The sequence below is a fragment of the Diadema antillarum genome, unplaced genomic scaffold (genome assembly GCF_040938485.1).
Source record: "Diadema antillarum isolate AM-2024a unplaced genomic scaffold, OU_Dant_1.0 seq00002070_RagTag, whole genome shotgun sequence".
Taxonomy (NCBI): Eukaryota; Metazoa; Echinodermata; class Echinoidea; order Diadematoida; family Diadematidae; genus Diadema; species Diadema antillarum.
In genome coordinates, this window is record NW_027272717.1 from 117,213 (window position 1) to 189,301 (window position 72,089).

Consider the following 72,089-nt stretch of genomic DNA (forward strand, 5'->3'; position numbering starts at 1 on the left):
TCCAGTTATGTAACACCTTATGTTGATTAATGTGTTCAGTATGTAGCCAACTTTGTGCTTTCATGTTTTTTACTTGTATGTAGACCTACATTGTGATTTTTTTTTTCTGTGTATGTGTGTGTTGTGGCCTTCTACTTACATCGCACACATCTATGAGTCCCTAGAATTCACTTATTGATTATGCTGTGCAGAGAACTATACTAACATGAATGAATGGACCAGACCTCCAGAATGACAATACTCTGTGAGTTATAAAAAGTCTTGAAAATAATTTTCATTACAGTCTAGCTTGACAAATATGATATGGTTTTTAATGTGTTCAGGGGCTTTCAAAAGAACGGCAGTAAACATCATCCTTGTGCCGACTACTGAATGTGTCTATAATTAGAAGTGAGATTACGATCCTGCTTCAGATGAGAGAAAAAGAAAATGACCTAATTAACACATGGATCAGATTTGCTTACCTTGGAGTGTATTATAAGAGGCAGGATCAGAATGAGGTGTCGTTTGTCTCATCTTTTGTCACTGGTTGTCTACCAGTCTATGGCAATATTTGCTGCAGTTTGAAATCTCTTGTGTAAATGTGTGTTTTGTGTAACAAATAGTATTGAATAGACAGGAATTCTTAAGTCAAATGTAGGGTAGTTATGAACAAAAATTGTGCACTGCAGGAACATTAACATATGTTCATCCATCTTTAAGTGTGATGAAACCATCACATACTGTAACTGTAGATTCATTTTATTGTATTCACATACTTGGCAGTTGTATTTTTTGAACACAAATCTTTATGAATATAAATTCAAGTTTTTGTATAGTGAATGTAATTTATTGCAAGACAACAGAAGATTGTAGATACATGCATTTAACTAAATGTTGATACATTGTATTGTCAACAGTACTAAAATTTTATCAGGTTTTGAAACAAGTATAAGCTTTGTATTTTTTTTTAACAGCTGATTAAATTTCACCAAAGTAAGTTAAGTACCTTTCACTTTCATAAAGCCTGACGCTTTGGAAATCAACTTTTTTTTTCTCTCTAGAATGTAATACATTGTTCAAAATCTGATTAAGGGTGACATGATTAGTAAGAAACTATTAATATTTGTGGTTTCTACTAACAAGAATTTAATAAGTGTAATCTTCAGGTCGGCATTACTAGGATCACAAGTCACAACATCTCATCCCATGATTTTGATGAGACAAAAGCCAGTTTAATGGGAGTATCTTATACATGTCAATCTCTGCCTAGGTTAGTGATCCGCAATCATTGGCCCGAATTCACGAAGGTAGTACAAATGAAACCATGGTTTAAACCATGGACAAAAACCATGGAGCGCCAAGTGTCGCACGGAATATTTATTTACGGAATTGGTAATTTCGTCGACAAAATAACTGTTTCGATAGCGAAATTATCATTACGTGGATGAAATGTTCATTTAGTTACAAAATGTCGTCATTTTGTTACAAAATAATCATTTCATTGACGAAATGACAAAATATTCCATGCGACACTTGGCGCTCCATGATTTTTGTCCATGGTTTAAACCATGGTTTCATTTGTACCACCTTCGTGAATTTGGGCCATTGGGTTTGTCTTTTGTGTGTGTGAGATTATGCTGTTCTAGTAGAATTCAATGTCAACTAATAAAGAATCCAAATTTTGTGGGCAGCTTTTAAGTGTCTGTATATCTGATGCTTTTCCAATGTGACAATCTGTACAATGATCATGATGCATGTATTCTGTATGCATTCATGCAGTAAGTTTATGATTCTCGTATCATAAACGGTATGCTGTCAACATAATGTCTGTAAAGCTGTACATAAAGTCAGACATACAGACTTGTAACAAGTTACCCTCATTCTACAACATTCCTCATTCCTACATCCTCTACAAACTACCTGTTTCTTGAAGATCATTCAGGGCAGCTAGTGATAATGATCTGTGAACCAAATAAAAGTACATCAAAATATTGGAAGTACAATGTGAAATTGCCTCTTTCTGTGTTTCATAAACTTTGAAAATGCATCCATGATGCAATGTAAATCCATTGAGGAATAGTGTTTTCCTCCAAGCACACAGGTGCAAAGAATAACTAAGTGGAGTTAAATCTGGGGGGGGGGGGGGGGGGCATTTCATGAAGCGTTTTGTCAGATATTTCGTCTGTCAAACTGTTATAAGCTACAGAAATCCTTGCATCTGATTGGGTGACAGCAAACTTGTCCGACAACGTTGTCAGACAAAATGCTTCATGAAATGCCCCCTCCCCTGTACTGCTGTCTGCTGAGCTGCTTTATTACTGCCCCCCGTCTCTCTCTCTTTCTCTCTATCAATATTAGACTAATATGGGATTCTTTGGAATCTTGTCAAGCTCCCATGACGTTTGTTGAACCACTAATTCGTGGGACTTTGCTACAGAAATATGATAATTATGTAGAATCCAAACAACCACAAAGGCAAACACATGCACTAGGAGTCACTGGATGAAAGAAAGACGGAGAGATTGCTTGCACATAGCTCAAGAGATAAGAACATTCATGTAAACAATCACTGGTAAGGGCCAGAAAACTACACTGACTGGACAAAAAGACTAGATTGACATTTTAAAATGAGGGATGGAAGTAGAGAAACCAACATGTATGTTGTAGATGTGATTTTACAGCAATTTTGTGAGTGGTTGAATTGGCACCACGAGATCTTTAGTCCATTGTCATGCATTGTGACGACAAATTCTATCATGGGAACCAGAATGTTAAATGGTGCATACACTGAAGTGATCAAGATAATACCGAGCTTGGGATCTGCGACGCGAACGCTAAGACGACGCTAATTGGGGGGGGGGGGGGGGGGGGGGGGGGGGGGGAGTCACACAAATAGATAAAAATTAAATAAATGAATAAAGGGAAAAGGAAAAAAATGGTGTTTTGCACATGCGCGAGACAGTTATTTCCGTTGTTCAACCCGGGAGGAGGCGCCGCAGCGTCGTCTTAGCGTTCGCGACGTAGATCTAAGACTCGAACTCGACGCGCCGGTCGACACGTTTCTGTCACATCCATTCGGCTTACGGTCTTAAATTAGAGCACTGTATGGCTGCACTTCGGCTAAGTATGTATTTGTCGTGTTTGTTTCTGAGCATTTGAAAGCACGTACTGACATGATAAATCGTAATCATGATTCGTGAGACGAAAAATCGGCCAGCTCTTGTGGGCCAGATTTGTGGGCCAGATTTGTGTTGCATTAGAAGGCAAGAAAACGCCTGTGTAGTTATCAAAACTCCACTATACTCTTTAAACTTTGTCACAGAGGGCTACTGGTGTGAAACTGACTTTTAGAAGGGTTATCTCAGAGTAAGAGAGATAATCATATTGAGTGAAAATTTGATCACAATAAAAAGTTCCATATAGTCTTGTGAAAAAGGTCACATTCATCGAACTTGTTAGGACTAAAGAAATGAAACGTAGCCAACTAAACTTGTAAACCAACATGCTTTTATAGAGCTGTGGTGATATACAACACCCGGTTGTCTGTCCTTTAAAGACCTAGTAGCGTGGAGAAACATGAGTGGTCTCATTGAATGATCTTTATTCGCTGCTCATCAGGGTACATTCGAAAACCACTATAGCACCTGTCAGCCACGACCGTGTCAGCAAATTGTGTTCATTGAAGCGCATGCCCATCGGTAACGGTCGATTCTAGACGAGATTCTTCGGCTGTACTAACAGAAAAACCTGCACAATATCAGAGACTCCAACTCTCCCGCTTTCGACGGGAGATCTCCCGCCGAAACCCCATTTTTGCAAAATCTCCCGTTCTCCCGCTTGTGAGTTAATTTCTCCCGCCCTGGTTCTGTGTCTCCCGCTTGAAATTCTTTCTGACTTATTACCACCGTATGTTGAAAAAATAAGCCTTAGATAGCATGAGAGAGCATCTAGAACCTTAGAGCTTCCAGGGCCCTTAAGCGGACCCTGGACCCGGGCCGCAAGGAAATTCGCGCTCGTGATGTGCGCTTCGTGCACATCAAGTTGAAGTCTCCCGTTTGTTAGGGGTTTCAGGCGAGAGAATCTCCAGATCAGAAGGTGCTTGGGGTTGGAGTCTCTGCAATATATACGGGGAATCTCATATCAGAGTCGGGACTACCTTCCTACTCCATGGTCCTCAAGCTACAGGATCTATAAAGAGGAATCCACCCAAAAAATAGATAAACTCAAAAAGCAAGAGAGAAAATTCCCTACAGAACGATCCAAAAATGACAAAAATCGGATAAGAAATACAGAAGTTTTGACGTTTTGAAACTTCACTTCTTCTTTTTTTCGGGAAAACATTTCTTGACCAGTTCTTATGAATATTCAAATAAGCCAATTGATGTCATGCCCTCACAATTTTGTATGTCATGATATATGAAATTCGAAAAATTGTTATTTTTAGCAGATACAGGTAAAAGCATATTCCTATACCAAATTATATCAGAGGTGATATTTGTCCTGTTTTATTTTAGGTGGAATTTAGCCAAGTTTTACATTCGTACAGCTAAAATATGAAACCTTGTCATTTCGGTATAATCAATTATGTATAGTGAATACGAAATTGTGAGAGTATGACATCATCAACCTGCTGATTTGAATGATTATTCATAACGAGTGGTGAAGAAGTGTTTTCCGAAAAAAAAAAAGAAATTTCAGATTTATGTCGATAATCTCCTTATTTCGTATCCGATTTTGATCAGTTTTGCACTATTTTGCAGGGATATTTTTCTTTCTTATGAAATTGATGAATTATTTTGAGTGGGTTTGCTGTGGAATTGTCTTTTATAAAAGATTATGCGTTTCAGGAATTGCATAACAGACACTGTAAATGTACACATATATCACACCCTTTACAGGTGTATATCACACGACTGTGTTGTGAAATTTGCATTTATTGCATATCAACATTTCAAAGAAAAATTCAACTCCTTTGCTTGGCAGAAGCAAAACGTCATTATCCCGTACGTATTCTAAAGACTTAAACTTCACATCTGCTTGAGTCAGCATAGGAACCAATACTCCTCGTTATTTCGGAATAGCTAAACATCCAAAGTTACACTCTAAACTCTAAATTAACAAAATTAAATAACGGATGTCACACTGACGCTATAGCTTTAACAGAAAAGCAATCACTACCAGTATCGATTACAGCTTATTCAAAGTTACAATGTAAACTGGTATGAAAGCTGACTATCCCACTCGGCTAAAAGGAAAGTTACATTTTGGTTTTCACTTGAACCTAATGAGCCAGAGCGTCCTCGCCTTGTATTTCCAAACGAAAATAAGGTTATGCATTGAATAACATTGCATGGATAGACTAAGTGAATTCATACGTCATTCACTGTCATCTAATAACATGAGGTAGAAGGATCGTTACTATACTTGAAATCTTGTCATCTTGATATGTGCAACACGGCATATCTAAGACATTTTTCTGAGAATACAAGACTTTTTAGCTACAGAAAAATTCATAATACTAATAAAATTAGTCAATGTCGTGCAGACTGCCATTTTCTAGTCATTGTATTACTATATACAAAATTATTGCTCTGACATTTACATTGTTATAAATATTTAACGAATCTGTCAACTGCACATTTTTTCCACATGTTTTTGACATTAACCATGATACGATATTAGCCACGAGTTCAAGCACAGTGTCAAAAGAACACTTGCAAGGATAAAAGAAAAAAAAATCTCTTTTTGCTGAGAATAAAAGTTATCTCTATGTGAGACTTCCCATTATTGGGAAAAAACAAACAAACAAACAAACAAACAAACAAACAAACAAACAAATAAATAAATAAACAAACAAACAAACAAACAAACAATCCTATGAACAAAGGGATACAACCAGGAAGGTAGGCGGGAGACATACATCACTTGATTTTATTAATGTAACATGACAGATGAGAGACAAGCAGTGGCGATCTTCAAGTGACAGCTGTGTGAACATACCAGTTTCTACTTTCTTGGATTGCAGCTGTATTAAGATCAAAATTATGTCGTGTGAGCACTCGTATTCATTAGTTTGCTGTGTATAACTTCTTTTGTGCCCCTCTAAAAATACAGTGTAGAAAGCTGAACATTGTTTCAGTCGTCACTCGATGTCTGTCGCAAGTTTATTTAATTTTATTCTCGGCAAGACGAACTGACATCTTGAATAATGCCACAACACCATTTTTTGTCTGGGATGTTTCCTGTTTGCTGTGTATGATAATTAAACGGAGTGTCAGCTGATTTCATGGAGACGTTTAACTTTAGTCTAGTCTCGCCTTATACAATCTGGCATTTGGTACCCAAACATTGTGGCATCTGTTGCAAAACCACGGCTAACTGTCAAATGATCTAGATCTTGGTCGGTAAGCTGCGAGTAAAATTTCGCAAGAGTTTCTTCATCTGAACTGTAGGTCGGTTTCTTTTGTGGTGTGGGGAATCGGACATTTGCTGGCGCATTGGCGAGATCGAGAATGAAATCCGAATCCGGTTTCAGCGTTTCGTAGTGACCAATGAAATCATAATTGACGTGGCATGGAAAACACAACTTGTTCATGTCCTCCCAATGTTGGTTCTTTTCACCGGCTTTCATGTAATGAGTGACGAACTCTCGGTATGTAAACGGCTGGCTTTGGTTTTCATGCGTCTGACCAGGATGATGTTCCTTGAACCACTCAGTGAGCTCGTTCTGAATCTTCGATTCAGGATGATAGAGAACCTTTTCAAGATATGCCGACAGCACGCGGGAATACGGGTTTCGCACGAAAAAGAAGCTGGTGTAAGATGTGAAAATCTCCTGAGCAGCTGCCACCGTCATTCTCGACATCCGCACAAAACGTCTCCTCGCCAACATGTGAGCATCGGCACCACATGTGTCGTTAAGGAAACATGTGTAGCCATTGAGTGATAGAAGAAGACGTTTCCAGCTTGTACAGCTCACCTTTGGTACGTAGCAATAGATCAATTTCATGTCAGGAATGGCAAGTAGAAAGTCGAACTTTTTCAAAGTAGCTGAGTCCAGGTCAGTGGAAATGTTGTAGGTCATGTCGAAGCCCATTGCAGAGCAAGTCTGCCGAACTCGAGTGCGTCGTTCTCCCTGAATACGACGGTAGTCGTACGGCGTTTTCGTATCAACCTGCAAATGGTCAACGAATCACACAACGATGTCAATTCCCATGGCTTAGAATGCTGTCATAGGACGACGCTGTTTACTTCCATTTTATATTCATTTGTGTTCATTCCACTTGTATTATTTTTAATACTTTGTATTAGTAAAATTTTTGGTGCCACAACATGATGGCGACAAAGAGAGTGGATGGGTTTAGTAGAAATCATCTATGAATAACTTTCAATTACTCTTTACGACCAGGAGATTCGATGAGATAATGTCTCAGTGTGATTATTGTCCCTCAATATGTTGTTGTTTTGTTTGTGTCATTCATATTTGAGTGTTTGCGCCTTCATCTGCGTAATATCAATATATTCAGGGAGTGTAGAAATATAAACAGAACGCAATAGTGAAGAGGACAAATCGACTACTGTGTCCACTCAGAATCTTTGAATATTTAAAACGCAGATTAAGCCATACTTATGACGTCATTACTTATGCCGTCATTATTTGATAAACAGAAATAATGACGTCATAGCAAATTGATATCGGAAAGATATATAGGCCTATAACAAATTCCATATATTTTCATTTTATCTAGAACAATTATAGAGCTCATGCAGGAAAAGTACCTTCTTAAAAAGACCGGGGGATATTACTCTTAGCACAACAGTAAAATTTTAAGTCGAGATAGTGTTTGCTTTGCGAAAAAAAAAGAAATATCATGAATTTCTAGTTATATTTTCCCAAGCATTGAGAGTTGTAAATGATTTATTTTGTATTTACAGATTGTCTGATTATCTTCACTGATGTGTTCTTATAATTTCCCTGCGTTCACTGAATCCACTGAATTGAATTAAATCCCCTTTGATCGCCTGAGGGAGAAACATGCATGTGTTCTTGTTATTTTAGGAGCCCCGGGTTGCCACTCCAGAAATCCACTGCGTAAAATGCTGTCGACAAAAACTTGGCAATAACTGCTCATTGTCGGCTTCAATTCACATCTGCCTATACTCAACAGTAACTGTATTAATTTGCAAGCCCTTTCCGCGGTTATCATCGTTCCAGACTCATTAAATGGATGGTCAATATGGTAAAATGCTCATCGAGTAAAGGAATTAGGAGACTAGATGACGGAGATGGTTTTACCTTTGGTTTCTTGTTTGCCGTTGAGGGCCGCGCAGCTTCCTCCTGCTCGGCGGTGCGTCGTGATAGCTTCCTGTCGGTGAGTGCGCTGTCGCCCCGGTGCAAGGATGCGTCTGCATTTATAGGCATTGTTATTTTGAAAGAAGTAAACCCTATTCATCACGACATATATTCGCTGTATGATATCCATTTGCTTCTCAGCACATATAATGATGAATTGTTAAATGGCGTAATTTGATACGAATCATGCAACTCTTCTTCATTTAATTCTAATCTGTCGACTCGAAAAAGCGCTTATAATGTAGAAAATAGTATTGTATCTCTCTCCCTCTCTCTCTCTCTCTTCTTTCCTGCCGTTATTTTGTGAGCTTGCGTTGTCACTGCTTTCGTCACACTTTCTGTTTTGGTAAAGACGACAATGTTACTCTATTTCTATGATGCACAGGAAATTAACAGTCATGAGCAAGACTTCATAATCCACCCTAACTCATACCTCACCACTAGTCAAAATGTGCGTGAGTGCATCCGTGCGTAAGCAAACAACAAACCCTATAAAGCCCAAGCTGTTTTGACCCCTTCCAGGCTGGGGGTGGGGGCATTTTGTGCCCCTATAGAACGCCTTTATTATTTGATGTATATTAACGTTATACAAATTTGGCACATGAGTAGAAAAACTCAACATAGTCCACATGACCTACATTTAAACTTTCTCAAGGTCATTCATTGAGGGCACTATTCATTACAATATAAAGAAATATTTGAGACCTGTAATGTATTGTTTGGGAGAAGCACATAGGTATCGCGGCGGCACTGGAATATTGAGTTTGAAGACTGATATGATAAACAAAATGATACTACCAGCAAAACTTGTGTGAAAAATTCAAAACAGCACAAAATGAGATGTTAGTCTTTGGTATGGTAAATACTGTTTTTTCCCAATCATCTATATCATATCTACGGTTTGATGCCTACGTCAATGAAAAAAAAAAGGAATGGAGTTAAAATGGGCGTGAGCTTTCGATCCTAAATAGCAGAATCTTCGTCAAATCACATAGATACTACACACAACAAGAACATCAGTCCGGGGAGGTGGGACACAGAACAAAGAAAACAAAGGTGAGGTTTGGAAGTCATGGGCAAGGAGCTCAACTTTAAAGAGGGGGGTATTAGCAGGAGGGTGGACAGACAGAAGGCAGAGGAGGGTCAGTGATGATCCTGAGGACCATGGGGGGGGGGGAGCAACCTATGAAAGATGGGGAGGCAACATCAAACATAAAGGAACAACAGAGAGATAAAGAAAGAAAGGAATATAGTGAAATAGCAACAGCATAGTGTGTGTGTGTGGGGGGGGGGGGGGCTGAACATGCAGCGAGCCTTAAACCTGGTGAACCAAGAAGAGGCAACAAAATGAAAGTGAGTCAACTTTCCCAACTATGCCAACAGCCTAGTAACGAAGAGTTTCATTCACCTGCTCCCTCCCATTAGGCATACGTTCCAAAGACAGGAATTCACTTAGCTGTTGCTAGGTCGGGCAAGCCTCCGACAAGCTTTGTGGTTAGTTAACTTAAGGCTGCGTTCACATAGAAGTATTCGGTATTCGTATTCGCTATTCGCTATTCGGGCACCGAGTACACCATCCCATGCAGTGAGGATTTCTTCCTCCTACATCCCAGCAAATCTTATTAACAATTTCTAAACTGCATCAGACTGTCAGTCTACATGCTTATTTTTGCTAAAGGGCAAATCCAGACCAAAATTGTCATTATTTCATAAACGAGAGACGGTATACGCTGCAAGAAAATCGAACAAGCTCGATTCCCACTTTGCTATACTATTCGCAGCTATTCGGTACTTTCGAATAGTGCCCTCTTATGTGAACCGGTGTGAGGAAATCCTATCGTTCAATTCAAGCTATTCGCGTGCCCTCGAAAACGAGCCCCGAATACCCGAATAGTATACTTCTATGTGAACGCAGCCTTAGGGTAACTTTTGTGAACAAAACATGCATAAAATCCGAATAAATTACACCACAGAACCGGCCTAAAATTAATAGATTGGGAGAACACTTGCATTTCTCTCTGAACCAGTCTGAATGTTGAGCTGATGTTTTGTAATGCTTTCTACATTTATACACCAAAACATCAAATACCAACAGAGCACACGAGTAAACTACATTGTTGATTGTATGCGTTTTGATGGACTCACTTTTATCAAGGATGATGTGACATGTGATAGGCAATTCACATATATTGCATACTGCATGAACTCCATTGGATCATTCGAGTTTCGATGTAAAAATATCGAATTATACAAATTATAGCTTTAAGCTCTTGTTGACGGTTGAGGCATATATATATATATATATATATATATATATATATATATATATATATAAATTGTGTGAGAGATTCGTATTCTTATACATGTATGCCATATATGGATTCCAGAGTTATGTTACGAAACCTCTAAGAAACAAAGAACTTAAATGCGTAACCTCCTGCTTTAAAAAGGAATTCCACACCAGCTGAAAGTTTGTCAGAAAAGGAAGAATAAAATATAATATATGGTAAGCCCAGCAGTGAAAATTTGATCACAATCGAATCAAAGGTATAAGGCAATTACGAAACATTCCCTAATTTTCTTTTATAATAGTTCTTGAACAGTCGGTAAATGAGTGAGCTGATGAAGCCATCACCTCACAAATTTCCACTGATCGTGAAAAAAAAAAATGTTGAAAATTCAATTTTCCGCTTTAGAATTATGAAACGCCACGCTATTCCCGGTTGAATAACTTTAAAATGATAAGTCATGTAATTATGTATTTTGTTTTAAGCAGGATCGATTTGAGTCGGGTGCGTAATTACGTACGATTACAACAAAATGGAAATTTTATGATTGTACAATGTATGTACATATTCATTGGCGTCAGGCACACTGTGAGGGGCTGACATCAATTCACTATTCTTATGAATGTTCAAGAGCCTTTTCCTGAAAATTAGCGAAACATCACAATTTCATAACTTCCTTAGACTTCATGCCGCTTTGATCAAACTTTCACTGTTACACGAGTAAGATTTCATTGTTTCACTCTAGGCTCTATCTAATTATCATGGATTGGTCTTTAAAGGACAAGTCCACCTTCATATACATAAGGATTAAGAGAATGCAACAATATTAGTAGAACACATCAGTGAAAGTTTGAGGAAAATTGGACAATCCGTTCAAAAGTTACAAATATTTTAAGTATCTGCGCAGTCACTGCTGGAAGAGAAGACTACTACAGTGTATGATGTCAGATGCGTACAACTATATAAGGAAAATAAAAAGAGAATTTCACAAAACTTTACTTTTTGAATAAAGTGCAAATTTCTTCGACTTGCTACTGACGTATGTTAAGGGTAATATTATTTCCCCTGCCTTCTGAAAGAGAGAAGTCGAGCGTTCTTTTGTTATGCGAGAAAAATAGAAATATGTTGAATTTTCTTTATTCTTTCTTTGTATCGTTGTACGCATGTGACATCACAAGCTATTGTAGTCTTTTCATCCAGCCCTGACTGAGCAGAAACTTCAAAAATTCATAACTTTTTAACGGATTTTCCGATTTTGCTCAAACTCTCACTGATGTGTTCTACTAATATTGCTGCACTCACTCAACCCACATGTCTATGAAGGTGAACTTGTCCTTTAAGTGTCGTTGAGCAGTGCCCTTACTGCCGCTGCTGCCGAACCGAACTCAGGGCCTCCAGAGAGTTCGTGGTTCTTTTCGGTTAACCATATCCACTCCTCTGACCAAGAACATCCATGCTATGATTCAAGTAATGGTCACCTGGTCATCTAGAACGGATGGTCCAACAATTATTGGAATGAAATCTTGAATGTTGCCTACTTTATCAATAACGCACAAATCTAAATTTATACGCTAACAGAGAGCTGCGTCACTATTCAATGTCTAAATCTCAATAACTGTTAACTATTGAATCAAATCTTATTATTAGATAAACGTTGACAAACTGGGAACACCTTACCATAAGAATGAATAAAATGTGGAGAAAATCAAACTTTCAGTACGTGACATGTCGATAATAAGCTCACCTCTTTTCACCATATACACGATGACAACCAGAGCTAAAAGGAGCATTGAGTAGGTGACCACTCCACAGAAGGCATGGGAAAGCTTTCGCGCCATTACGCTCACTGCCGCTAAAATTTGGCCCAATCAAGTCTGGCCCACAACTCGTGGAGTTGCTGTAATGACTACTGTCTCAGCCTTACTGACGCGAATATTACCAGTTACAGGTTAGACACCCGAGCTCCGGTCTCTCGCTGCCAGGTAGACGCTTCGATTTGACTGGGTGTGGACTCCCAACTTCTCCTCGATTGAGGCAACTTGCATACTTCCTGTCAGCTACAGTGCACGAAGGTCGTTCAAAGAAAGCACATAGCTCACTTGCGAAATTTGTAGCGCTAGTTCGAAAGTGCGAAACATTGTCTTGTGCGACGAGGTCCTGGAAGGATGAATAGTTCCTGTCCCCCGTTCCAAGGGATATTCACTCGTATCGTAACAGATGCCCCTTTATGGCAAGACAAAGAAGCTAATGAAAGCTTCAAGCTTCAAGTATGTAAACCAGGGAGGGGCAGGTGGCATCTCCCTGGTGCACAAGGTGCATGACTTACCATTGTTAAAGGCCGTGTCACACCATAACGCGGGCTTGTGGCGAGGAGGTAGTTTCCAGCACGTAGAAGATTTTCAGCGGGTGAACAAGAATGTTTGCAATTTTCATTCATGCCTTGTCATACCGTACGGGGGAACTTCTGCGGCTTGACATGCGGGGAAACAAATTTACTCCAAAGGGCTTTTTACACTTGTGTTTCTTAACCCCGGACTTTCTCTGACCCAGGACTATCGTTAGTCCCGTACCAATTTTTTCAGCTTTTTACACTCGCCAATTAGTCCCGTACTATCTCTTGTCCGGGGCTAAGGAGAAAACTGACCTTTTAACACTCGTATTTCTTAGCCCCGGACTTTCCAAACTACATGAATATTCATAATTACGCTGTGTACTATACACGTACACGCACGCACCGGCAGCACTTGATTACCTCGTTTCTGATTGGTCAGTGAGGGTCGGACTTCGTCTCCGTCGCTTAGCCCAGGATTATTTTTTCGTTCTGTTTACACTCACTTGCTTGGCACCAGATAGTACCGTACTATCGGTGGGGCTAGCCCACTTTGGCAAAAACGAGTGTAAACAGAAAGTGGGCTAAGGATAGTCCCGTACCAACGGTGGGGCTAAGGCCCCCCCCCCCTCCCCCCCCCCCCCCCCCACCGTTGGTCCGGGGCTAAGCAAAAATTTACAAGTGTAAAAAGCCCTTAAAAAGCCCTCAAGTAGCTCTCCGCAGTTGGTCCGCACCTGACAGTATCTAGCGCGTAGTTGCCCGGAGGTGCTCACGCAAGTCCGATTTAACCGCAGCCAAGTTTTGAGCATGACCAAAACTTTTTCCGGGTGAGTCACGGGAATGCCCGTAGAGGTCCAAGCAGAACGCCAGTAGGAGACCCTTAGCGGCAGTACTTCCCAGGCAATTCCCACGCAGGTACTTCGCAGTCCCGTATGCAGCCAAGATAATGAAATTCTGTGAGATTTCAGCCATTCCATTAGAGGAATTCCTTCACTATATATATATATATATATATATATATATATATATATATATATACATATATATACACTCAGCAAAAAAAGTAAGTTCCCCCCTAACATTTTTGGATATATCTCAAAAAGTATTTTACGGATGTTCATAATTCGAACTGGAATGGATAGGGAATTTCATTACTCATAATATGAATGGCATATCATTGTCACCAGATATCATTATTGGTGTAAAAAAATCGCATTTTATGTCAAAATGCATGGGAAACAAGTTGCACTTTAGGCCATAGGAAGCATATTGTATACATTTCCTATGTAAGTTATCAAATGATCTTTTTAAATTGTGTAATACTTAGGAATTTCTTCAGGTACAATGTGCTTCCCTATTAAACAGATCTTATGTGTACTTTTTGAACAATAGGCCTTCTCAATATGAAAATATTGGTAGAAGCCATGTGATTTGCAATTCCAATTTAGGTTGATCACATTAATGTGCCTGTGGGCATTTTGCATCATGCCCTCAAGTTGTAGATCAGTTTGCTGAGGGAAATGGCATCGAACGTATGGAGTGGCCTGCAAGATCCCCTGACTGTAATCCAGTAGAGAATCTTTGGGATATCATTAAGGGGAAAGCGAGCAAGAAGTTGAAAGATGACACTTCACTGCAAGAATTTCAGCGCATCTTGAAGAGAGCATGGGCCAACATTGAGCAGCGCCAAGTACAAACTTTAGTTAACAGTATGAGGAGGAGATGGCGGCTGGTCATTGCGGGTGGTGGACATATCAATTATCAAATACTTCACTATATGCTCATGAAAAGAAAGAGATAGAGAAATATGCAATAACCCATGCTTAAATGTTCAGAATCATGAGTGATTGTTTGATTATTTGTGTAAAAGTCATTGCAAGTCACTAAAGTGCAACTTTTGTTTCCATGCATTTTGACATAAAATGCATTTTTTCACAGCAATAATGATATCTGGTGGCCATGATTTGCCACTCATGTTATGAGTAATAAAATTCCTTATCCATTTCCGTTTGAATTATGAAAATCGGTTGAATACTTTTTGAGATTATGTCCACAAATGCTAGGGGGAACTTACTTTTTTCGCTGAGTGTATAAGTTGTCAGCCCCCACGCGACTGGTACAAAGGTCACACAGTATACTCGCAAGTATATAACGCGTCCAGCAAGTAAGACACATGCGCTGACTCGCACAAATCCTTTTCCGCCCTCAGGAATGTCCGGTATGCTAGAAAATCCCTACACGTAACAAGCCGAGTAGCTTGCCCGGAAAGGTGTGACAGGGCCTAAACACGGTTGCGGGTAAAAAAAATATGCGTGCGCACCTCCGGGCGTCTACTTTCGAGATACATGCTAGGTACTGTCATGTGCGGATATCTACGGGGACCTCCGGGTAGTCAAAATTGTTCTTTGCAAGTCGCACGCAAGGCTGGTGTGACACGGCCTTAACTGATAGCTGACATGAATTGGTGTCTACGGCATGGAATTACTGGGTTTGTTTCAAACTGTCCAATCACGACCAATTCACTATTTGCCGCCATAGAGGAGCATTCGCTCTGTACAATTCACAATGTTAAATAGCAAGAAGACAGCTATTCTATACACATTATTCAGTTTCGCGAAACTCGGTATAGACCGATTCAATTTCGATGACCTATTCACCTACCGTCGCTAGCGGCGCTATAACGGTCGCCATAACTGGGGGCCAACAGGGGCTTCCAGCGAGCTAGCTACCCAGCGAGTTGCACTTGCAGCTCAGCAGCCTAGCGTACCCATCGCGCATAGTTACCCGGGCGCGGCCGCTGCGCCGCGGCCGTCGACCGCCGGCGCCGCGCTAATATTGTGATTGTTTACTCACTGCGGAAAAGTCATTCAGCGGCTTTTAATGCCTTTCTTTTGGACAAATTGAGTGATTCAGACGTATTGATCTACTTTGAAAGCTTCAAAGGGAGGATCAGGAAAACACATTGTGCAGTTGTTGGGTGCACAAATAACAGAGTGTGTGAAATTCAGACACCGCTGACGCATAAATTAAGGCAAATTAAAGACAATTAAGTGAAATACAACGGTATAAAAATGCACAGATTTCGAAACAAACTATGTCTACTAGATTCTCTATTTAATTATAGGTTATTACTGCATATTCGTAAAATATGTTGTTCATCTTAGAAGACAAAGTTAGATCAAAGAATTTGATGATTCACTGATTTTTTTTTTTTTAATCCTTGGTGTCCTACTTGCCAAAGTTAGAATACACTTCCTGGCTAGACTTTATTATCATAACAAATATTTTACAGCCTACACTACAGCTAAATAAATGTTTCAAGATGCGTTAAATTCTTATATTTTTTTCTCACTTTTTCAATGTTCAGCACTGAATTGTCCATAGGCCTATTCAATTTTGGCCTGGAAGTCTGAATTTGACTTTTGATAAAGTGATACTTATAAATATCAAACCATGGATGGTGGCAAACATCCGCTTCATAATCATACTAAGAAAGTATGATTTAAAAATCACTTTTGTAGATTATAATATTAGGCGTTAGCGTGATGTTCTGCAAGGTTACTTAGACCTAAAACAGTAGAAGTTTTGGTTGTAGACATCAGGCGACGTAGTCGTAACTTAAGTTTAGGCATATACGGCCTAGAAACGCCTAGATTTATATTCCGTTAGGTTTACTTAGTTAGGCTTGCCTCAAGTTATCGACAACCGAAAATGATATACGATGTAGGGTTCTAGAAGTCAATAGGTCTAGATCTAGTCTGGACTCTTGCCTAGATTTCTAGACAAGATCTAACGTTAGACAGATTCTACCCTGCTGGCCCGACACTCCCGAGTAAAGGCAAAAGCCTGCCCTAAAAGGGTTAAGTTAACTGATAGCTTGTAATTTATTGCGCCATATCTAGCTCAAGATTCTTATTCGTTATTTGTATTTAATTATAATAGTTAACTTGTCAACAGCCTAGGCTTATTAGCAAGATGTCTGCCTGCGCCTAGCAATAATTCTTCCCAGCGGTTTTTATTCTATTACACAAATGTGAATATACGGGGCTTACACGCGAGTACTCAAGTCATCGCCAAAGAAATAGAGTCTACAAACATTCACAGATCGTACCGATATTTACCTTGAAATTCAAGTTTTGGCTACAGCCGTATGTCATCTACCCATTCGCTCATAGTTGGTATAAGTTGTTTAATCTTATTTATTTTTGATTAGCTAGCGAAAAAAAAATGTAGACTCTAGTTGTCACAAAGCCAGATGCGTCAATCGCTGACAGCGCCAGAGATAGCTCGCTGGCCGGCTGGCGCCGCCGGGTGGTGAAAGCACTGGCTGCCGCTGGCACCCTTGCCACGCACGCAGGGTGCTTGCCGACCCGGCCTGTTTGGCCCCCAGTTATGGCGTCGCCTTAAGAGGGCGCACTCCCATGAACAGTCGCTTGAATCGGTCTATACAATGGAAGCAAACAAAATGACTTCACTGGTTGACTACCTGCGGCAGCTGATTGATGATTTACGTTGCGTTCTCTTTACTATACAAATGATGCACAGGATAGAGTGCGTTAGTGTAGGCGTAGTGCACTTGAGGGTATTTACAATTGTGAAACATGCACGAGGCGAAGCCGAGTGCATGTTGCACTACATTGTAAATACCCGAGAGTGAGCTACGCCTACACTAACGCCACGAAATAATCCTGTGCATCATTTGTTTTATAAAATGGGTCGAAAATTCGAAAACTAACCTCATTTTTCAGCGTTTTTCACGTACCTTTGTGGGTCAAGACGTCCGAAGATGTTCGTCCCAAACTTTTACGCACGTCGCACAAGTCCCGCACATACAGTATAAGTATAATGGGGGGTTGGGTTTCCGGACACCCGCATGAAAACTTACTTATTTTACATAGAATATGCACCCTTTACCTTAAAGACTTGATATAGACTCCTCATATAGGCCTACTAGACAACATACTCTGAAAACGGCGTGAGAATTAACCTGCTAAATCGTTGGATTTGCTCTTCAAAGTGACTCCATGTACGCGTCCGGTCCCAAAACGCTTGGTCTACTGTACTGTACAAAGTGTACGTATAGTACAGTATACGTACGTACGCCACATATTATGTTACTGTATACGCTATAATTTTCGCGTACATAAATTTTCGCGAATTGCCGCTGTCACACACTTTCGCGAGTGGTTAAATTCGCGATTGGGGGACCAGAGAAAATATGAAGTGGCAAAGAAAGTGTGAATTTTCAACTTACTAGCAAATAAGAATGATACTAGTTATACACTGCATGAAAAAACTTACCAAGCTCTGCGAACTAGTAAGTTAGAATTCAACATTTTTGAAGTGGTTAAGTCCATCGCGCTAGATTTCTGACGAGTGGTCCCCTTGCGATAATGGATTGGCTCTCTACAGTATTCGTAAGTAGACGTGGACGTGCGTAAACGTAAACAAGCTGAGCCAGTATGGTCTGTTCGGTAAGCCGTGACATGGTATACTAGTACTGAAATGTTCGTATCATCAAGGCAAGGGATTCATTTTGGAAGGTAATATTTTCGCGTGTTGTTAATTTCGCGAATAGCTCCCGACTCGCGAAATTCGCGAAAACAAAACCCACGCGAAATATATAGCGTATACAGTATGCACAAGGGAAGACAGGCCGGCCGGCCGGCAGCCCGAACTAGAAGTTGTTTACAGGATTGACAGCGCGTACGCGTATGCATGCAATTCATCAAAGGAGCCGCCGCGCGCACAGACGATCGGCAATCTACCATAGGATTACAGGCAGTGCAGTTGTACTGAAGTAAAGGAAGGAGGTGTGTCTCATTTCAGCGCTTCCTATTGGCTACATTCTTGAACCCATTTTATAAAGTACAATACCCTAGTCATAATGTGTTTGAGTATGGGTTTGCTTCATCTGGACAATGTAGCCAATGACTGTTCTCTGTTCAATAGGCTGCGTTCACATAGAAGTATACTATTCGGGTATTCGGGCTCGTTTTTCGAGGGCACGCGAATAGCTTGAATCGAACGATAGGATTTCCTCACACCGGTTCACATAGGAGGGCACTATTCGAAAGTACCGAATAGCTGCGAAAAGTATAGCAAAGTGGGAATCGAACTTGTTCGATTTTCTTGCAGCGTATACCGTCTCTCGTTTATGAAATAATGACACTTTTGGTCTGGATTTGCCCTTTAGCAAAAATAAGCATGTAGACTGACATTCTGATGCAGTTTAGAAATTGTTAATAAGATTTGCTGGGATGTAGGAGGAAGAAATCCTCACTGCATGGGATGGTGAGTTGACGGTGCGGGTGATGGTGTACTCGGTGCCCGAATAGCGAATACCGAATAGCGAATACCGAACACCGAACACCGAATACCGAATACCGAATACTTCTATGTGAACGCAGCCTTACAGAAGCTCCTCTGGTCTAAATGTACTGGAATGTCTGCTGTGTACATGGAAAAAAAAGAAAAAAAATACTAAGTCGGGTATGCCCTCTGCAAGCTTTAGGCTGCGTTCACATAGAAGTATATACTATTCGGGTATTCGGGGCTCGTTTTCGAGGGCACGCGAATAGCTTGAATCGAACGATAGGATTTCCTCACACCGGTTCACATAAGAGGGCCCTATTCGAAAGTACCGAATAGCTGCGAATAGTATCGCAAAGTGGGAATCGAGCTTGTTCGATTTCCTTGCAGCGTATACCGTCTCTCGTTTATGAAATAATGACAATTTGGTCTGGACTTTCCCTATAGCAAAAATAAGCATGTAGACTGACATTCTGATGCAGTTTAGAAATTGTTAATAAGATTTGCTGGGATGTAGGGGGAAGAAGTCCTCACTGCATGGGATGGTGAGTTGACGGTGCGGGTGATGGTGTACTCGGTGCCCGAATAGCGAATAGCGAATAGCGAATAGCGAATACCGAATACTTCTATGTGAACGCAGCCTTAGAGATGTCCTGGATATGATATATATTTATATACACACACACACACACACACACATACATATATATATATATATATATATATATATATATATATACATATATATATCTTTTTTTTTGGGGGGGGGGGGTTACCATGCAAGATATTTTAGTGCATTACGAAAGCGATCGATTTTAAATTTATCTCAAATTTTGGTTGGATGGGCCTATGACACAACTATATCTTCTTAGTAATACTAATATAAATTATCACCAAAATGTTTAAACTGTTTTAAAAGGAGATATAAACAATATTTTTGTTGAATAATGTGTCATAATTTTCATAGGAAATTACATCATTTATATAATTGGAACATTGTTTGTGTGTATGATGAGATATCCATACAGGTATATAGTGTTATGTGATTGCTGCGTGTGTGTGTGTGTGTGTGTGTGTGTGTGTGTGTGTGTGTGTGTGTGTGTGTGTGTATTGTGTTTAGTGTATAATTGTTATGATTATCTCAGGGTCTTAGCTTTTATGTAAGGCCTCGGCCTTTCTGCTGATTCCTTACACTTGCATAATTTCTCCTTGTACAATTGTCATGACCTTTGTATTGTTTTATTTTGCGATGTATCTTTGTATGTTTTATGCCAAGTGTTAAATAAAAGGACTTGAACTTGAACTTGAACTTGGATCGTCTTAAATGAGCAGGGGATATGTCTACTTGTTTCTGCATTTCTCTAACTGGTTTTGATCAAATAAGTAATAACAATCCTTAAGAACTTATGTTGTTATGTAATTATGTTGTTTCTATTTTTTGTGAATGTTGTATGTTGATTGTACAGCGCTTTGATCACGCTCAATAAAAATAGTTATTATTATTATTATTATTACTATTACTATTATTATTATTATCATTATTATTATTATTATCATTGTTATAAATATTATCATTATAAGACGTACTTTCCTTAGTGGTTGGTTATTATGCTAATAAGAGACATGAATCAACTGTCTTCTTATCTGTGTGGCAGATCCAGTTAAGCACATACTTCAAATTGATACTTTTGAGTGGTATTAAAGACATGGGTTCAAAGGGGCTTGTGACTCCTCTCTAATCTCTTTGGTAAGACATACTAATGGAGCATGGCTTTTTTTTGTTTCATTTGGTTGACTTTTCCAAAATATGCATCAAACTGGTACAAAGTATTCGAATTGCTTGTTCTTTACCCTACACATCCATAGTTTGTCAATGACATGTCTGCCGTTCTTGACTCATAATAGCGGGTATTTCCGATTCGTAATATCATCACCATGCACTATAGGCTACTAAATGCTTTGGTAAATACATCCATTGACTAGACTGGGCTTTGGTAAAGCTTGCTTGCATAACGTCTTTCACCTTGACCTTACTTAATGACAACAGCCGAGAATGCTGCTGCACAAAATGTTAGGAAGAAACTCCAAGAAGATTCCACGCAATGCTCCCTTTCCAAATGTCACTGCTTCCTAGAAGCTAGAAAATCACATCATTCTGCTCTATACTCAAACTTTTGTTACAATACATGTCAACACCTGGAATAATCATGGTATGCATTAGCTACATGTATTGCTACAAATGGTATGTTTAGCGAGCCTCGGGGAAGCATTTGGCAAGCTCATAGGTTGCCAGGAAAGCTCGTTATTGAGAAATGCATACAATTTGAATCATGTTCATAGTAAACCGGTCAAAAGTTTCTGAGCTGATGACCAGGCAATGTGCTTTCGTGTGCCGTAATACGTCATTTTGGATCTATTTTTGAGGGGGATTGGAGGTGGGTAGCTGATAGCGACCACCCCGCCCCCTCGGGGTCATTGACAGACGGAACCCCTACCACAACTACCATTAACGTACGGTACTTTTGAAGTCTAATTGTAATGAGGCATTTTGGACTGATGAGAACTCTGTCATCATTATAATTCATTTGCTGAGTAATAATGACACTACGATATGACTTCTCATAGGGATTATGTACTATTTTATGGATGGTTCTTTCACTATAGATTTAATGTTTACGGTAAGGTACTCTTGTGTAGGCCCTACCTATTATCAGAGGCGGATCCAGGAATCCGTAAAGGGGGGGGGGGGCGCAAACAATATTTGTAGGCCCCGTTTTATCAAAAGATAAAATCGATTTTAAATTTCCTTACCACACATGCTGCCATAGACTTACAGCTGAAATCAATTATATAATCAATTTTAACTTCATAAAACAGGGCCCTGGTGCTACTTCCGGTTTCATCTCATTTTTTTCTTTTTATTTCTTGTGTTTTAACAACAAATAAAGAGGGCGCGCGCGCCCGGTGCGCCCCCTCTGGATCCGCCACTGTATACTGTATCAGTGTACGTCAGCGGCGACCAGACCAGACTTTAATGCTGTGCAGGAGTACAGACACGGAGTACATAGGATTTATATTTAGGTGCCCTTCTGTACCTGTCCAGGTACCTACAATGTGTATTATGTCGAATGACTCTCCCTTCTGCCACTCGACCTCCTCTTCCGACATTCGATTCTCCTCACTCATTTTCCTCGACCATACAACCTAACTCCATTTGTACTCCTGTCTGCTAATACTCTGTCTCCTTTCACCCAAATATGCATTCCATCTTTCTCACTCCTCATGTTCAGTCGTCTTTCTCTCTCTCTCCTTCCACCAATTATCGCCTCTTTCCTCACCTTCTTTCTCTCTCTCCTTCCACCAATTATCGCCTCTTTCCTCACCTTCTTTCTCTCTCTCCTTCCATCAATTATCGCCTCTTTCCTCACCTTCTTTCTCTCTCTCCTTCCACCAATTATCGCCTCTTTCCTCACCTTCTTTCTCTCTCTCCTTCCATCAATTATCGCCTCTTTCCTCACCTTCTTTCTCTCTCTCCTTCCACCAATTATCGCCTCTTTCCTCACCTTCTTTCTCTCTCTCCTTCCACCAATCATTGCCTCTTTCCTCACCTTCTTTCTCTCTCTCCTTCCACCAATTATCGCCTCTTTCCTCACCTTCTTTCTCATCTCTCCTTCCACTAATCATCGCCTCTTTCCTCACCTTCTTTCTCTCTCTCTCTCCTTACACTCTGTATCCTTGTATCTCCTTACAATATTAGGAAAATCTAATAGCATATACCATTAACAACGTTTATCAATATTTTTGTGATGAAATGAGTATGCGCATAGTAGTTCGTTAACGATGCTGAAATGTCTTTTTCGAGAGGAGATTTTATTTCTCAGTGATTTGTTTGCCAACACAGAATTTCAAAAGGGAATTTAGTTGCAGTTAAAAATTTTGCCAACAGTGACTTCAATGTTATCAACTGGCTTTAATCAAGTTTCACAATTAAAAATAAAATTCTTTCTGTGTTGATAACGAATGTAAACTTGCACGATTATGTTCAATTGTCACCGAAGTTATGAAATTGATTTATGTTTTGTTGTAAAAGAAGAGAAATGTACAATGAATCGAAATCAAACTATACAGGTATCGCTGAGTAATTATTTTAACATATTTATTCAGATTGGACATGCATTTGAAAGTATACAAAATGCAAAAATAACGATGTTCATAATGTTTCATCTATACAATTAACTTAAAAAATACCCCACACCTATAATCTGTCCCCTCCTCCCTCCCCCGAAAAACATAAAAGAACAGACGGTACTCAAAAGGATGGTTGTAATAATGGGTCTCTCTGAAAGAAAGAAAAGACGATGAGAAGCTTACAACTATGGAGTGCGGAAGAGAAAGAGGAACAGAAGAGAGTCATGTCGACTTGGTTTGACTTGACTTGACTTGACATTCTCTTCTTAGCAGTGTAAACGTTGTACATTCACAAAAAATAATCTTCTTCAGTTATTAAGTCTTGCATAAGAATAGAATATCATACATAGGAGTATATCATAATTAGATAATATAACATTTTTTAGGGTGTTACTGTTTCTTATAGAATAATTGGAATATGAGAAGAAAAAAAAGAAGTCACAGTCCGCCGATACCAGCTTTTGGTATTCTTTGTTTTCTTTCTTTGTGCTCAAGACACAGAGATAATGAATGAAATGAGATTGACAAAGTCTATGAAACTAAAGTCCAAACGAACAAACGTAACTTACAAAAAGTGCATTTGCAGAGATGTGGTTTACGACCTTGTCCTGAAGGAAGAATTCTGTGATTTCACTATAGAGCTGAAAAGATATGAAAATATTCGGCTCACCTTCTAACTTAAACTTAAAGGATATCACATAGTAACTCAAACATCTTGAGACAGAGGTCTTCTGTCCGAGTAATTGAATACCATCATATATATAAATTCTTCATGAGAGCTTGTTCATCTCTCTCGAGTGATCAATCAATGGAATTTTATTCATGTTTTCCAGAGTGATTGTCTCTTCCAGAGACGTGTATAGTTCTCTCAAGTTCTCTCTTGAGGTGGTGCGAAGGCGGGATTATCTCTGCCTTTCCGTTGGGAGAGTTGGTAACCGATGAGACCATCTAAGACACGGGAGGGGTAGGGGGAGGGGGAGAAGAATACGAGTGGCAATGAATGTTTCAAATACATTTTACACGACAAGAAGGTAAGATGTTATCGATAAAACGAAGAAATCTATATACAGTTCAAATAGACACACGTACACTCGATCATGGAATGTTTCTGTATATTTTTGTTCTGCACTGGCGTAACTGTTGTCTTCTTGATATGGCGGCACCAAAACTTTAAAAAATGTAACTTCTGAACAGACAACGACGAATGATTTTCCTCAAATTTCACAGATATGTTAATGTTGCTGCATTCATTAAATCCACAAGATCATGTAGGGGAACCTCTAACAAAACCAAGAATCATGTCCCATTTCCGCAGTGCTCTAATCAAAATTTGGATTTGGGTTACAAAGTATTCGATAATTGAGATCATGTCCACACGAGTTTGATTAATTTTGTGCAAGTAACAGAACGAATATAATCTAAAATAGCATTTTTATTAATTGACAACAATTTTGACATATAATGCAAATACAAGTTTGAAAAAGAAACATCGAATGTCATATGCTCGTGTGTGTATGTGCGCGCGCGTGTGTGTGTGTGTGTGTTTTGGCTTTTTTTTTTTGTTAGAAAAGAAAAACATCGTAGCTGAGTTATGATGTTCACGAACGTACCTTCTGAGTTACCTGCCTCTACCCAGTCCCTGCTCTACCGCAGATCTGGTCGGGTGAGACGACCAGCTGAAGCAGCAGCCAATAGAAGAAAAAAGGACCGGTAGAAAGACCAGACTGTGCAGCATTCCGAAGACCATCACTAGGAGCATGATCTTGAAGAAAGCTCGGAAGATGTAGCTAGGCGACCAGTAGAGGACGATGATGGCAATGATTGTTGAAAGGGCTCCTTGGAGGATGGGCATTCCGAGAGAGTAGAGCGCCATCACAGCGTGCTGAGAGGAGACGGAGAGTTTATTTTGATGCCTGCCATCGTAATTCTCCCTACCAGTCCGAAAAGAGTAAGTGATGTGGGCAGAGAAGTCAACACTAAATCCTATGCAGAGGATGAGGTTGATCATAGAGATGCTGTCAAGGTTGACATCCCAGAGTGACATGTAGCCGATGATACCAATCTCGATAGATGCTATGCAGATTATGACCACCAGGGAGCAGGTGGGGTTTGGAATCAGGAAGAAAGCCACGACGAACATGCTTGCTACGGCAATGCAAAGATTTTGGATCGTGACGGGACGAATCCTAGAATACTGCTCGTAAATAATGAAAAATGGTGAAAATGCAATCAAAGTTATGTCGGCATCCCTTGCCTTTTGACGCACGTCCTCCATCATCTGTACTTGCTGGTTCGTAGTCGACAAACCGCCTGCAGTGATTATGAATCGAGAAGCCGCTATCTCACTTTTGTTCGAGTCATTTCTAAAAACAATATCTTGGTTGAACTTCGAGAAGGAGGGGTTTGCCAGGAAGTGGTCAACAAGGAGGCTAGAAAATTGTCCAGGATCTGTCCTTGCACTGGTAGAAATGTTTGCTCTGTCGAGGAAGCTTAGAAACTCTCGAAGCCAGAATTCGGTATACATAGAAGGAAATATGTATTCACTGCTTTCAAATTCTTCTACGATGCTTTCTAACTCTTGTTGTACAGTAGGGTCGCTGTAATTAAGAGTTTCTTGGATTAAGACTGACACGAACGGTCCATAATCTGAAAAATAAGCAGACTGACGCTCAAAGAATTCGTAAGCCTTGGAACCGGTTCGGGCTAACAGCTTCAGCTCCAGACCCTCGGTAATATTCAAGCATCCGTAGATTGTACCGGCCAGATAGGCACAGAAAACTATCAAGGTGAGGATCTTTGAGAAGGGCGTCAGTAGTATCGGTCCGTAGTATTCTTTGAAGAACATCATGAGACCAGTCTCACATGTCTTCTTTTTATTGTCACGGCGGTCCTCCTCCGACAGACCGCCCGCACAGCATAGCTTGTATGCCGTAGAGGGCGCTTCCTCGCGAGGTATCACTTTTATCAGAGTCCACACGTGACGATTTGCTGCCTCCCTGCGACCAGTGAGCGCCATGCAGGCTCCGAAGAAAGTGATCTGGAAAATGTAGTCGAAGATGACAGCGACGCCGGTGTAGAGACAGAAGACGCGGACTGCCGGAAGTGGGTTGATCGACCCTATACCGAAGGCGAGAGCGTCGGTGATGCTGGTAATGGTGATGGAGACTGCCGCCTCGGAGAAGGCCTTCCCCATTCGCTCCTCTACACTCTCACATGGACTGGTCTTCCGCCAAGCAGCAAGCATGATGAACATGTCATCAATCCCAATGCCTTAAAAAAAGATCAAAATGGAAATCAAATGAGGGTTTCCGTTCCTGGTTAATAAGTATTTCTGCATAGGATTCGAAAATGCACGACAGTTTAAGAAGGTTCTTCCCCCCCCCCCCCCCCCGGCTCGTATCAATTAAAAAGAAGGAACCTTCGGTGAAAAAATGTTGTTTATATTCATCATGTTCATAGATATTAGATTGGCCTAGACGTCACTGTGGCTGAATTTAGATGTGAATACTACTCAAATGGTATAAATGGTTTACCAGGTTACGCCAACCTTTACTCTCTGTCTTCCTTTTCTGTCTCACTCTCCAAATCAAATAAAGTAGAGAAGAGATAATTTGGAAATGACAACTTCCTTCTTTTACTGAACAAACTCTGCTTGGGCGGGGTAAAAGCTCAATCTTCCTGTTTTTGTTTGTTTGTTTGTTTGTTTGTTTGTTTTTTGCCAGTATTGTTTTGCCAGCACTTAGAAACATTGAACATGACACAACAAGATAATTAGGTTTTCAGCGCGTGTTTTTATCACAAGCAAAGTATCACAGATCACAGAAATGTAAAGGACGAATAATTTAATATCCTTCTAATGTAAATTTCACTTTATTATATTATAAGAACATTTTGTTATAGTAAATTATAAGAAACCATAATGATACATTGTTGCCCTAGTCTGTCGTATATACCGACAGCGATAAGTCGAAACCTCTTGTGCACTTTAGCAGTTCAGGACAGGAACGCATTATGCTAGTATAATAGTATATATTTCTAGATCAAGACTTTTCAGTGCATGCAATCGGAACCTTTACCGACGATTAGGAACGGCATTGACGTGGCCACAATGTTAAAGTTGACACCAGCGTAGGAGAGTAGACCCAAAGATGAGGCGACAGCTAAAGATGCAGAAATTGTTCCCAAAATACCAAGCCAGGGTTTACTGAAAACCCAATCTGCTACAACACAAGATGTGATTGCAAAGGTGAAGAGAAGAGTATATGAGATGGAAAAGAGTGGGATAACGTCCTGTGTTGAATGTCCTACTTCGCTATCAAGTGAATGGGAATGGATGTACGAGATAGAAATGACTGTTAAGTCAAAATTTGCTGCGAACTGCTCAAATTTGTTTTCCCAGTCCTCGCCCTCTCTCTCTAATGTCGAAGTTGTTTGCAAGATATACGTCAGAGCAAGTAGTCCTGCTGTCACGACTGTGGAATTGTCGTCAGCTAAGTCCACATTCCCAAGAGTGGCACCCAAAAAGTAGAGTTTTGCATCTGATGATTTGAAGAATGGATACGTGAGAGTGACACTCTTCACGTAACTTTCGTTGTACTTGAGAATCTCAAGAACAGGATTCTCCACACAGTTACTTCCCTCCACAGCACAAAGAGACTCGTAGGTATGTCGTACACCACTAGTGTTGATAACTGTCACGTTCTTTAATTCACGATCGAAGCGAATTATTTCAGAAATCACCTCCTCCACCAGCACGTTTCCTCCACCTGCTGGCTCCACGATAATGTTTGCTGATAAATCATTTGTGCCATTCCCACGTGATGCTGAGTAATGGTCATAATCTACTGGGAAAAGATCGTCAAAAATGATCGCGTCATCGCGTGCCGTGCTAACATCGGGCGTGAAGAGAAAGATGACATCAGAGTCTACGCGAAGAAAAATAATTCCAGTCGATAAAAATCCCGCCATAATCAAAGAGGTAAGGAGGAAGATAAGAGGCCATCTCGAAATGAATTTCCCATAGTTGTAGAAGACCTTCGCCAACCCGCGGTCAATACAGTCACAAACAGCCATCCTCACTCGTAGAACAATTTCGAGTTTGATAGTTTTGATTAGTCGTTCAACCCTGTCCAGAGACGCAGTGGACTATTCATGGATTAAACTTGGATGTCCCACCCAAGACTTCTGAAAAAAGGTAAACAAGAACAGAAAGGGAAGGGAAAGAGAAAAACATTAAGGGGTCAATACATGAAATATCAAATCAATTACTATATGTTCATCAAATCAATAAGCTGCCAACAATGTTGGTCACTTGGACAGGGAAGACGAACGACCATCGTGGATTATAGCAAACCGCTTTCTTCATACGAGGTGTGAATCAATTCCAATATAAGAACCATAATGAAACTACTTTTAATCGAAAAACGTGACGGCTTAAAGCAAACCAAAATTATCGAGCAAATAAATTTTCGTACTGTCAGTATACCTGTGAAAATGGTATATCATATCATATTCATTATGTCTTCATGTTAAAATGCACACATGCAATAATCTATTTTACAACATTCGTTTGACACATATACCACAAGAAAACTAACAAAAATAGGCATTATATGGGAGTGTGGTCGTTGACAGCAGTACAAACGAAAAGTACGAAAATAACCGTTTCTACAGAGAAACTGAATTAACCTCAGACACTCAGTATTTGAACACACGTAATTGGAAACAGTCAACGTTAGCTCACATGTGAATGAAAGTCATTACCAACAAGGCGTCCAAGCGCTTAATCCGCCTAATGCAATTTTGTGGATGATACGTAAAGATTCAGAGATTCTGAAATTATTGTTACCTTCTCTTTAGATCCACTCAGTTTTCTTCTAAAGCTTGTAACACAACACACGAATCGATCGTTTCCGATATCATTCTACTTATGTCTCCCAATAGCTGTAGTCATGGTAGTCTAGTCGTGAGGTATAGAAGAGAGTTTATACACACTGAATGCGCGTCGAGTATGGCTGACCGCAAATCATTGTGTAAAATACGAGGGTTGAGTGAGCGCTGTGAGACACAATCTGTATCAATTGGTAAACGTACCTATGAATATGAATAATCGGACTGATAAAAAATTGTAATTTCAATATCCACAATCATAAACATTCAGGCATTTTCAAATGTGGGTGTATTCATACCTGATCTGATCAAATACTGAAACGGAGATGAGAAGATAAAGAGAAAAACGAGAGAGATAGGAAGATTCCAGTAGGTGTGCAAAATGGCCACACAGTAGAAACTGATTGTGACATGTTTTCCCCTCCCATGACATGAGTTCTCATCTTGAATTCGTTGACGATTTTATGGCAACCACAAAACAAAAGACCAAAAGGAACAACAAAAAGTGATTGGAAACATAACAATTCGTCATGCACCTTTTTTTTTTGCACTCTTTTTGTAACATTGGAATCTTCAGCATTGCCACTACTCTTTTCTGTACTTTAAATATATCATAATGATCAAAATAAGTATAATCATAACAGCATAACAACGATAGAAAGCAGAAAAATCAGACGAAATGCAAATGCTCCTTACCTCAAAAAATATGATCTCTTTTGTAGAAAAAAGATATTTTCACACCCATACTGTATGGGCTGCACGAAATGTTCGCTGCGAAATAAACGTGTTGTCTGCATTCAGGTTGGTCGAAGCTATTGTACCAATAGCCTTCAAATCCAGTTCGCTTTGTTAAGGGACTCCGTCGCTCAATGCTAGTTTGCATGCTGTTCACTTCTCGCTTGCCTTGACCTGCATGCATTAAAGATATATTGACTCCAGGTATAGATATCAATAGAGCTCTCACGTATACTTTGACATGTGAACAAATTTTATACAGATTCGTTCATCATTCATTTCTCCGCATAATGAAAGAACACTTGACTTGTCTCTTTCAGAAGGCAGGGGGATGAAATATGCCCTTTCCTATGAATAACATTTTGTGAAATTCTCTTAATATTTTCCTTATATCGTTCCACGCATGTGACATCATACACTCTACTAGTCTTCTCATCCAGAAGTGACTGCGCAGAAACCGAAAATGTCATTACTTTTGAACGGATCGTCCGATTTTACCCAAACTTTCACTGATGTGTTTTACTAATATTGCTGCATTCACTCGATCCACATGTATATGAAGGTGGACTTGTCCTTTAAGCACGCTAGACCACTGACGTCACAAAAAATTCCTACAGCACACAACTAAAATGGTGAGATAAGAAAATTTTGTCATCAGGAAGGTCATATTATTTCTAGTGAACAATAAGCATTGAAAATCAACAGCGCAAAGCAGCTTTTCTTTTTCAGCTGCATATTTGACACGGTAGTTCATAAAAAGGCTTTTCTCGTGGGGCGCCGTACTGACTTTAGAATGCTGTAGTAAACAAGAAGGTCTCATTTCTGGTAATGGATGTGGTCGGTCGATTCGTTGACTGCGTGGACATGACCTATTTCAGTACTTGTGTTCTATAGACAGCTGATAGAGGCCAAAGTACACAATTTTGTATCTTGTTTTTGTGATATAAAATAGAGCCGCCGTCTTTCTAGTTATTGAAGATGATTAATCGATTTGTTCATCAATCGACAACAGTTACTGTTCTGAAAGCATCTCCATTGTTTCACCTTATCCCTCTCCGTGCCACATTAATGATATGTCTATAAGTTTGTGTGTGACATTTGACTCATTGACACAGAAATACAAGTAAATTCCTTTATGAAGTTCAAGTTGCAGATTCATACTTTAGTACTAAACAATTGCTAAAAGTGATCGTTACACTGAGTCTAAACATTTAAGCGTATCGTCAGTAGATAGAGATGTAAGACGTCTCTATTTATTTCTGTTTGAAGAGAACTTCTCTCGGTTTACTCCACAGCAAGCAAAATACAATTTTCCTTCTAATGAACATTATGTTTACTGGAGGACTTCAGCTCAAGGTATTACACACAGTGTTGAACGGAAAGAAGAGTGCGGGCCGCCTGTACCTAATTAGCTGAATGAACGTTGAGTGTTGCTTGACCAAAGTCAAATAGCTGTTCCTATGAGTACTGACAGGGGTTTGTTGGCATCCTGACCACTTATAAACAGGTTGACGAGGCTGGTAGTTTAACCATTTTTTAATTCTTTATTCGAATTTCGTTCAATGCCACAAAATCGACATTCACAAAAGCAAAACAGAACATTTTACACAGACAAAATGCATTTATGACATACACAAACATTGTACAGAAATATATCAATCTTACATTATGACTCATTTGACCAACAACTAAATCCAGTTTTTTTCTTCTTTCTTTTTAAAGCACACATCCACAGACACCAGGCTCCATTAATATAAGTACAGACACATTATTAAGACATACTTGTACATGTAATTCCGGGGTCATCCCACTAGATCGACACCCACGAGTCATACAGCCCACGAGTTTGACATTGGAAACAGGTCCATGAGTCATACAGCTCACGGGTCATACAGCTCATAAGTTCGACACTAGGCAAATAAAGCCCATGAGTCCGACACTAGGTAAAAACAGCCCACGAATTCGACAGATACAGCACGGGGCTTAAAGGACAAGTCCACCTTCATAGACATGTGGATTGAGTGAATGCAGCAATATTAGTAGAACATATCAGTGAAAGTTTGAGGAAAATCGGACAATCCGTTCAAAAGTTATGAATTTTTAAAGTATCTGCGTAGTCACTGCTGGATGAGAAGACTACTACAGTGTATGATCAGTGGCGTATCTAGGGAAAACGGCGCCCGGGGCAAGCGCGAAAATTGCGCCCCTAATTTCTGAAAGTGTTCATACCCCAACCCCATCCCGGTATAGGGACTTTAAACAAAGTCCACATGATATGCTTTTTCAAACACTTAAAAGGGTTCTTTTTGAGGGTGATTTAAATTTAGATATATTTTGATAAATTTTGGCGAGCGAGCGCAGCGAGCGAGCCGAATATTTGTGTATTTCAGCTTACAAAACATGGAATTCTTGTAATTTTTTGCTTATTAAACCTTACCATTCTAATCAAGATATAGTGACGGCCTTATAGGTAACGATTTATACCAACAAACGGAGTACTTTAAAAAATACTCTAAATTAGTACCCGCGAGTGAGCCGAAATTTGTATATTTCCACGTCATCATTACGTTTTGTTCTTATCTCTCTCTCTCTCTTTTTGGATAAATTTTGGCGAGCGAGCGTAGCGAGCGAGCCGAAAACTTTCGTATTTCAGCTTACAAAGTGACATGGAATTCTTGTCATTTTATGCTTATTAAATCTTACAATTCTAATCAAGATATAGTGGCGACCTTATGTTTATACCAACAAACTGAGGACTTATAATACTCTAAATTAGTATGAGTGAGTGTGCCGAAATTTGTATATTTCCGCGTCATCATTACGTTTTGTTCTTATCTTTTTTGATTTTTTTTGCGCCCCCCCCCCCGAATGTTCGAAAGCGTTGGCGTCCTCTTTTGATCCAATCGGCGATCGCTTCAGAACGAATGAAATGCAGCCGCTGCTCCGTGTAACATTTTTCCTGCTAAATATAAAATGACATGTGTGAACACTATAGACATTGTCACTTTGTCCGCGTCATCGCCACGTTTTGTTCTTATCTTCTTCTTATTTTTTTATTTTTTTTGGATAAATTTTGGCTAGCGAGCGCAGCGAGCGAGCCGAAAATGTGTGTATTTCAGCTTACAAAACATGGAACTCTTGTCATTTTTAGCTTATTAAATCTTATAATTCTATTCAAGATATAGTGACGGCCTTATAGACAACGATTTATACCAACAAACTGTGGACTTGAAAAAATACTCTAGATTGTACGAGTCGAAACCGTCGGCGCCTTAATTCTTTTGATCCAATCGGCGATCGTTTCAGAACGAAAGAAATTGCAGCCGCTGCTCCGTGAAACATTTTGCCTGCTAAATATAAAATGACATGTGTGCAACACAATAGACATCGTCATTTTGTCCGTGTCATCATCACGTTTTATTCTTACCTTCTTTTTTTATATAAGTTTTGGCTAGCGAGCGCAGCGAGCGAGCCGAAATTTTTTGTATTTCAGCGGACAGAACATAGAATTCTTGTGTGAACAAAATAAACATTGTCATTTTGTCCGCGTCATCATCATGTTTTGTTTTTATCTTGTTTGATTTAGTTTTCTGCCCCCCCCTTTCCGGGCGAGGTTTTTTCTTCTTCTTCTTCTTCTTCTTTTCTTTTTTTCTTTTTTTTTCTTCTTCGTTTTTTTTCCCGTTTTTTGCGCCCCCAAGGAGTGGCGCCCGGGGCACGTGCCCCCCTTGCCCCCCCCCCCTAGATACGCCACTGTGTATGATGTCATATGCGTACAACCATATAAAGAAAATAAAAAAAGAATTTCACAAAACTTTACATTTTGAATAACGTGCACATTTCTCCGACTTGTCACTGACATGTTAAGGGTAATATCATTCCCCCTGCCTTCTGAAAGAGAGAAGTCAAGTGTTCTTTTGTTATGCGAGAAAAGTGAAAATATGTTGAATTTTCTTCATTCTTTCTTTATTCCGTTGTACTCATGTGACATCACAAGCTATAGTAGTCTTCTCATCCAGCCTTGAGTGAGCAGAAATTTCAAAAATTCATAACTTTTGAACGGATTGTCTGATTTTCCTCAAACTCTCAATGATGAGCTCTACTAATATTGCTGCATTCACTCAACCCACATGTCTATGAAGGTGAGCTTGTCCTTTAATGTGTCGGTCTCGTGGGCCTTGCTAGCTTAGTGTCGAACTAATGGGCTGTATGACTCGTGAGCTGTATAGCTCATGGGCTGTATGACTTGTGAGCTGTATGACTCTTCCTTGGGCTGTATGACTCGTGGGTGTCGGTCTCGTGACGTGCACCCGTAATTTCCCCACTCGAAACAATCTGAAATACTATTTGTCACACGCAAATCACAAGCATGCTCACATATGCAGTCAAAGCGCCCCCTCATTTGCCTCAAACACTCCCAGTGATATCAAGTAACGATTAAACAAAAAAGTACTGAAAACAAGGCACTTTGATGACATATTCCTGATATCTAATACATTGTAACAAAAAAAAATAATCTTTTCTTCGAATGCCTGATTTTAAGAGCATAATGGTTAACGGGTTTTCAGAAGAGGATAAAAGGGCATTATTATTATCATTATTATTATTATTATTATCATCATTATTATTAAAATTTTAAATGTAACATGTACTAGAGACTTGTTTAAGCTGCATGGGAGCACATGGGAGCATTCGATCACCGATACAAGTTGAAGTCCAGTAAAGCAAACGCGCTTATTTTGCCCTTAGAATAACCATTAATTATGCTTATAGGCCTATACACGTCAGCTTGTCACAAACACTTCTGAAAGACAAAGCAAAAGATCAGATACAACCAGAACGGTTAATTTGCCCATTCACTAAACAACGTTCATTACAACTGAGGGGTTAAACACTGTGCACAGAATTAAAGACAGTTGCCACCGAAAAGGGCTACACGTTTTGTTCACATGATCAGGGATCTGAATTACTTACAATACACAGAAAACTGCATGTGTACATTAATCACCAGCAGCTTGAGAGCAAGGCTCGTCGTCTCAGTCTTGAAGCCAAATTAATTCACAAGATCAACGGAGACCCATGTTGTTTTGAATCCCGTTGCTATATACAAAGTACACCTGTATATACTTAATTTGCGCTTGTGATATTCATAATGCTTTAAACAAGTATGGATTTATACGTCGTGCTTAGGCCCTATCAATACTGAAAGAAATGTTACAGTTAAAAGACTAATTATAAATGCAAAACAGATAAGTATACCAATTTCTGTTGATTAGAGATATTTGAGATTAAAGCTGTTACAAACAAAGAAAACAATTAAAATAGCATGATATTGCAATATTTTCAAAACTATACTTCTTGTTATGTTAAGAGTGCGTCATCATTGGGAATGTGTTATTCTTGTCTATTATAGTAATGACCTTACTTAAAAATCAAAATGGCGTTCGCCTGTTTGCATTCAAACTCTTTAAGTAGTTAGATGACGTAAAATCATTTTCTAATCAATACATGTCAAATGTCAAAAATGTCTGTATACGAAATACAGCTTTAACGCTATTGTCCGTACTAACGTATTCTACTTTGAAGTATTGTAATCACAATGTACTACCTTCGCAATATTCTCACGAGTATAGTCATGCTATAAGCTAACATCAATTTCACTATGTATGAGGATGACTCATGTCTTTTACGTTTGTCAGTAACTTTGATGTCCACAATCAACATCTAACATTCTCCTCGAATAACTTAAGGGCATTCTTCCAATGAAGGTCTTCTTGAGAGAGGGCGCTTTAGAGAACATAAAAGTGTTTTGTGAAATACGGTTCATGGATCACAACCACTCATTTTGGCTGAGCTTCATTTCTATTAACAAAACTCCGCACAGGCCAGACACATATAAATAGCATACAGCTGATTATATTCATGCATTCATGTGAAAACTTTGGTGAAGGAAGATAACCAGACAAGAGGCCATCAGTGCAATAAGCCATTTCGGAGATAGCTCATGTGCACATGGGTACAAATTACCTTTCATTTTTCTCAGTTAGTTATATAGGCACTTCACTCAATTCAAAGCGACATAATGCAGCAGCTTGCCCAACACAGCAATTTATGGAACTCGTATTCTAACAAAGAATGGACCTGTGTAGATGAAGTGACCAGAATGGTTCGTCAATCAACACTTTGGGAATCATCTATATTTCATTGTGCTGTTTTAAATACATTAACAAACTTTTTTTTTTCTGTTAACATTGCCAAATACCTGTCTTGCTGTCAAGTGGATGCACTGGCAGGCACCATTTATAAGGATTCCATGAATAATCATAGCATTACAGATGCTTATCTCAGTGAAATTAAAAACCAATCTGTCTCTCGGTACAAATGACCTTTTTCTGCTCATGCTCAAACTGGAACCCCGAACTGGCTTATTGCGCCCAACTCATCTTCGCTCACAAGAATTTTCGCCTTCGGGACAGTGAGAGGCTACAGCTTGGTTGTCGGATCAACAATGTACCGTAATATAACGGAGTCTGGATGGCACAGACTGATCAAGACCAGTGCCGTATAAAAGCACCAACGACGCAGTATAATCATCTAGAGTGAAGAATTTTCATTAGGAGCACACTCCATAAAACGTGTCTGTCATGGCTATGTCTCTCGCTCCGATCTGGATGGTCGGGTGTTCTATAGAGGCGTGCCATTCGATGTGCTTTCCTTGTCATCTGTTTGCTGGATGTCAGGAGGCCCTCCCAGCATCACTGTGAGGGAAAATAACACAAGCTGAATAAGTATCAACCCGTTTATTCACCGACCAGCTATAAGTAATTAAGTCAATGGCTACAGACCTGGCAAAACTGTTCCGCAGTTTTTAACTGGATAAAAAACACACAATTTACAAGAACAACGATGAAAATCATAAAATAGGCTGATGGACTTACTTTGACATGTTTAAAAATGGCGCTTACCTCATTTTGCAATAAATCTCTTCATATGATTAATACAAATTCGTCTCAGAACAGCTCTTATTTGTCAGTACCCTCTGTTGAGGTCTCTTCTGTGCCTACCAACTCCTACCAACTCCATTTCTATTCTACATACTCAAAACAGCAATCGATAATTGAATGTTGACTTATCATTGTGATCTCTGATTTCTTTTTTTTTTAACAAAGATGATTCAATCGCCAAGAAAGCAATACAGATCCTAAGATTTGTGGTCAGGACGTCAAGCTTACTGTGAAATTTATAGGATGCTTTGGGTTGCCTTCAAGAAAACACTCACGATGAGAAGCAGCTATCTAATTAGCGATATCAATTTGGCACATTACTCTGTTGTGAACAAAGCTGTCAGTTATCTTACCGTTTACACAATATCCGCGGCTTATCATTGGTTCAAAGGATCCCATCCATCATCTTTACAAAATAGTGAGTGTACACATTTCATATTTGACGAGGTGACGTATAGAAATGCTAAATTCATTACCTTCCCCGGGGCCATTGTTTAGGGTGGCAGACTCTGAGGTTGAGAGTGGTACCTTGATCCATCCCCCCAGGCAAGACAGAAGTGTAGGCAAGAACACAAGACTGTGAAGCATTCCGAAGAGCATTACCATAAACATGATTTTAAAGAATGTCCGAAAGATGTAACTAGGCGACCAGATGAGGACAAGCATTGCGACAATGGTAGAGACTGCTCCCTGAAGGATCGGCATCCCTAAGGAGTAGAGCGCCATCACAGCTCTTTGTTCGGGAAAGGAAAGTCTTCCTCTGTAACTGCCATTGTACGTCTCCGTGCCAGTAAGAAATGAATATGTGATGTGGGCAGAGAAGTCTACACTGAATCCGATGCAGAGGATAATGTTTATCATAGAAATGCCATCGAGACGCACATCCCAAAGTGACATATATCCGATAATTCCAGCCTGGATTGAAATGATGCAGACTGTTACCATGACAGCACAAAACGGGTGCGGGATGAGAATGAGAGCCACGAGAAACATGCAGGCAACAGCAATGGACAAGTTCTGGATAGTGAGGGGTCGCACACTCGCGTATTGTTCATAGATGATAAATATTTGTGCAAATGCGGACAGATTATACTCTGCATTGTCAGCCTTCTCGCGAACATCAGCCATCATTTTCATTTGTTCAGTGGTGGTCACCAAGCTATCACCCAAAATGATAAAGCGAGAGGCTTCAATCGTAATTTCACTTGTGTTCTTGAATTTTATGTCTTGGTTATATTTTAAGAATGCGGGGTGTTTTAAGAACTGGTCTACAAGAATGGAATGAAACTGTTCTTGCACTACATGGCTTGATAGGTTCAGGGTTTTAAGATATCTTACGTAGTCTCTTAGCCAGAACTCTGTAAAATTTGATGAATGCACGTAGTGGCTATCTTCAAATGTTTTAACTATATTGTCTAAATCTCTCTGTACATTCGCGTCACTGTAATCCAAAGAATCATGAATCGCGACTGAAACAGATGGACCGTATTCTGAGAAAAAATTGCTCTGCTCTTCAAAAAATCGATAGGCGGAGGAGCCATCACTGGCCAGCAATTTCAGTTCCAGACCCTCAGTAATATTAAAACACCCGTAAATAGCTCCTCCCAGATACAGACCAAACGCCAAAATTGTTGCCACTTTAACAAAAGGATTTATCATTGCTGGACCGTAGCTGTCTCTGAAAAATGCCATGATTGCAGTTTCGCAGGACTGCTTAACATTCCTAACTCGTTCATCTTGAGTGAGTCCACCAGCACAAAATATTTTATACATCATTGATTTTGCTTCTTTCCGGGGAATCACCCTAGTTAGAGTTAAACAGTGGCGATTCGCCGCCTCCCTGCGACCGCTGTACGCCATGCAGGCCCCAAAGAAAGTGATCTGGAAAATGTAGTCGAAGATAACAGCAACGCCGGTGTAGAGACAGAAGATGCGGATTGCTGGTAGAGGGGTAATCGACCCTATACCAAACGCTAGAGCATCGGTGATGCTGGTGATGGTGATTGAGACTGCTGCTTCCGAGTACGTCTTTCCCATCCTTTCTTCTACCGATTCTCCTGGACTAGTCTTCCTCCAAGCAGATAGCATGATAAACATATCATCCAAACCGAGACCTTCAGAATAATAGGAATCACAAAAAACCCAAACATATTATGATATGACAAAAGCTGCCAAAACATCGTTGAATTATGATGTTACGCGGTTGAATATTTGGTTTTACATGATATTATGAAGGGAAAAATTACATATTGTGAACGTACACGAGACCGACACCCACGAGTCATACAGCCCACAAGTCATACAGCTCACAAGTCATACAGCCCATGAAATCGACACTAAGCCAACAAGGCCCACGAGACCGATACATTACGCGCCGTGTTGTATCTGTCGAACTCGTGGGCTGTTTTTACCTGGTGTCGAACTCATGGGCTTTATTTGCCTAGTGTCGAACTCATGAGCTGTATGACTCGTGAGCTGTATGACTCATGGACCTGTTTTCAATGTCGAACTCGTGGGCGGTATGACTCGTGGGTGTCTGTCTAGTGGGATGACCCCGTCTATACAAGAGCGACTTCACGAGACCGACACCCACGAGTCATACAGCCCAAGAGTCATACAGCTCACAAGTCATACAGCCCATGAGTTATACAGCTCACAAGTCATACAGCCCATGAGTTCGACACTAAGCCAACAAGGCCCACGAGACCGACACATTACGCGCCGTGTTGTATCTGTCGAACTCGTTGGTTGTTTTCACTTAGTGTCGGTCTTATGGGTTTTATTTGCCTAGTGTCGAACTCATGGGCTGTATGACTCGTGAGCTGCATGACTCATGGACCTGTTTTCAATGTCGAACTCGTGGGCTGTATGACTCGTGGGTGTCGGTCCACTGGGATGACCCCACAAATTAGGCCTACTTGGGCTTTGTTCAAAATAATGAATTGATCTAATGCCTCCTAGCGGAGGCCCCTACAGTATAAAGCAAAGGTGGAAAGGAAATGTGTTTCCTTGCATAAACATAAAATCTAAGTTCTTATAGATGGAAATTATGTATAATGTTCATACTGTCAAGGATCATACGTTGTAGCAAACTATAAGGGAGGGGATATATTGGCGAGTAAGAGTTTGATTGCAATATGTTTCAACTTGAGCATTATATCTGATTTGGAGAAAACCATTAATTGGTTTTAATAATTAAGTCAACGCCTTATACACTCTGTAAGTACAATAGTTTGACGCTTACACAGTTCTGTCTGACTATACTGCCTTTACTTTCTAAGTTCACAAGAATCACAAGAGGTATGACTTATACCTTCTGTACAGTTTTTGTGCCAGGTTAGCTGTTGACAAGAAACCAACAAAACAAGCCATCAACAAGCAATGGATCCATAACCTACTCGTTAGATTCACTTTTATCATTCAATTCCTTGTAGTATCAGTGTATTATCATTTTCCCTTCTTCGGACTCCCATATGTATCCAAACCAACAATCTACGTATGAACCCATACATTGCGTTATTGCAGATGCAGTGCGGAGCGGAACATGATAATGACCGTACGAAGGATCCCTCCCCCGACACACCCTGCTACGTTGACAGGAGGAAGCTTCGTGTTTTTAGAATTAAAATTTAGTGATCTATGCCCTATTTCATATAAACAAGTTGCTATAAAATAAAAATTTTGCGGTAATTGTAATGGCAAGAATTCAGATTATCTGTTGCTACGTGAAGTTCTATTCTATCAAAAGTTGCTATCCTAACATCTTTTATGAATTATAGTTATGAATCTAGGTGCGGGTGTACACTGTTGATGGAATATTCGGAAAATTTAAAAAGTAAGGCGACACGTTCGTAATTCATTTGCAAAAAAAAAAACCCAATAACTAAATTTTGTCATTTCTTGCGTAATTTTCTCATTTACTGGTCAAATTATGTGAAATATTTAATATCTATAAGAGCAGCGACTAAGCAGGTGAAGGGTATGGGGGAGCTAAATTGGACAATAAAGAGGATAATTTTGGTTGAAAGTTTGGAAAATTTTTAGCAAAAAAAGCAAGACGAAAAATTAATTACTATCCGTCTTATTATCTTACTATCAATCTTTCAATACAATTCTAAAGTCTGTGTATTGTGCAACGCAGGAACATATATACTTTAATTGTTGCATTTTCTTGGTCATGTTTGAAAATGTAATAATATCTGAGTCGGAAGAAAGAGAGGACAGACAATTTTTTTTTTTTTGGGGGGGGGGGGCAAACGCCCTGCTGCATACAATACGGCTATGAGTATATTGTACTAAGTAATCTGGTTATTTGATATTGTAAGTTTATCATGATTATGAATAATTACTACACAGTATGATTATTTGAAGAAGGCGGCAGTCATACTTCTCTTTGTACAACCCGATTTCGATTTCGACCAGTTATCATTGTGTATTACGTATGTATTTTGTTGTTGTTTGTATATTATAGACAAAGTGCAAGAACTTGTATGTGTTATTACTTTTAATGTAATATTGGTATATGAGAAGTATGAAACAAATTGAACTTGAACTTGAACTATAAACTGTTACACAATTGGAAAGATAACTCGTATAGTGGCGTAAACAATCACTCCTAAGAAATGCATTTTATTGGATGGTGATGAATGATATGGAACACCATTCGGTTTCTTTTGTATGACAGATCAAAAGTCTTATCTCAAACTGAAGAAAAAGTTTTTATTTGTATTGACAAAGTCTTTTAACATCTAATTTCATTGAAAGGACTATCAAGGGAAGATGACTAAACAGCATTAATTGAATCGACAGTGAGTAATCTACCCCGTTGTTACATTTCACCAAGTCTGTTAATGAATCATGCACGCTTAATTTAAAAATATGTGTTTCCTCATCAACTGGTTACCATATATAATGCATGGTTACATGCTGATTTGTATTTAGTTGTCAATTGACTTATCATACAAGCTGTCATATAAATCTATTCATAATTAGGACTACAAGATAGAGCCTTCATCACTGCAAAAGCTTACCAAAATCTTCTGCTGTATACTCGCAAATCATTCCTCAAAGCTTGCACAGCAGCATGTAAAAGGAGTAAAACACACACACACACAAATATGCACGCACACACACACGCACAACGAAATTAAAGAGGATGATTAATATTATTGCAAGACGTGGCAATTTAGAGGTTTTCAGTTGAGATGAGTAAATTTTCGTTTTGTGCGAAATAGTTGACTTTACAGTAAGCTATCTATTAGCATAATAAGAAACCAAAGATGACTGTCAAAGCCTCACCTATAATGAGAAAGGGCATTGATGCCACAACGAGATTGAAGCTGGCTCCCACGTAACTAAGGAGACCCACAGAAGAGGCGATGGCTAGCGACGCAGACAAAATGCCAAGAGAGCCCAACTCGGCCTTGCTGAAGACCCAGTCCGCCATGGCACAAGATGTGATGGCAAAGGTGAAGAGAATGGTGTATGCGATTGTGAAGTATGGAAAAACTGCCAAGGTCAGTGATTTCATTTCGTTATCCAACGACTGTGATACTATGTATGATACCATGATGATATTGGAATCAAAGTCTTTGATGTAGTCGATGAATGTGTTTTCCCAAGTTCTGCACGAAGTCTCAAGCTCTGGAGTCGTCTGTAAGTAGTAGTTCAAGGCGAAATATCCTGCCCTCGTAATCTTCGAATCATGTTCATCTGTTAGGGAAACATCACCGATGGAAGCTCCTATAAAAAGTTCGGTGCTAGTGTTAGGCAAACGAAATACTGGATGTGTCAGTGCAATGTCATTTATGCGACTTGCATTGTACCGCAAAACCTGCAATACAGGATTTTCCAGGCAAGACCCCTGCCATTTTGAGCACAGATTGCTATACCTGAGTGCAGTGCCGTTTGGAGTTTTAATCGTAATGTTTCGTACAGCTTTATCGAGCCTAAGTATTTCAGCCATGATATCCTCAACGAGAACGTTATTATTGACTCTCGATCTGACGATAACGTTCGCACCGAAATCAGCAGTTCCCTTCCCGCGACTTGGGAGATACTCGTCATAGCGAACGGGAAAGACATCGTCCATCAGATCTGCGTCATCTCTAGCCTGGCTCTCATCCGGTGCAAAGAGGAAAACTGAGTCTGTCTCAAGTCGTATAAACACAATGCCAGCGCCTAGAACTGCTGCCATCATTAAAGAAATGATGAGTACTGTAAATGGCCACCTGGCGATGAATTTTCCATAACTTGTGAAGGACTTGGAAAGTCCTCGTTCAATGCAGTCAAAAGCAGCCATTGCGCCTTCTTTCAACCAGCTACGAGGGACACCTGATGGAAAAAATGGAGAGGGAGAGAGAGAGAGAGAGAGAGAGAAACCAGTTCATCACAGTTCCTTCTAATGCTCCTGGTTTAGACCAACAGGTGCTTTATGTAGTTCTAGATTCCTGACGGTAAGACTGTTATATGCACTATGAGTGAATAGATGGATATATCAATATAATAATGTGTACATAACGATACATACATGCATACATACGTAAATTATGTATGTATGCTCGTGATATTAAAATTAAAATAATATTACAATTAAAATTAAATCAAATTAAATTGATATCAAAACTATTTATGGAAATTAACATTGCTTTCTAATACTTTTTTATTACTATTACACTCTTGTGACTTGTCTTAGGTTTAAAAATGCAGAATGCCTGTCAACCTATCTGTACATGTATAAAGTGTATGAGTGTGTGTGTGTGTGTGTGTGTAGTGTGTGTGTCTGTGTGTGCCTGCGTGTGTATACCTAATACAATTGTGAATGTAGGTTGTGTGCATATGCCATACATATTACACATTCATGATCACTCTGCGCATATGAATTTCTTTGGAAAGGTTATGCTGGTCTAAAAGCCAGAAAATGGGAGATCCAAGAAAGCTTTAACGTCCTGCGGTGTCATCTACGTCTACCTCCTATTCCACCGGTGTATGTATGTATATAGGGTGGCTGCCATTTCAGATATGCAAAAAAAAAAAAGCTGGTCCTTTTTTTTCACGTCTGTGTAATTGCATTTCAATGGCAGATATAACACTATAGTCACTCATTACATTAAAAAAACAACACTAAACTGATACAGCGATCTCATTTTTTTAGTTCCTGTTTAAACACTAGTATGTAAGGCATAACCAAATATATAATAATAATAATGATAATAACAATAATATATATATATATATATATATATATAACACAAAACTCAAAATTCAACAGCACATAATTATGTTTCTATATAGTTCGTGGCAAAACATGTCACCTGTTCACATGCATGAATAGCTGAAATTGATCCGTTTTTGTGTTAAAATCATCTCTTGATGGTATACAGTCGTCATTGCAAGCAGTTTGACATTCAAGTCATACGGCAACCGTAAAGGGTATTCAAAAGAAATAACATAATTATGTGCACTGATATGACATGGTAATACGATGCACCACATGATACACCAAATCAGAGGATACACACACAGTAAAATGCCTGTTCAAATACTGTACACGATTATACGTGCTTCCTATTGGAAAGCCGTGGCATGTAGCCTCTTACGACTGCCAAGTGCTCATTTTATCACTGGATGATACCCTATCTTTGAACGATGTTTACAAAAACTATAATAGCAGAGGCTGTGATGTAGCAGCATGTCACCTTCCTTATGTGACATCAAATGGTCTACATGCATTCTTTTATCTATGATGAACTACAATATGAAAAAAAAATATTAAATATATTCATATCACGCTTTCTCTTTAAGAAGGTGAAATAATAATAAAATAAGACTAACAGCAGTGAGCAGGGAGCCAATCTCAACCCAACAATGATTTCTTACCAACCTTTCTCAATCGAAACGTGACCAGCATGCAGATATTAACGAAGATGAATTCCAGTCCTGTATATTTCTTCCCACAGGACATGGCTCGATGGCCGGCCATGTAAAGTCCACGCCGCACAAACGCCTTCGCGGTTTATTCATACCGTGGATCCCATACGTAGGGTCCATGTTCATGCATACTAGTACACTACGGTAATTAGATACAACCCGAGAAACATTATGCAATGCCGTACGGTGTGTCGTGTGTCATTATTATAATGATATGCAGACTTTCGCTAGTCCGCCGCGTGGCGCACTGCACTGAAGAAGACGCTGGTATGATGGGTTTTAGTTTCGATCAGTATAAAATCTGTGGCTATATAAAGACATAAGTAGCATGTGATATGTGACGGCGGCTTGGACGGGAACTAAGCTATCATTTCATGTTTAAGATTGTAAGAATGGTATGATATTTGTATTATTGATATGCACACAGCAGAAAAAAAAGTATTATAGCCTTTGGCAGGATGAATTCAGGTGAATTAATGGAGATTTGGAACGGGAAAGGTGCCTATGCGAGCAGAGTAAAATTTACGTATTTACGTATTTCTCTTATAATTTGTAACTCAAGATCTGTAGCATTGGTATCAATACATGATCAATATCAAGTATTGGTTTCTTTTGCAAGCACCTTATGGGGTAAGACGACCGTAACTTTGGAGGCACGTCATTCTTAACCTGAAGGAATTTGGATATTTTTCTTTGGTTTATATTATGTCGGGGCCGTATAATATGCTACTCACCCACGTTGATTAAATCAAACATAATAGCCGGGTTCACACGTACAAATTAGCGGGATGACGATCGCGATGCACATCCCGAGTTTTTTTGCGAGCGTCCACACGTACCAAATTAGCGGGATAGCGATCGCGATCGGTATCCCGCTAATTTGGCGAGCGTCCACACGTACCGAATTGCCGCTAATTGCCGATAGAGATAACAGCAAAGCCTGCAAACTGGGTCACACAGCGCCCTTCTCTATCACTGCCTGCGCGCACTTACCTTTGTCCATTGTCTTTTGCGCGTCAGTGGTGTGGTTCGCGCGCTGTTGTTGTTGTGCTCCAAAGAGGTGAAGGACCTCTTCGCAGAGGCCTCGCTGTTGTGATGTGCGCATTGCATGATGGGATATAAAAACTCGAGATTCTAATCCCGACCGTTCACACGTACCAGCGCGGGGCCAATTATCCCGCTAATTGGCGAACCAGCGCAAGATTTCTTGGGATTAGCATCGCGATGCTTATCCCGCTAATTTTCGGGTTTTTTCTGTCCACACGTGCAAAAAACTCAGGATGACGATCGCGATGCAAATCTCGAGATTTGTATCCCGCTAATTGGTGTACGTGTGAACCCGGCTAGAATCTAATCATCATTAGAGTAAAGTCAAACATTAGCCGGGTTCACACGTACAAATTAGCGGGATGACGATCGCGATGCTCATCCCGAGTTTTTTGGCGAGCGTCCACACGTACCAAATTAGCGGGATAGCGATCGCGATCGGTATCCCGCTAATTTGGCGAGCGTCCACACGTACCGAATTATCCCGCTAATTGCCGATAGAGACAACAACAAAGCCTGCAAACTGGGTCACACAGCGCCCTTCTCTATCACTGCTTGCGCGCACTTACCTTTGTCTATTGTCTTTTACGCGTCAGTGGTGTGGTTCGCGCGCTGTTGTTGTTGTGCTCCAAAGAGGTGAAGGACCTCTTCGCAGAGGCCTCGCTGTTGTGATGTGCGCATTGCAAGATGGGATGTAAAAACTCGAGATTGTAATCCCGACCGTTCACACGTACCAGCGCGGGGCCAATTATCCCGCTAATTGATGAACCAGCGCAAGATTTCTTGGGATTAGCATCGCGATGCTTATCCCGCTAATTTTCGGTTTTTTTTCTGTCCACACGTGCAAAAAACTCGGGATGACGATCGCGATGCAAATCTCGAGATTTGTATCCCGCTAATTGGTGTACGTGTGAACCCGGCTATTATCTTTTTCATACCATTGGCAGTTTTACCCAAGGCCTCGGGTATAAGACGGGCCAGTGGAAGTGACAAAACGGATCTCTAGGCCCGCCTTTTTGCTCCAGGCAGTTCAGAAAAAAAAAAGACATGGAAAAACACGGTTTGAGCAGCCTCAGAACACACGCAGCCAAACTCCATAAAACATTTGCGCAGCATCCAATAACACTATTTACACACAGATTCAATGAATGAAACATATGTAAGTATATCTGCAAGTCAACATAGCCAATTCGTGACTATCTCTTTTATTTCAAAAAAGTCTTGTGTGGCAAAACAACCATATACAGTAATAACAATATTTGAAACACAAATTGAACAAAAATAACCTAAACAAATTGATAGACAAGAATACTAACTCTTAACATATCTTTAACAATGATTAACTTATACAGATTATTCATATAAACATACGAATGGTAGTCTTACATATGAAACAACCAGAGCAAAACTAAACATTACGTTTATCTTGCTGTTCGGCGAAGTCAAAGATTAATCAATTATTCTTCTTTCATTATTGTTGTTATGGTGATGACAACCTAATCTGTTTATAAACAAAGCCGTGTAAGCCTGTGTTCAACCAAGGATCGTTGTTACTGCAAACTACACAACCAAATTTGATTTGATTTCAATGTCATTCGTGGTGTATTTTTTTTTAATGTTGTTCCCTAAATCTCATCCTATTCGATCATTGTCTAATAAATAAATCATTATTAAACTGCATTTTGTGTGCTTCATAATTGGGCATATAAACATGATTATCAGTGGAGCCATGTATACCTGTATTTGAAGAGTTTTATTGCAAAATGAGCTAAGCGCCATTTTTAAATCAAGTCCATCATCAGACAGAGCAAAATCAAACCTTTCCAGTAATATCTCACTTGTGACATAACAAGGTATATGCTAAAAGTTATGATTAAAAATATCCTGTATTTTCTTATCATTTTCCTTGTTTTTAGCAGCCTTAATCACAAATACATATGTATCTCAACTTAACAAGAATGGAGTTAGCTCGTTTGCGATAACAGTCTTCATTTGGTTGTTTGATTTAATTTTTTCAACATAATTTCATATCTATATAGAAATAAGATTTCTTTATAATGTAGCAAATACATCAACATAAAAAATACATGATTCGAAGAAAGCTAATAAATAAACAGTGAATTTCATTAACAAGATTTATTCTGTATTGACAAATTAGCAAATAGTCAACTAAAAATTTATACAAAAGATTAAGGACTGCCACTTAAAGGGATCATATAGTTTTGGTTGAGACCTAACTTCAGGTATCTAGCATTTTTTTTTTTTTAGATAATGAGAAACATCTATATAAAATATGAAATAGCATGTAATTCCAAATGGGATTCAACGCTTATTTGATAAATTGGTTTTGAAATGGCCGAAATATCCAAAATAGAACAACCCTAATAAAAGGTGGGATCCACCTTTTCTTAGGATCGCTTTGTTTTACTTTGTTTTCGATGTCACAGCTATTCCAAAACTGATTTCCATCTCATAAACTTTGAATTCCTAGAGAATGGTGTGCTCTGTATTTTTTCAAAGTGTTTTTTTTTTGTATCTCGAAAAAAAAGTGAAAAGCCCAATCCTCATCTCCACCAATACTATACGACCCCTTTAAGCGGTTGCCTATTGCACGTGGGAGACAAGAAAACCTATGGGGGGGGGGGGAGTGGTGACACGGGAGTATAGGAGAATTATACGACGTTGTACTGTAATACATTTTGTTTAGCATGAATGGGGTGAGAGAATTGAAAGTGCGTAAAAGCTTTTGTATGTTTTATATTCACCACTAGAGCATAGATACTACACTGTGTGTTCATAATGAATTACATGTATATGCTCAAACAATGAGCATTGATGCAAATTACAGTCAACTATAATTTCAGAGGAATTTGTGGTGTACACTTTCATTTTGTCCCTAGCCAATAGTTTCAAGAATTCAGTAACTGCCTATCTAACTACGACTCAGCGTGTAAGGACGCAATGCATTTGATGTGCAAGTCTCCTTACTTTACAGTCTTGATATCATATGCATGCCTGTAGCATAATGTTAAAGGCATAATTTACTATTTGCAGATGAAGCAAAAACTCAGCATTAGTGCTTCAAAATACATGTAGTTCTTAAATGTGAGTGAGGAAAAGAAACAACCAATGTGAACATTTGAGTCAGTATAATCAATGTTAAATTTTGTTAATATACAAAATGTGAACAATAGTTATAATGAAAATGTTTCCAGACTAAATGGTTTAATGAGAAAAACAGTGACATGTCCACATGTCTTAAGCTTTATTGCGACACGTTTATATGTTTTGTGATACAACCGACCTACACATATGCATCAAATGTGATCTTCATGAATTTCTCAATTTTCTTTCTGGTTTTTTTTTAACCATACTTAGCCTAGAAGCATAATAAAAAAAAAACAAATCATAACCTATTTGACGATCCAAATAATTGTAAACCAGATTAGAATACAATTGCTTTCGTGATATTTTTGTGCCTCCGCCACGAAGTGTCACCGGAGGCATTATGTGTTCGGGTTGGGTGTCCGTGCTTCAGTCCGTCAGTAGGATAGTGGACAGCGTAACTCAACCGTTTGAGTTATCCACTTCACAACTACGCCTTAGATCATTATACATACACTGTACCAAGTTTAAAATGAATTTATTGAATACAATTAGAGTGTATGTATACTGTGTGAGTACATGTAGTTCGCTCCACAAGGTTTTGGGAAAAATGTGGTTACCATGGCAACGCTTTCTCCGACAAACACAAAAAAAAAACATGTCTTGCACATCTACACCCCAATGTCATCATGTACCTAAGTTTTCATCTAAATTGCTTCAAAATTGTAGGAGTTCGCAACGTAAGATTTGCAACGAACCGCCCGACCAACCACACGCCGATTCCTATTCCCCCTTGTAAACTTCGTGTATGCGGGAGGTATAATTCAATATGGCATACCAGTCGCCATAGCAACATTTCTAGTTCTAATGTCATTTGATGTCGCCTATATAGTTTATATTTCTCCAATGAAAATTGTAGATGGACAGGAGAGTTCTTTTCTTATGAAAAAGAAAACTTGTGTGTTGTTTGATAAGAAAACATATTCAATAATTACAGACCAATATCGTTATTAACTTCAATTTCTAAAATTTTGGAAAGAATAGTATATATCCGAACTGTAAAATGCTTTAATATGAGTAATATATTCACGAATTTTCAATTTGGATTCAGAGAAAATCACAACACCACCCACGCTTTACTTACCTTTGTGGAAAAGATTACACATACACTTGATACATTTTCGCATACAATAGGCATCTTCCTGGACTTTACCAAGGATTTTGATACGATTAATCACGGTATACTTCTCTCTGAGTTATCCCATTATGGTATTCGCGGAAAAGCCTTGCAATGGTTTACGAGTTATTTATCTGACAGATTTCAATATGTACATGTAAACAGTTTTGATTGTTCTATGAAGAAAATAGAATGTGGTGTTCCGCAAGGAAATTTGTTAGGCCCACTGTTATTTATAGTGTACATTAATGATTTTTATAGATCTTCAGATAAACTCTATTTCATATTATTCGCCGATGATTCCAATCTTTTTTATTCCCACCCTGACCCTAATACTTAAGTACAGTGAATTATGAATTGAAGAATGTCTCACAATGGATATATGCAAATAAACTGTCACTGAATATTTAGAAGACAAAGTATATGTTTTTCAGTAATTCTTTAGATAGATTACCAGGTAATGTTATATTTGACACTACTCCCCTAGAAGAGGTTTCGTCTATTAAATTCGGAGGTGTTTGTGTTGATAATAAGTTATCATGGAAGTGTCACATAAACGATATTTGTAATGTAATTGCACGTAACATAGGCATAATGAATAGATTGAAATATTATCTTCCTTCTTCGGCTTTGATTACGCTTTATTCAAGTTTGGTATTGCCGTACTTGAATTACAGAATTCTTGCTTGGGGGAATACATATTCGACATTAAACTTTTTCTTTTGCAAAAGATGGCGTTCAGAATTGTTTTTAACCTTCATATCCGAGCACATACTGACAAGCTTTTCCTTGAACACAAAATTCTGAAAATAAAAGAGTTGTATTTGTTTCAACTTGGTCAATTTATGTTTAATTACAACTGCAACCATCTACCCAAAATATTTTATTCTTTATTTCACTGTAACAGCCACGTACATAATTATCCCACGAGACAATCTAAAGAATTTCATCTTCCCTTGGTGAGAACTGTACACACTCAAAATACATTTGTTTATACCGGACCCAGATTTTGGAAAAGCTTAGATAATGATCTAAAAGAATCTGTGAAGTTAATTACATTTCAGTATAAACTCAAAAAATATTTGTTTTCTAAATATACCAGTTAATTCTGTTCAATGAAAAACCCCGTCATGTTTCACTTTTCCTTGAGATTTTGTAGTGTGTCCACAGACCTTTTCCATCCCTCTCCTTTTCCCTCTCCTTTTCCTTCTCTATTCTTCCCTGCTCCATTTTCCTCGTTCTTCGTTGTCCAGTATCTGTCTGAGTGCATTTCCTCAAATTCTATTATTTCTGTGTATTGTGTTATTGTTATTGTTGTCGTCGTTATGTTTTTTTTGTGGCCGATTGCATATCTTCCTTTCCGTTCAATTTTCCTGGCACACCTGGCCCCATATAGTCCAGCGGATATAGAGCACATAATAGGGTGAATCATGCACATTATGGTAAAAGCACCATACTTGGTACACATGTACATGATGCCAATACAAGTCATTTCTGATATGGAAGCCACTCTGATTCTGCCTGTGGCGGCCGTGGCGGCCATTTTTCAAAATGGCCGCCATGTGATATAGCAATGATGTGTATTTTGGAAACTTCAAGTCCGATTGTCGTGATTATTGTACCAATGTATAGGTTTTGAGGGTCAAGGATTCCAATAAAATATTTTTGAGAGGATAAAACCATGGTAACCTACTTATTAGCGGCCATTTTGAAAAAAAAAGCATGGCTGCCGCTCTTCATTCTATTCATATATCTTTAAAACCAATGGATGCATCTTCATGATTCTGGTACAAAAATATGTTTTTGAGGTTCAATTATTTATATGGATACATCTTTTCGTGTATACAACCATCACATCCAATATGTTTTGGCTGCCATTTTAAAGGGACTGTACAGTACTGGTTGAGGTAGGGATTCATGTTTTGAACATTCCTAAGTGAGATAATGAAAAGCCTCTTATGAAATATGAAAGAGCATGTAATTTTTAAGAAGGATTCAACGTTTATTTGATGAAAATGGGTTTTCAAATGGCTGAGATATCCAAAAAAAAAGTGCTGATAATAAAAGGCGACATGCCCCAACTTTATTAGTATCTCTTTGTTTCACCTTGTTTTTGGATATCTCAGCCATTTCAAAACCGATTTTCATTGAATAAACTGTTGATACCCCATAGAACTGCATGCTCTTTGACATCTCATAGAGTGGTTTCTGAATATCTCACAAAACGTCAAAAGCTAAATCTTCACCTCGACCAGAACTGTACACACCCTTTAAAACATGGCCACCGCAATACTATACTGTACGTCTTTGAAACTAATTGGGTCAATGATTTTAAACGAGCATTTGCTGATGAATAGAACTAACACATCTCGTTTTCAGGTCCATTTTGATAAATATGACTGCGACACTACATAGAGTATATATATACACACACACACACGCACACACACACACATTATATACAGTGTGGCATAGAATTAATGGAAACGCGAGTTTTCGCAAATAATTTGCACATTTGCATTACTTTATGCAAAAATGAATGACATAAAGTTATAGAGAATTTATCTAGAAGAAGAATGACACCAAAATCATCCGATTCGGTTGAGTAGTTTTTATTCTACAGATGTTTTTGTAAAGACGGGTTGAGCGTAAATTTCTTAGCTCAATTCAACAAATTTCAGCATCGAACAAAAGCCACTGCCTTGGGAGACTAACAAAGAATTGAGGCCGCACATCACAATGTGGAATGCTTGAATAGGATTATTGTCGAAAATTCACCTTCAATTGTTGGGTAGTCTCCGTTGCTGAGCTTTGATAAAATAAAGTAAAAAATTAATGATCAACAAAAACATGTCTCGAAAGAAAAGAACTCAACCAAATTGGACAATTTCGTTTTGGTTTCGAAAAAAATATTCCTTTCCGTTTTCTGAGGGGCCACCATATATAATTATTATATATATATATATATATATATATATATATATACCCTCACTTGCCATATGTAGTGTCCCATTGACAAGAATCGTTCACCTGTTATTGGTAAATGAACCTCCTTTGTTGTTGCGGCGTTTAGTTCTTTATTGTTCATTGATTGTTGTTGATTGATCATACCTCTATCACATTCACTATTCAAGTATAGGTATTGAACATCACAGAAGTACAATTGTTACATAACTGGAATACTATAAAGATAATTATGTTGAATATCAGTTAGGTAGAGTAAATGGTGAGAATGGAATAGAAGACTTTCCCCCCAATTTTGGATGCATAGACAGGAGAGCACAATAAGTGTAATGTCATAGTTTCCAGCCACAAAAACATGATTATTGCAGTCTTATAAGACCTATTGATTTCTAAAGTTCTCAGTTCTTTTTCATTATTACAAAATTATAATGAATCATATAAAGGAATCGAATGAGCTCTGACAATCCAAAACAATTATTGTTCCTGATCATCCATTGATGAGCAGTGATGAACGTTAATGCATAATTATGTAGATGCAGGTGCGCTTTGGAGAATGTCTTCAGTATTTCTACTGGTGCTGATGGTAAGTAGAAAGATCGATATACTGAATATTTCATTCTGCAGTTTTATCTTCCAATAATTATGAACCCCAACATTTGTATTTCTTTTAGGTTTTCCTTAAATTCATAAATTAGCATAATTTTTCTTGTAGTTTATATTTTGGATGGGTGCTATTACGTTATAAAATTGCGTTGAAACGCCCACTGTCCATTTACCTGTAGAAGTTGCTTTTGAATTATGAAACCTTAATCCTTATTCCATATGAGAATGGCAAATGCATGAAATATATATTTGTATAGTTTCTTTTGGGTTAGGGTAGGGTGAAATTCAGTTCAAGAGGCTAAAATCATTGATAAAAATTAATGCATATAGATCAACTATAACAAGTAATGTATTCAGAGTAGAACTACACACAGAAACAGATGATTTGATTTTTCCTTGTTCTTGTTCTTTACAAATTACTGTACATCAAAAGGTAAAATTCACAACCACAAATCCATTTAACGAAAATGTTTGTCACATTTCTAGAAAAAATGTACACATAATTTTTTTTCTTTACCTCTGTGAAGCACATTTACATAAAATGTTATCTTTTTAAGTAATTGGTAATTGGGTTTATTTGTAGGATAACATGGCTTCAAAAGCAAAGCTCATTTCAACCGAGACAAACCAGCTCCCAGGAAAGAAACAGATTGGACCAAGTACATCATATTCATATATCAAAATGATGACACAAAAAAACCTATCATGTCCAGCTTTGTCTAAAAGAAATGATGTTGGTATAGGATACAAAACTTTGGCAGAAGATCTGATTTGTTTTCATGAGGCTGATTCTTTACCCACTACGCTTCAAATCACAATTGGATGTAAACCTATAAAGATGTATTGTATACTACCTATTGTATTTACTTTATCGTTTGATGTACAAGATTCAGTGTAGTTGTAAGTATCAGAACAGCCTGGTCAATTATGAATTTTACAGGCATACATAATTGTAGTGTGTTTACATTTTATGTAAGTGACCCAATAAGCTTTAGAAGTTTTCTCACACTTAGTGTCATATTTCCAAAGGAAACAGATGTACTATATTGGTTGGAAACTATGATTTTCATTCCATGGTCCAGGGGCCAGAGAAAGCGAGAGTCTATATTTCCAGAAACTGTATAATCGTGAGAAATATGTACTTCAGACATGAAATTGTGAAGATCACAGGCATAATTGTAGTGTGTTTACATTTTATGTAAGTGACCCAATAAGCTTTAGAAGTTTTCTCACACTTAGTGTCATATTTCCAAAGGAAACAGATGTACTATATTGGTTGGAAACTATGATTTTCATTCCATGGTCCAGGGACCAGAGAAAGCGAGAGTCTATATTTCTAGAAACTGTATAATCGTGAGAAATATGTACTTCAGACATGAAATTGTGAAGATCATGTTTTTCACATACACTGTACACACATAAATCCTATAAAGGAAGTTGAGCATATTTTCCAAAATGCTTCCAAAGTTGACTATGCCCAGATGTTCCACATTAGAATACTAAAAATGAGTGAATAAGTAATTGTTGAACTCTAAAACAAACGTTTACACCAGAATCAATCCACAATGGGCATCCCGCTTTCATAACACTCGTACGCTATATAACTGGAGGGAGGCCATATTTATCAAGCTTAATGGCCGCCAAAACAAAGGATGTGATGAACCTATTCACTTTGCTAAAACATCATTAAATTGAAAACCTTCACCCCAAAACTATACTTTTACACTTGAATCGTGATTATATATCTTTTGAGTTCGAAGGTATACAATATTCATTTTTTTGTTGCATGGCAGCCATATGCATTAAAATGGCCGCCAAAACGTAGGATGAAGCGATTCATATTCACTTACAGTTGAATTTATGGGAGTCCTTGACCCCAAAAACATATAAGTTGGTACCAGAGTCATGACCCTTTGTCCATACGTTAGTAAGGATATGTTTTTATCTAACATGGTGGCCATATTTTTTTTTCAAAATGGCCGCCAATAAGTAGGTTGCCATGGTTTTATCCTCTCAAAAATTATTTTATTGGAATCCTTGACCCTCAAAACCTATACTTTGGTACAAGAATCACGACAATCGGACTTATAGTTTCCAAAATACACACCATTGCTATATCACATGGCGGCCATTTTGAAAAATGGCCGCCACGGCCGCCAAAGGGAGAATCAGAGTGGCTTCCATATCAGAAATGACTTATATTGGCATCATGTACATGTGTACCAAGTATGGTGCTTTTACCATAAAGTGCATGATTTTTTCTATATCTGCTGGACTAATAGTGTCTGTGCCACAAATGTGATGTTACATAGTTTATACGTTTGCATTCTAAAATCCTAGTAAGTATTGCTCATAGTATCAGCATCATATATCAATGAGTAAAATGTACAATAATATATAGAAGAATTTGAAATGACTATGTCTTATTGGTATAACAAATTGGTGCTAAATTGTTCTTTTGTTCCAGTGTTCCACGTCTTACAAGCTTGGTTTTTTTAATGGAACACTGTTTTCCATCATTGTGATTATTTACTATTTTTGTTGCCATGGCAAAGTGCATTGTTTCTTTTTTACGGCATCATTCGTGTATAATATACTTTATATTGTATTGAAAAAATCCTTTATTAGACGAGTGTAAGAGAAATGGAAAAAAAATTGTATCACTTTGGATTATGTCAACTTTTTCTTTTCTTTTCTTTGTGATGATGGAAATAAATAAACTATTGAATTGAATTGAATATTCCATTTCATTGATTTTTTTCGTAGGTCATGTTTTGATTTCAAAAGGGGCTGTTTCTTATTTTCAACTGTGAGAAAATGTGTGAATACAATGTATTGCACTCTGTTACATGTTACAGCTGTAACTGGCAGCTCATTTTTTCCTTTGCATACAGGTATTTCTTTCTTCATTATTTCTTTACAGAAAGCTTTAAAAAAAAAGAAGCTCAGAAGATAAAAGCAAATCCTGAGCTAGCTTCAGAGTCTACTCCTTCAACAAGTGGTGAGATGTGTTTCTATGCCTCCCTTGTCATGAATGTGTTCAGCTTTTATCAGCCTTCTATTGTATGTGTGACAAAGTTAATCATCATCCTGGAAGGAAAAAAATATCTCCACATTATGCTGATACGCATTGAATATTTAATTGGAGTTTTTGTATAGGTTAATAGGCCTACTGGAGATGTCTCACTCTTACCTTTTCTCTCATCCTTGTATACTTGTACCCTTAAAAAGTGCTTTTGCATAATGGTTGCTTTTTTTTTTCTCAAAAATCTTTATTCAGTATATGAGATATTTTACTCTTTACTTATTATGCCCCTCCGGTTTCAAAATTACTTTCGAACAGCGAAAAAAAACAAAACAGAAAGTAAAAAAAAAAAAGAAAAAGAAAAAAAAAAGAGGGAGAAAAAAAGTGGTTACTGCGATGGCATTATTCCTATCGGCTTATTCACATAAAGAATGTTATCAGCTAGTACAGTGTGCATAATGACCTAGGATAATGACTTCAATTTTAGTCACTGTTGTCCAATCAGCGTTGCCAGATGGTGATCTTGGCAACCAAAAATGGTGGAATTTCTTAATACACACATTAAGCTTGGTACCCAAATCAATACAGGACTTGTATTTGGTAATTGTGGTTATTTTTAGTGATTTCAGAACCAACAAAAAATAATTACAATAAATAAAAACGAATTTTCCCCAAAGTTTTCCCCTTACACTACATTGCAAGTTCCTGTAGATACATAACATGTGCGTCTTTTGTAACTCACACACACGAGAAAACAGGCCATACTGTAGACCTACATGTATACCCATGTACACATCTTGTACACATGTTTTGCATCTGGTGTGACTACATGTTCTGTATGACTTTTGTTGCTGTGAAGTTACAAATTGTTCTAATCTACTGATCTATGGTTTGTAATGCTCTGCAGGGGACATCAAGTCAGTGAATTACATCTTACAATTCAGCTTATGGAACATTCTGCAGGCCTATGTTCCCTTTCACGTCAATACATGTATCTGACAAACAACAAGTGGAGTGAAATCAATGCAATACATGTACATAAAACGAATTGACATTTATTCATTGTCCTGATACACATTGTTCTGGTGTACATAATCATTCCTACAAATTAAAACAATATCCTTCACAGGTTGGAACACGTGAGGTACAGTATTCACATAAATATGCACACATACACACACACACACACACTCTCACACACACACACTTACAGTCTTCCATTACCTAATGAAAAGGAAAGCATTTTTAATCTAAACTTTTCTCACAGAAAGAAAAGAAAAGAAAAGAAGCATGTACATGTACACTGGATTTACATTTCAAGAGGACAAGAGAGGGGAGTGAATTACAAGATTTACACTGAAGCCTACAACTCAAGGCATGCACTCCTCTTGCAAACCAGTAACCAAAGTGAGGTGGTGTGGGCAAAACAAGACCATGGTATGTCAGGAAGTGAGAGATATTAAGGACCAGCTGAGAAGGGAAAGACCATGGACAAGAGGTCAGCAGGTGATCTGTCAATGGTCTATAAGATTTCCATGTCATGTGTATAGGTCAGACAGGAGGATGGTGTATTGGTTCATAATTCATTGATTTACATCTAATGGAGATCTGACATCAAGTTGAATGAGAATAATAAACATGGGAAAATTAGGCACATATTCATGTCATGCAGATTTACACACAGCAATATAACATTTACAGCAGCACTGGCCAGAATACAGAGTAATCCTTTTACATGTACAAAGACAGCTGTAAAAACACTTTAACTGATAAACAAATTACATGCAGTTTCATAATGGGAAGGAATGGGTTCCTTTTTGTATTCTTTATCATCAACATAATGTCCTGGTCTCATGGAATTCTAAGCACTAAATTGTCACTGTACAGTGTAAAGAGTTTAAACCCTAACTAGGCTGCGCTATTAAGGTAGATGATAGAGCTGGGGGGCTCTCCAGGTCTCGGTTGACCGTGCAATCGCAACGAAAATTGGCACACACATTGCCTGTTACGTAATCTTAAAAAATGTGATGTTGATTTTTCAAAAAATTATCCATTTATGCTAATTTATGCATAATGATGTGAAATCAGACTATTTGGTATAACTCACTAAATAAAGCTCAGAACAGGCACATTTTTTGTGTGAATATTCTTTTTAGTGTCCTTAGCAAATGTAAGAAAAAAAATTGTGCTAACAGAAACATTTCTTAAGTATTTAAATGTTTTTTAAATTTCTTACGTATTTCTGTTTCTTCGACTTTTTGTTTTTCATTGCTTTTTCGATGAAATTTGTCCACAACATTGTTCCAGACATGCAAGTATGTTATTAATTGATTTTAATCAATAAACCCCCCAAATAATCATGCTTTTATGAGTTTTGCCTTTAAGCACAGTTTGCATTGAAATTGTACATGAATTCACGTTTTTGAGCAAGTTTTGGTCTGACATGCATGTACATACAAATGTATTTATGCATAACTTTGGAACCACGCATCCGGGCATCGCAATTTTGGTGACAAAAGATGTGGGAGACTCAAAAGAAAAAAGTCAAGAATTATCGCAGCGATAGCTTTTTGCGATAGCGATACATCGCACAGAACGTCGAAGGTTGGGGGGGGGGGGCAGGGCTTCGGAGCCAAATTTCAAATGTACTTGTGATATGACATGGTCTTCTTTACATATCAAATGGTTCTATTGCTTTGCTACAGCCCCTGCTACGTTTACACCCCCCCCCCCAAAAAAAAAAGGAAGAAATTTAATAGTGCAGTTATATTGTAGAATTAGACACAAGGAATAAGTCTGCTGATACAGGTAGAACATGGTGACATTATTGTATAAAAATAATGTCTAATGGCAAAACTGGAATATAATGTCAACCCATATCGTCGCTGGGGCAACAAGACCTCGTATCTACAAAATGTCAAATGTTCAGGAGAGCCAAAAAACATGGTTGCCAAAGTACTATACTGAATGGGATAGCCTTTCCTTTGACACGCCGTGGTGGCTTCATTTTTGGGGTAAGACAGCTAAAATTTGGACAGGACATCACTTAATAACCTATTATCAGACCATCATTCTAAAAAAAGTCATTTTGACCAAAATTTGAGATACAAGGTCTTGTCACCCCAGCGACGATATGTATGTTCACACTGCCAACTTTTAACGCAGATGAGTACACACACACATATCATCCTGTAAGCAAGTTCACACTGATGCCTCATAGCATAGAAGGGATTGTACTTTACCCAGCGAGCGTATTAACTTACAGGTGCCTCGTGGCATAGTAGGGTCGTATGTCATCCAGTGAGCTTGTTCACATGGGTACCTCATACATTGTATCACAAAAAAGGATTGTATGTCACCCAAAGTGTGTTCATGCGGGTGCATCAGGGTATAGCAGGGATTGTATGTTACCCAGTGCATTTGTTCACACTAGTGTCTCATGGCATAGTAGGGATTGTATGTTACCCAGTGCGCTTGTTCACCTTCCTTGCTATCCTTTGAGAGAAAGAGTGATTTGTAAACTTTGCTATTCTTGGAATTATACTCTGGTGCCATAATGCTGGGGTCTAAGGTAGTCTTCTGTGTCTGGGATTGAGGAAGTCCTGGTTTCTTGTCTGACGTTGCCTTTATGTTATCCTCCTTCCTGGCTGCAACAAACTTTTTGTTGAGACAACTTGTGCGATTCAGACCATTGCTACCTGCATCTTCTGTATATAAAATACAAAGGGATAGATAATGTACATGTACAATCAAGCATTATAACCTTATACCTGTAAATGGAAAGGTTGTTGTATTAGTCACTGACATAAAACTCACTAAGTAACATCTCATCAAAAAAGTGGAAGTGTGAGTTTAAACAAGATTGTAACATGGACCATGTGTGTGGGGGGGGGGGGGGGGGGGGACGGATTCCGCCCCATTGGTGGTGCAATCGCGATGAAATTTTGCAATTTTGCATGCGTGAGACCCACATCAAAATCTACAAGATTATGTCATAAGATTTTTTTAAACAATCAATTTCTAATTTTAATTAATTAACAAGGAAAAGTAGAAATTACGCGATGCGTAATATATGTCCCCGCCGGAAGTAGCATTTTGTAGCAAAATGTACAATACAGGTCAAAAATCAAGGTCAAAGGTCAGAGAAGTCAAAGGTCAAAATTCTGTGTACAAGTTTTGAAGCCCTCACCTAGTGCCATCACATAAGCAAACAGAATCGAAATCGGGTTAGAAATGGCGAAGGAGTAGCATTTTGTAGCCATGCAATGTATAATATAGGTCAAAAATCAAGGTCAATGGTCAAAGAAGTCAAAGGTCAAAATCCTGTGTAGAAGTTTTGAAACCCTCACCTAGTGCCATCACATAAAACAAACGGAATCGAAATCCGAGTTAGAAATGGCGAAGGAGTAGCATTTTGTAGCAAAATGTACAATACAGGTCAAAAATCAAGGTCAAAGGTCAAAGAAGTCAAAGGTCAAAATTCTGTGAAGAAGTTTTGAAGCCCTCACCTAGTGCCATCACATAAAGCAAACAGAATCGAAATCGGGTTAGAAATGGCGAAGGAGTAGCATTTTGTAGCTAATGTACAATATAGGTCAAAAATCAAGGTCAAAGGTCAAAGAAGTCAACGGTCAAAATTCTGTGTAGAAGTTTTGAAGCCCTCACCTAGTGCCATCACATAAAGCAAACGGAATCGAAATTGGGTTAGAAATGGCAAAGGAGTAGCATTTTGTAGCAAAATGTACAATACAGGTAAAAAAATCAAGGTCAAAGGTCAAAGAAGTCAAAGGTCAAAATTCTGTGTAGAAGTTTTGAAGCCCTCACCTAGTGCCATCACATAAAGCAAACGAAATCGAAATCGGGTTAGAAATGGCGAAGGAGTAGCATTTTGTAGCAAAATGTACAATATAGGTCTAAGGTCAAGGTCAAAGGTCACAACTGAAATTCTGTGTTGAAGTTTCAAAGCTCCCATGTAGTGCTGTCATATAAAGCAAACAGAATCAAAATCGGCTCATAAATGACAGAGAAGTAGCAAATTGAACATTTTGATCACACACGGACGCACACACGGACACACACACGTACGGAGCCCGTTTCACAGTCCCCTGCTCGAACTCGTTCGGCGGGGACAATTATGCAAATTAAGCTCGAGATCATATTTTAGCCTAATTAAAAGCATTGAGAGTCTAATTTTTGATCTGTAAATCTGTTTTAGCATATTCAACAATTGTGCATAACAAAAACTTCCAAAACTCATTTCAATTCTTATGTATTTTATTGTTTTCAGAATTTCTTATGTATTTCTGTTTTTCAACTTTTGTTTTTTCTTTTTTTCATTGGAAATTGTCACTTACCACTTTTCTACCATAATTAGCACAAAATTAATCAATGAAAGTGATTAATTGTAAAAATAATTAGGTTTTTATGACTTTCATGACAGAGCAATGTTTTCCATAGGAAATGTACACAAAATCACAGAATTGTGCCCGTTTTGGGGCGACATTCCGTTACAAAAATGGGCGTGGCTTCGCAAAAGTATGCGTGGACGTTGCAAATTTGGTCTCAAAAGTTGCGCGAGACTTGAACAAAGAAAGTCAAGAAGCCTCGCGACGAGGCCTTCTCGCATTACAGAATTATAGCGCGAAACGTCGAGGGGGGATTCCGCCCCCCCCAGCCCTTTTAGGGTTAAGCTGAAATTGATCATGCTTATTAGCACATTCTGTCCATGATTAATAGCAACTTTCAAAACAGTAGAATTACTGCATGTATTTCAAAAGTTATTAGAGTTGAAAGTGAAGAGTGTGTATAAAGGATTTTTCAGAAATGAAAAGAGGCCTCTAAGATATACCTAATCACACTACTCTACAAAAAAAGCAAGAAAAAGGGTTGTAGAAAAACAGCCTAAATACAAACTTTCCAATTCGTTTTATGATCCCAACCTTAAGAATAATGTAGAAGAAGGACAGCTCTTTCAGGAAATACGAAAAACTCAAGATTGAAATGGTTGACCTGTTCCACCTTTTTGAATCCTCACGTAAAATCAAGTGGTGCGACTTTTTGTTGGTTTTGTGATGCACAGTCACATACTCTCTGATGGTCAGGTCTATACTAGCAGGCCTGCCCTATTTGTGTTTGTTAAGACTGGTGTGCAATGAATTAAGACTGATTCAAACAAAGGACCATACTATCTGCTGAGTAGTCCCTTTAAGGGGATTAGATTTGGAAGCTTTAAGAATCATGACTTACCTCACTGACATAAAAAGTGACATGGGACAGAAGGAGAGCACACGACTGACAATGGTTCATCAATAGACTACATGTATCAATTGAGAACTAGCCGAAGGGAATGGTGCTATCACAATAACTACTGTTTTTTTGTTGTTTTTTTTTTGCTATTGGAAAGTAATTTTGAAACTGAATGGGCATAATAGTTTAAAAAAAATACTCATACACTGAATACAGAATAAATCAAAATGTCACCCATTGTGCAAAAACACGTAAGGATGCATGGATGAGGGAAAAGGTAGCAGGGAGACATCTGTATTATGTTATAAATATCATATATCTGATCAAACAGTATAAAAATCCAATTTGATAATGCATATCAAACATATGTGGAGATATATTTTTTCCTTCCATGATAATGATTAACTTTGTCACACATACAATAGAAGGCTGATAAAAGCTGAACACATTTATGACAAGGAGGCATAGAAACACATCTCACCACTTGTTGAAGGAGTAGACTCTGAAGCTAGCTCAGGATTTGCTTTTCTCTTCTGCGCTTTTTTAGCTTTCTACAAAGAAAAGATGAGAAAAAAAAGAAATATGCAAAGAAAAAACGAGCTGCAAATTATCATTCGTTATTTTTGTTTTCGACAGAGTGCAACATTAACACATTTTCTTACAGTTTAAATACAAAACAGCCTCTTGTGAGATCAGAACATAACTTACATAAAAAAAAATCAAAGAAATTAAATGTTTTCTTTTCTATAAAACAAGAACTCTCCTGTCTGTCAACAATTTTCATAGAAAAAACAAACACTTAAAGCAACATCAAATGCTGCCACTAGAACTAGAAACATTGCTATGGCGACCAGTATGCCTCTGCCATATCGCATTCATATTCTCCAAATAGGTCTACAGTACATACACTGTATTGCCAATGTGAGACAATAATTTCACACAATTGGCAAATAATCATTTTATAAACCAATTTTCATGACAATACTACAAGTCACTTTCAAAATATGGAAAACAGGTAACATTAAGCATTTTCACTTGGCCTTTGACTTTTATGGTCCAAAACTTCCCCTAGAGAATCCTAATTTGGTAATAGATGGCTCAGTATGCATACAAAAAGTTTCATGAGAAAACACTGAGGCATTGCAGAGATATTGGGTAAAATCGTGAAATGTTAGCATTTGACCTTGACCTGTGACCTTTTACCTTGAGCAAGTGCACCCAAAAGTTGACACGTGTAGGCACAACTTTGTCCACTCACGCATACAAACGCCAAGTCAAATTGGATACATCAATTGGTTTTTAAGTCACGCTGTCCTAGAACTCCATTACAGACGTACCGATGGATGGACGGTTAGACGGAAAACCCAAACACATTAAGCCTCCTGCAACACTTTGTGGCACAGGAAATCAATAAAGATATCATGAAAACACTTAGGAATTTATTACAAACATGACAATGCTAACATTTTCTTTTACACACTACTGTCTCTACTTTTGTTTCTCTCTCTCTCTCTCTCTCTCTTTTTTTCCTAGTCCTAAGGTACATCAATGACACAAACCTTCTGGGCTTTAGCTAGAGCCCTGCGCTGCTCCATGCGGACAGTCAGTAGTTTGACGTCCTCTTCTGTTCCATGGATGATAATACCATCATCACTAGAGAAAGGCTGGCCACACTAAACATGTTAGAAAAGAGTAATGTAGAGAATTCTCAAATATCAAGTTTGAATTTCCTCTTTTCAACTCTCCATTGACATCCTACCCATGTGATACTAGTTGTAAAAGTTGTACCAGTATACATAGACTCATGCAAATCAGCAGTTGTAAGTTTGTAACCTGTCATCATACAGACAATAAACCAGAGAAACCAAAGAATGAGCTAATATGGCTGACAAGTAAAAATTAGACATTTTAAAAAGGATATAGATGTCTGATATCTTCACTACATCCAAGCTTAATTTAAAAGTCTGCAAATATGTTCGGAACTTGACATTCCCTTTCCTGAGAACCATGTTACAATTAAACATACCATGTAGGCCCCTACTGCATTTTATGTGAATAGTGTATACGCTGTTATTCTCGGGTACACATAATTACTTTCATGAATGAGGAGGTCATAGAAATTTTCATGAGATGTTTGGCGAATTGACGCCGGCGCTAGCGTACTAAATGCACTACTACCCTAGCGCATGGAGACATTTTCGGGTGTTGCTACACTCCTGATCTAAGTGTAATAAAAAAAAAAAATCACCAGAAAATTAAATCTTCACCGAAATAACAGCTAATATTGTAGCCATTCATGTGCCCTAAAAGTTTATCACCAGGGCCAGACTATTCAGAGATTTAAGATGAATTACAGTATTTGAGCCAAGCAAAAGACTTCATCAAAGACAAATAATGGAAGTTATATAATGTCTGGAGATCAGTAAATATGCATGTATGTATGGATGTAGGATTGTAGCAGATTATCGTACATATTGAACTCTTTCATACTCTGTGAAACATGCACTGTAGATGTACTGTTTATGTTTGTTTGGGGTTTTTTTTTGTGTGTATGTGTGTGTGTGTGTGTGTGTGTGTGTGTGTGTGTGTGCATGTGTGTTCAGCAAATACATTTCCAAAGATGTCCTCTTGTCACCTTGAAATAACATTCTCTCCACAGTTTGAAACATGTGATATTCTAACCATTGTATAATACTTCACCAATGTTTCTGTCTCACACACATTGCTAACTTTCAAAAGGAGAAGCAATGAATTCACGAAAGAAACTGCTTACCCGAAAGTAGCAATCACAGTATGAAAAACAATAAATTTTCATGGTATTTTGATTTCTCATATCTTACCTTGTGACAAATGTCTGACTTGACTTCTTTGAAAGCCTTTTCTGACATTACACAGCCACAGTTCCACATGAAGCAAAATCTAGCAGTAAAAAGAAATAGAGAACACACTACAAAGATATGTGTACACAGGTGAAGAGGCACTTCATCAAAATCCAAGCAGCCTCACCACTCTGCACAAAATATAATAGAAGGAGTAATTCAAGCCCCTCTCTGCACACTACAAGGGAATGAAGAACAGGAAAACTAAGCCAATTCTACTGCCATGCAAAGATGACTTGGCCTTTGGCATTTCACCCTGTCATTTCAGGCAACTATGGTTTAAGTCTTTATTCATTTCTATCCTTACCAGATAATAATAATGCATTAGACGTTCCGAGCTGAGGTGGTGACAACTTGAAGTACAATAACTTTTAACCTAAATAATTATCCAGATATTTTACCTTTCCCATTAATCAAGATTACATTATCACGAAAGATATCAAGCAGGGCTGCACACTAACCCATTTTTTCCAGTGGTTCGACCTGTCTGTCGGACCAGTAGGTACCCAGTTTTGCCATATTTTACAGGTGTATTTCTGAAAAAGTTACTGGTCCGACAGTGATTTTTACTGGTCAGGAACTGTCGGACCAGTGCCAGTGTGCAGCATTGCATAAAGACAGTTTCAGTTTCTTTCATTAATATGTTCTTGCATTGAGTGAATGAATGAATGATCAAGACTGTTTACTGATAGCATACAACATCTTACATACAAAAAAGAAACACAATCCTTCTACTGGCACTGATTAAGAGAAAATAGTCGCCATGACAACATTGCATGACTGTATGATAATGAACATGAGATGGCGCATTAACGAGATCTGGGATGGGCAGGATACACATCCTGAAAACATATTACCACAGGCACCATCCAAGATGGAGACCTTGGATTCTCAGAATAAGACAACATACATGTAACTCACAAATGACTACAATGTTATACAAACAAGATGATCTGCAAGTCATTCTTACCATAAGAACTTTTGTGACCATCTTAGTAAGCCATTATTACGGGAAAATACAGTGTATGAACCTGTGTTTATTATTCGGTGTTCATCTACAAATTGCAATGTCCATTCCTTGAACAATTTCTTGTTCAATAAATCTGTGAAATGCCAGAAATGTTTAGGGTAGGGGAAATACTAACCGATATTTTCCATTCATCTCAAGTCCTGTAACAGGGCAGATGTATGGTGCTGTGTGTCTATCCACGTAGGAATCACCCTTGTCTCCTTTCTCACCTTTGTATGCTGGGTTGTCAGTGAGGTTCAGTTGACGGATATCCTATGAAAAGAAAGAGCAAATCAAAACACAACATGGCATGTTACAGGAGTATGACACCATGGACAGATAGACAACTGCAAGGAAAACTTATACATGTATATCAGAAACAAAATCATTCCTCTATATTCACTGAGTCATGACACATCCTCTGCCTAATCAAATTTCATTACACCAATGGTCCAAGAAATGCTTCAAAATAATTTCATAGGAATACCATTGTAAATGTTTTCATTCATTTTGTGAAAGGAAAGAAGTCTAAAATTTCTGAACTATTGGCTCATGTTCTTTAAGTAGAAACAACACAAAACTTTACATGCACAAAGGTGCACAATCAATTCTGACTGGAGCTTTTATAGCTGTACACCAAAAGCCAGGTAAACTGCTCATGGCAGATAAGTATGGTGTAAATAACCTGCATTTCAATACAGCTACACAAACTGTTGATACATGTAGAACTTTGACTGTAACATGTAAGTTTGAATTTCAGATAATTTTCACAACATTCAGTTCAAAGGTTTCTACTCTCTGGGGCCCGTTGCATAAAAGTTACAATTATGGTAACTTTGCCATCCAATGGTAACTACCATGGTAACAATACTCAACAGCCAATCAAAATCAGGAATTCCATGGAAGTTACCATTGGATGGCAAAGTTACCATAATTGTAACTTTTATGCAACGGACTCCTGCACTGTATTTACCATCACATTAATGCTGAACATAAGATTACAATGTATAATTTATGGAAGTCACTTTTAGATGTATTTTCATAATTTGTTGCTTTAATTCATACAATGTATATCTTACCTTTAAACTCTTTATATGCTGGGCAGAGTCACACTTTGATTTATCAAGAAGATATTCCAGTACTGCCTCCTTGTTATATAATCTATTCATGGAATGACAAACACAATTACAGAACAGTTATGTCACATTCTGATGATGAATGTGTGACTATGCATCAAAAAACCTATAATCTATTATACATTATATGAATGAATGAATACATAAATAATAATAAAAAAGACAATAAAGAATCACATATATTGATACAAAATGTATGTGTTTTGGGGGCCAACAAGTTCTTTTTCTAGTTTCTAGTATTTCCTGAAAAAAAGTTAATGTTCTTCTATCTTTTATCTACATTTAATGTAAACCATGGCTTTGATATTGTTTTTTGGGAAGAACAGTCTACTTAAAAGTCTACTTGCTCAATTACTGGCAAGCATTTTATCATCATCATTATCATTTTTTGAATACAGATTCAAACATCAATCTACTCTTTTAAGTGGATTTGAAACGTTCAACTTGGAAGAGTCACATATCATTCTATTATGGCTGAAAATCTCTTCTGTCAATGTTTAAACAAACTCAAACATTTTCTCTCCTGACTCTTATCGTTTTTGTTTTATACAAGGCAAAATCTGGTGAAATTGTGTTTCTATAAACAGCATTATATGTCCACATCTTCAAATAATAAGTAAAGAAAATATACAAAAACACAATTTAAACTAGAACTACTCCTAACTCAAAATATAATAGAAACCCAAGTTTAATACATTTTTGATTTCTCTACTAGTTCTACTACAGTACGAGAGCTCTGAATACATGAATTGGAATTACAATGCAGACTTAGATTGTTCTTTGTTTGTTTTTTGTTTAATTATAAATATAATACAATTTTGGTTTTCATTTATTTTCATCCTGTTTCATAACATTATAATATCGGTCATGTATACATCATGAAATGAAAAGTCATTCTAGTATTAGTAGTAAGGAAGACTCTTTACCTTCCAAGTTCACAAGATACAATGGGCTGTCGGAGCTTCTCCTGGGTGATGGCACAGTGATGCCACTTGGCAACTCTCTCCATATTATGGTCTGCCTGCAAAGAGAAAGAAACCCCATTTGCAATACACTGTATGACCAGGATGGCACCAGGTACATGTATGATGGAGAATGAGAACTTTTTGTGCACCATACAACTTGGCCCCCTCCCCCCCCCCCCCACATTTTTTTTCAACAGTGGAAGTACGTAAGTGGCAGTGCAGTAAAAAGAAATAGAGAGAAATCTTGAAGTGTGAGCGCGGCCGGTTAGGTTATGTTTTTGCAATGAAGACCTTTTTTTTTTCCTTGTAACGTTAGAGCTGAAGAAACCTGGAAGTTGAAGATTTTTTTTTGCTTGTCAGGTGAAGAAACCGCAACCCTGGAAATTGAAGCTGGGAGAGATGAGGTGAAGACCCTTTTTTTTTAAATTTTTTGCTTGTCATCTGAACTTAAGAACCGGGAAGCGGAAGGAGAAAGAATCAAGATGAGCTGAAGACCGCCCCCTTTTTTTGCTTTTTAGCTCATGAAATCCTGAAGTGCCCCCCCCCCCCCCCCCGCCACTTTTGAAAACGCTCCGCCTGCGCCGCACCGGCCCTGCTATTAAAGTATGTGATGCTCAGCATGGATTTCTACCTAAAAAACAGTTAGTAACTGTGTTACTAGTAGGGTTGGACCTACTACTCATCGACCGCCTAATGTTTATTTGCTTGATAAGAATATTTAACACTGAAATTCATGTAAAAAACTTGACCTACGTGATTGAGAAAATCCAGCTCTATCAAATGCCGTTGTTCCCTTTTCAATTCGAAGTTTCAGTGCAAAAATATCGCAGACGAACTTGCGTGGCCTCGTTTCAGCTCCCCGCAGTAAATTGCGTTATTAGGATCGACCGCTGTTTTTGCATTGACAATGCACGCAAACCGAGTTGTATTGAACACCGTGTTGTACGAAGCTTTTTAGAAGCCTTTTGGGTCAATCCATGTCAAATCATCCAGTGCTTGTCACCCGACCCCCTCCGATTTTCTTTAAAATCGCACCAAATGTTCCCCAAAGTGTCTGACGGAAAATCCCAAAATATTTTGCCCCAAGGTCAATTGGTTGCTAAGATACAGCCTAACATAGCAACCAATGCGCATTCCAAAATATTAGTTAAAAGAAAATAATGCATTTTTGATTGATTGTGGTAGCATTGATATTTATGCAAAAGTGTTCATTATCTGGAAATTGAGAGAACTTTATAGTCTTTGCAAGAAAAACTGACTGTGACGCGAAATTGACTTTTCGTTAACGTGCACGAGGTCACCGAAAATGGTGTTAAATGTTAATTTCGAAAATTTTAATGCATATTTAGAGGCTAATATCTTCCACATTTCAGCACCTTAGGTTCTAAAATATTATGCTCTTGAAGGCTTTGACTTGCTCAGTAATTTTGAAAAAAATCAGCGAATTTGTGCCCACAGTTTTTACGGAGAGCGCCCTCAAAGTTGACAAAAATGAAAAATGTGCCAAGTTCAAGGTCATGGATCACCCTTTGTCCCACCTAGGAATGGCATCAATTTTTGTGTATTGATAGACATCTACCTATGTTATCTTGGGTTACCAAAGAAATTTTGCTACCAAAATGTTCAATGGTAAATTTACCCCACTGAAAATGGTCGTAAACGGCCAAATTCCCATGAAATATCACATATTGGGTTTAGAGGACATTTCAAATGTCCATGCTTTCAAGATGAAAAGCCCTAGCCCTGTGATATTTGCTGTAGGGGTAGTCTGTTACACATATTTTAGAAATATATACCACAAAACACTTTTATTACATAATAATGACCTTGAAATTTAACCCAAAATTTGATAAAAACAATTGGTCGCTCCATTTTCCTCATTGCACTGCATGTAATATGTGTTTTGGAAGACTTTTCACTGAGCAATATTTCAAGAATTATGAAAGCTGACAGCCTACCATATTAAGGTTCTAAACTATTTGTGCTCTTCTTTCAGATTTAGTGTCAATTTGATCATGAATGTTATACCCTTGACCTTGAAGTGCTTCTAAAAATAGCTGTAAATTTGTTAACTACAAATTACACACATGACAGGTATTTCATGGCATGATATACTTGTGATTCTTTCACAAACACAAAAGCTTTTTATAGTGTAAATGTTATATACTGGAATTAATCTATAAGTGCTTGCAAGTACGTTACAATAAACTACTTTGTTCTGACAATGACCCTCAATATCAATCACAAAAAGGGACAGTCATATTCTGTGATTTTATGTGCATTTCCTATGGAAAACAGTGCTTTGTGGTGAAACTCATAAAAACTTGACCATTTTTACTACCTATCACTTTGATTGATTAATTCTATTCAAATTATGGTAGATAAAGTGGACTGTGACAATTTCCAATAAAAAAACACATTTGCTGTAAAAAATAAAAAACAAAGAAATACATAACAAATTTTCCAAAAACAAGAAAATACATAAGAATGGAAATGATTTTGGAAGTTGTCATAAGTTACAGAACAAATCCCCCCCAAAAGAAGACTTTCAGTGCTTTTAATGTGCGTTTCACAGGCTAGAATAAGAATCTTATGTGTTGGGCGCAATGTCCATAATATCAACTATTATTATGTACTTAAATACAGGTCTTTATGGGCAGGAATAGGCATTTCTCCTGATTTTGAAGGTCATAAATTCAGGGTCATTGTCAGAACAAAGTAATTAATTGCAACATATCTTGCAAGAACCTATAGATTTATTCCAGTATAACAATTACACCATGAAAAGCTTTTGTGTTTGTGAAAGAATCACTAGTATGTTATGCCATAAAACACCTCTCGTGTGTGTAATTTGTAGTTAACAAATTTACAGCTATTTTTAGAAGCACTTCAAGGTCAAGGGTATAACAGTCATGATCAAATTGACA

General features: G+C 38.3%; 4 protein-coding genes across 4 annotated transcripts in view; all 4 read right to left on the bottom strand.

The window, feature by feature from the left end:
• Positions 1 to 6,289: 6,289 nt before the first annotated feature.
• LOC139713813 (carbohydrate sulfotransferase 11-like) lies at positions 6,290 to 8,404 on the bottom strand. The gene is made up of 2 exons (XM_071625519.1): positions 8,279 to 8,404; positions 6,290 to 7,156 (listed from the first exon to the last, which is right to left on the bottom strand). Exons 1-2 carry the CDS (start codon positions 8,402 to 8,404, stop codon positions 6,290 to 6,292), a joined length of 993 nt encoding a protein of 330 aa, XP_071481620.1.
• A 15,916-nt stretch (positions 8,405 to 24,320) lies between these two features.
• LOC139713814 (patched domain-containing protein 3-like) lies at positions 24,321 to 28,420 on the bottom strand. The gene is made up of 3 exons (XM_071625520.1): positions 27,529 to 28,420; positions 25,085 to 26,722; positions 24,321 to 24,400 (listed from the first exon to the last, which is right to left on the bottom strand). The coding sequence occupies exons 1-3, from the start codon at positions 28,418 to 28,420 to the stop codon at positions 24,321 to 24,323; spliced, it is 2,610 nt and encodes an 869-aa protein (XP_071481621.1).
• Positions 28,421 to 36,757: 8,337 nt separating this feature from the next.
• On the bottom strand, positions 36,758 to 45,013 carry LOC139713815 (patched domain-containing protein 3-like). Its single transcript, XM_071625521.1, has 4 exons — positions 44,960 to 45,013; positions 42,376 to 43,410; positions 37,554 to 39,191; positions 36,758 to 36,831 (listed from the first exon to the last, which is right to left on the bottom strand). The coding sequence occupies exons 2-4, from the start codon at positions 43,376 to 43,378 to the stop codon at positions 36,758 to 36,760; spliced, it is 2,715 nt and encodes a 904-aa protein (XP_071481622.1). The 5' UTR covers positions 43,379 to 43,410; positions 44,960 to 45,013.
• A 14,696-nt stretch (positions 45,014 to 59,709) lies between these two features.
• Positions 59,710 to 72,089, bottom strand: part of LOC139713806 (replication termination factor 2-like) — a 15,023-nt gene continuing 2,643 nt past the window's right edge. The window contains exons 2-8 of the mRNA XM_071625510.1: positions 69,124 to 69,218; positions 68,141 to 68,222; positions 67,198 to 67,334; positions 66,014 to 66,092; positions 64,733 to 64,846; positions 63,655 to 63,724; positions 59,710 to 60,634 (exon numbers count right to left, since the gene is read on the bottom strand). Of these exons, the coding sequence (XP_071481611.1) occupies positions 60,357 to 60,634; positions 63,655 to 63,724; positions 64,733 to 64,846; positions 66,014 to 66,092; positions 67,198 to 67,334; positions 68,141 to 68,222; positions 69,124 to 69,218 (855 nt within the window). The 3' untranslated portion in view covers positions 59,710 to 60,356. The remainder of the gene's footprint in view (positions 60,635 to 63,654; positions 63,725 to 64,732; positions 64,847 to 66,013; positions 66,093 to 67,197; positions 67,335 to 68,140; positions 68,223 to 69,123; positions 69,219 to 72,089) is intronic.

Coding starts and splice junctions, on each gene's coding strand:
- LOC139713815 (XM_071625521.1), bottom strand. CDS start 43,378: ATGGCTGCTTTTGACTGCATTGAACGAGGACTTTCCAAGTCCTTCACA. Junction 39,192..42,375: donor AATGCCCTTTCTCATTATAG/GTGAGGCTTTGA, acceptor ATTATTCTGAAG/GTCTCGGTTTGGATGATATG. Junction 36,832..37,553: donor AAACAATGGCCCCGGGGAAG/GTAATGAATTTA, acceptor TTTCCCTCACAG/TGATGCTGGGAGGGCCTCCT.
- LOC139713814 (XM_071625520.1), bottom strand. CDS start 28,420: ATGGCGGGATTTTTATCGACTGGAATTATTTTTCTTCGCGTAGACTCT. Junction 26,723..27,528: donor AATGCCGTTCCTAATCGTCG/GTAAAGGTTCCG, acceptor TCTTTTTTTAAG/GCATTGGGATTGATGACATG. Junction 24,401..25,084: donor TGCGGTAGAGCAGGGACTGG/GTAGAGGCAGGT, acceptor CCCGTGTCTTAG/ATGGTCTCATCGGTTACCAA.
- LOC139713813 (XM_071625519.1), bottom strand. CDS start 8,404: ATGCCTATAAATGCAGACGCATCCTTGCACCGGGGCGACAGCGCACTC. Junction 7,157..8,278: donor CGGCAAACAAGAAACCAAAG/GTAAAACCATCT, acceptor GACCATTTGCAG/GTTGATACGAAAACGCCGTA.